Source organism: Aquarana catesbeiana, linkage group LG06 (assembly GCF_042186555.1).
Source record: "Aquarana catesbeiana isolate 2022-GZ linkage group LG06, ASM4218655v1, whole genome shotgun sequence".
NCBI lineage: Eukaryota > Metazoa > Chordata > Amphibia > Anura > Ranidae > Aquarana > Aquarana catesbeiana.
The window spans coordinates 16325131-16386078 of NC_133329.1; the positions used below are offsets into that span (position 1 = coordinate 16325131).

Sequence of the window (60948 nt, forward strand, 5' to 3'; positions counted from 1 at the left end):
TTATTTCTATGTATTTTATCATTTATGATATGGAAATAATGCTTTTTTTTGGGGGGGGGGGCACAGCTTTTTTATCTGTCGTTTTATGAGAGAATGTCCATTTTCACTTTGCACAAAAAAGTTTGCAAAATATAGAACATTTTGCCGTTTTGGTGAATTGCATTGGCATTTTCTTTGCATGTTTCCGGGCATCACACATTCACATGCCAAAGTTGCTCCAGTTGTGTGGAGTAGTGGCAGCCCGTTCATGGAGGGAGCCCTAATCCATGTGTCTGGCCTCCTAATCTACATGCATGGCGCCGGACGCATGAATTCCAATGGGGGATTTTTTTTTTTGGAGCACCTGATTAGAGCCTGAGGCTCTAATAGGTTTTAAAAAAAGGGTGGGCTAGGAGCACAGAGCACTGCGCCCGAAGCCCACCCAGTTGTGTGACAACAGCAAATTAATATGCGCTATTGTCACACTAATTCTGCCTCCCGGACAATTAGGAAGCAGGTCCTGAGACTCGTTTTCTGATTGGCTGAATGGAAAAGCTACCCTATTGACTGAGGGAGAAGGAGAGAGGATACACATGGCGAGTACACTGCTGTGGTGCCAAGAAGGAGACGCAGGGGAAGCCGGCCGCCCATCGCCCGAAAGGAAGCGCTGCCCGGGGTAAGTGTTGCGGGTGACCACCCGGGGGGGCTGTGCACTGTTTGCCGCCCCCCCAAAAAAATATACAACCGGCCACCACTGGTGTGGAGTGTTGTTCATTTTTTCACTGCCTGTTTTGGCACGTTTGTGGTGTGTTTGAGGGTCCTTTCACACGGGCGCCTCTGTATTACGGATTTTCCTTGCTCAGTGGGGGATCGTTCTACTGATCCCCGCTGAGCAGGCAGATGACAGATCCATGTCTGCTCCACTGTGCAGAGCAGACGCAGACACAGTCCTGCTCTCCCTATGGGGAAATAGGATTGAAACAGGCCGCCTGTCCGTTTCCATCCGATCTGCATGATAGATGGAAAATAGGACCACCGTTGGTCTGGTTATTGCGGGAAGGATCGGTTGGCGGCGGGTGTCCACTGACATCTGCCACTCCATAGAAGAGACTGGAGGGTCCAATCAGGTCTGCCTGAAAAAACAATGAGTGGATCTAATCGGACAGCCCATGTGAAAGGAAGGACCCTAACGTGTGACAAAGTGCATGCCTGCACTTGGGGCACCATTACCAATTAGTGGCACTGAAAATGCGATGCAAAATGTGTGTTTTCTGTGCACTTTCCATTCCTGAAACGCCAGGTGTGAATGGAACCTTGTAGGTGTGTTTTGTGTTTTTTATTCAGTTTACCGCTTTCCGACCAGCCGACGTTCCCGCAAATCGCCCTAGCTGTACATCGTCCCTTTAAACAGCAGTAGCAGGCACGCTGCAGGGCGAGGGAGCTGATGCGCGTGGCTGGCAACCGCAATGTCCGCTGGCCACCCACAATCGCTCCACAGAGAGCCAGAATGGGGATCTGTCAATGTAAACAAAGCAGATCCCCGTTCTGTCAGGGGAGTAGAGAGAGATATGCTGTTCCTAGTGTTCAGGAATAGCGATCTGTCTGTACTTCCAGTCAGTCCCCTCCCCCCTATAGTTAGAAACACCTCCCAGGGAACACATTTAACCCCTTCTATGCCAGTGTTATTTATATAGTAATCAATGCATTTTTATAGCACCGATCGCTGTATAAATGTCAATGGTCTCAAAAAAAGTGTCAAAAGTGTCCACCGCAATGTCGCAGTCCCACTAAAAATCGCTGATCACTGCCATTACCAGTAAAAATATATATGTATAATAAATATGCCATAAACCTATCCCCTATTTGTAGATGCTATAACTTTTGCACAAACAAATCAATAAGCACTTATTGCGATTTTTTTAACCAAAAATATGTAGCAGAATACATATTGGCCCAAATTGATGAAGACTTTTTTTTTTTTTTTAGGATATTTATTATAGCAAAAAGTAAAAAATATTGCTTTTTTTTTGTTTATAGCACAAAAAATAAAAACCGCAAAGGTGATCAAATACCACCAAAAGAAAGCTCTGTATGTGGGAAAAAAAGGACGTCAATTTTGTTTGGGTACAACGTTGCATGACCGCGCAATTGTCAGTTAAAGCGACGCAGTGCCGAATCGCAAAGAATGGCCTGGTCATTAAGGGGGAAAATCTTCCAATCCTTAAGTGGTTAAACTATACCTAGTGATCCTACCAGTAGGGTATAATATTACTTTTTTAAAATAAATAATAATAATTTGATCCTGTTTTTCAAACATCTCCATAAAAAAATAAAATGCTTTTATACTAACATTTTGTTCTACTTTAACTATTTATTCTGCAAAGCCATTGTCACATTTCAGATATGGGCTTATAATTTCAATTTATAACTTTAGTATTTATGATATGGAAGTGATGATTTTTTGTCTGCTACTTCAGAAGAGTATGGATAGGAAACATTGTGCATTTTTACTTTTAAAAATGTTTGCAAAAATATGAACATTCTTGTTAAATTCTTCCATTTTGATGAACTGCATTGGAGTCAATGGAGCAGACTAAATGAAGGTGCAATGAAGTTTAAAAATCATTCTTGAGGGCTATGGAAGCTCCTTTCATCTATCCTGGACCTGTGCCATAGAATGCATGAAACGGCTCCTCATTTGCTTGGAACCTGACCTTAGGTATTGTAAACACTAATACAATATTTAAAAAAAATGTCTGATTGTCACCTGTAGCATGTCCGCAGTCTCTGATTGTCACCTGTAGCATGTCGGCAGTCTCGGATTGTCTCCTGTAGCATGTCCGCAGTCTCTGATTGTCACCTGTAGCATGTCCGCAGTCTGATTGTCACCTGTAGCATGTCTGCAGTCTCTGATTGTCACCTGAAGCATGTCCGCAGTTTCTGATTGTCGCCTGTAGCATGTCCGCAGTCTCTGACTGTCACCTGTAGCAAGTCCGCAGTCTCTGATTGTCTCCTGTAGCATGTCTGCAGTCTCTGATTGTCACCTGAAGCATGTCCGCAGTTTCTGATTGTCACCTGTAGCATGTCCGCAGTCTCTGATTGTCACCTGTAGCATGTCGGCAGTCTCGGATTGTCTCCTGTAGCATGTCCGCAGTCTCTGATTGTCACCTGTAGCATGTCCGCAGTCTGATTGTCACCTGTAGCATGTCTGCAGTCTCTGATTGTCACCTGAAGCATGTCCGCAGTTTCTGATTGTCGCCTGTAGCATGTCCGCAGTCTCTGACTGTCACCTGTAGCAAGTCCGCAGTCTCTGATTGTCTCCTGTAGCATGTCTGCAGTCTCTGATTGTCACCTGAAGCATGTCCGCAGTTTCTGATTGTCACCTGTAGCATGTCCGCAGTCTCTGATTGTCACCTGAAGCATGTCCGCAGTTTCTGATTGTCACCTGTAGCATGTCCGCAGTCTCTGATTGTCACCTGTAGCATGTCCGCAGTCTGATTGTCACCTGTAGCATGTCTGCAGTCTCTGATTGTCACCTGAAGCATGTCCGCAGTTTCTGATTGTCGCCTGTAGCATGTCCGCAGTCTCTGACTGTCACCTGTAGCAAGTCCGCAGTCTCTGATTGTCTCCTGTAGCATGTCTGCAGTCTCTGATTGTCACCTGAAGCATGTCCGCAGTTTCTGATTGTCACCTGTAGCATGTCCGCAGTCTCTGATTGTCACCTGAAGCATGTCCGCAGTTTCTGATTGTCACCTGTAGCATGTCCGCAGTCTCTGATTGTCACCTGTAGCATGTCCGCAGTCTGATTGTCACCTGTAGCATGTCTGCAGTCTCTGATTGTCACCTGAAGCATGTCCGCAGTTTCTGATTGTCACCTGTAGCATGTCCGCAGTCTCTGACTGTCACCTGTAGCAAGTCCGCAGTCTCTGATTGTCTCCTGTAGCATGTCTGCAGTCTCTGATTGTCACCTGAAGCATGTCCGCAGTTTCTGATTGTCACCTGTAGCATGTCCGCAGTCTCTGATTGTCACCTGTAGCATGTCGGCAGTCTCGGATTGTCTCCTGTAGCATGTCCGCAGTTTCTGATTGTCACCTGTAGCATGTCCGCAGTCTCTGACTGTCACCTGTAGCATGTCCGCAGTCTCTGATTGTCACCTGTAGCATGTCCAGTCTCTGATTGTCTCCTGTAGCATGTCGGCAGTCTCTGACTGTCACCTGTAGCATGTCCGCAGTCTCTGATTGTCACCTGTAGCATGTCCAGTCTCTGATTGTCTCCTGTAGCATGTCGGCAGTCTCTGACTGTCACCTGTAGCATGTCCGCAGTCTCTAATTGTCACCTGTAGCATGTCCGCAGTCTCTGTGAGAAGCTCACAGTGTGTAATGAAATCAGAGTAAGCCGTTTCTGTAGAGGAGAGGAGCCGGTACACCTGTGCAAGACTGAAGGTTATAAATACTCTATATACAGTACTGTGTTCATCATGCAGTAAAAGAAAAGCATTAAGAAAAATCCAGCTTCACAAACCTGATAGCCATTGGCTTCCGTAGAACTAGTATTACTTCCAACAGGCTTTGCCTCTAGCAGCCACCCAATGGAAAACGACAAACAGACAGAAATCTTTCACATAAAATGTAATTTTTATTCCTCACACTATATCCTTTTATATTTTTTTATTTTATATTAAATGTCAATCATTTTATTATTGACAATTTATATAAATATATATGTTTTCAGTACAAGAATCAGAACATTAAACAATCAGGAGGACCATTACAATGTAAACATGACCGGCACTTAAAAAAAATTGTTGGATTATAAAAAAAAAAATAGCATTTTGTCAAAAATATATTAGGAATGTATAATGCGCTAATATTAACGTCCCAATATAACACGGTGTAACCTCCTAATGATTAATCAGTGAATCATGTGCAAAATAATCAAATGGAGCCTGTTATAAATAACATAACATCCTTCACCATAACAAAATCCTAAATATCAATGTGATAATAAATTGTTGAACACAATAAAAAAGAAAGATGAGATATATTAATGTGATGAACCACAGTGCACAGATATCTCAATAGGACAGCATACCACTGTGAAGAAATATAACGTCACAGCGGTATGCTGTCCTATTGAGATATCTGTGTTCAATAATTTATTATCACATTGATATTTAGTTATAGGATTTTGTTATAGTAAAGGATATTATGTTATTTATAATAGGCTCCATTTGATTATTTTGCACATGATTCACTGATTAATCATTAGTAGGTTACACCGTGTTATATAGGGAGGTTAATATTAGCGCATTATACATTCCGAATATATACATAACCTTTTGTGTGATATCAGTTCACATACTTCACACACATTCACATAATGTTTGAAAAACGAACATTATGGGGCATTTGCGAGAGCGCAGTGCATTGCTGTATGATGATTGGCCAAAAGCATGCACCATGACCTACATGCTTTGGCCAATCCCAGCGCCCTCAGCTAAGAGAGCCATAATTGGCCAAAGGCAGGGTGCCTTTGGCCAATCATGGCTCAGGGGAACTAAGTCCATGCCCCACACTATATAAGGCTGCCTGCACGTCGGCCGCGTGTAGTGTGTTGTTGGCGTGGACGGAGAGAGAGTGTCATTTAGAGCAGGCAGGCAGGTTATTCAGTTAGCTGCAGTGCATTTAACACATATATTTATACATATATATACAGATAGTCTTGTGTATATATATAGATATATCTATATATAGATATATAGATATATCTATATATCTATATATCTATATATAGATATATCTATATATCTATATAGATATCTATATCTATATAGATATATATCTATATATATATATATATATATATATATATATATATATATATATATATATATATATATATATATATATATCAACTGCATACAGTTTCGCTATATCTCACTGCAGGCCATTCCTGGTGCACTCTTTCTAATATACTTCAGGCAGGCAGGTGATTCAGTTAGCTGCAGTGTATTTAATATATATATATATAAATATCTATATATACAAATAGTATCGTGTGTATATATATATATATATATCTATATATATAGATATATCTATATATATAGATATATATATATATATCTATATATATAGATATATATATATATAGATATAAATATCTATATATACAAATAGTATCGTATATATAGATATATATATCTATATATATATAGATATATATATATAAAATACACTGCAGCTAACTGAATCACCTGCCTGCCTGAAGTATATTAGAAAGAGTGCACCAGGAATGGCCTGCAGTGAGATATACTGTAACTGTATATATATACAACTCTCAAATACATATATATATATATATATATATATATATATATATATATATATATATATATATATATATATATATATATATATAGTGGGGACGGAAAGTATTCAGACCCCCTTAGATTTCTCACTCTGTGTTATATTGCAGCCATTTGCTAAAATCATTTAAGTTCATTTTTTTCCTCATTAATGTACACACAGCACCCCATATTGACAGAAAAACACGTTGTTGACAATTGTTGACATTTTTGCAGATTTATTAAAGAAGAAAAATTGAAATATCACATGGTCCTAAGTATTCAGACCCTTTGCTCAGTATTTAGTAGAAGCCCCTTTTGATCTAATACAGCCATGAGTCTTTTTGGGAAAGATGCAACAAGTTTTTCACACCTGGATTTGGGGATCCTCTGCCATTCCTCCTTGCAGATCCTCTCCAGTTCTGTCAGGTTGGATGGTAAACGTTGGTGGACGGCCATTTTTAGGTCTCTCCAGAGATGCTCAATTGGGTTTAAGTCAGGGCTCTGGCTGGGCCATTCAAGAACAGTCACGGAGTTGTTGTGAAGCCACTCCTTCGTTATTTTAGCATCTGCAAGCATGTGCTTTATTTAAATTTAATTCTCTTGTATGTGATTGGGTATTTTTTGCTTTAGTAAATTAATCCCATTACCTTTGTGGGGATCAGTGGCAGCTGGTGGTAAATTTTTTTGAGAGAGATGCAAACAATCCACCCACCGCCAAACCCTGTTGGTCGGACGATTCACAGGCACCCCAACCCATGCCCCCCCCCCCCCCCCCCCCGGGTCTGTCGGTTGGTCACCAGCCACGCACTTACCCCATGTAGGTTGTGGGCAGTGCTTCCTCCGAGCAGATATATTCCGCCACAACTGGCAGATATATCCTAGCAGATTTCCAAAGAGGGGAATCATTAACCTGGGATACATTTTACTCTTCTGATATCTGTTGATATTCCCCAATGGAGCCAGTGATGATGTCAACACCTCTTTCTTTCTGCACCCTTTCCCTGCAACTGTCAGGTGCCATGATCCATGACACCCTGTACTCACAATATGTACTTAGTCTTTTGGGTTGAATATCGAAATGCTTAGTTCAACCCAGAAGACTGAGGGCATCTTATCAAAATGGAATGTAGCTATAACTCCATTGCAACAAATTTATGTTTTTTGGCCAGATAACATCTTTTGCTCCGCACAAATATTTTTGTAGGGTTATGGTGCTTTTGTACCACTAACATCCCAAACTCACACCCGTTTAATAGTTGAAACAATGTAACATATTTTTGCAGGTAACTTCCTGTGCTCTGCATGAAAATGTGTGTTAGTTCACATTGTGCCGCATCCAATAATACTTGAAACCTAATTGTTAGGCAGCTGTTTGCCAAAGGTAAAGGTTATTTTATATTTTTTGGTTGGCTAACTGCTGTATTAGCCGTTAATGTTTGCATTTCATTCTGGTGCATTGCCATTAAAGATGAACAACTATTTATAAAACACATGATGTACGAATGTTCCACACATGCTTGCAGGCTGAATGACCATCATTTCTGTAATAGATTAATCCCCATGATTATTAGTTCCATCTAGTGGCTAGAATGCAGTATAGTTTTCTAAAATACTTCAATGAGAAAATATACCTCATTCTGGCCTCTAGATGAAGCTGATGATTACAGGAATTACCCTATTACAGAAATTTCAGCCAAAATTTATCTAGCCTGCACAAATGTGGGTGACAATCATTTTATAAAAAGCCCCCTTTGTGTGTCTGCATCATTCTCAGTTTTGAATTTTTGTTGACTTTAAAGCAACTTATATAATGCTATTTGCTATAAACAGGGGAATTGGCGCTGTCCGGCTATATGTGCATTAAATGATGATTCATACAAGTGCAAGAAAAAAGGAGACATACGTGTATAATAAATAAATAAAAAAAATAAAGCTATTAATATGCATGTGACCAATGTGTTGCGGGGGCTATTAAAGTGCAAACAACACTCCCGGCAAGTGTAATATAATAAAGTGCAACGTGCTCCTAAAATATATGTATATGTGCCAATTTCTCAATATATACCAACTACCTATATATGTATAGGAATGTGCCCAAAAGTAAAAAACAAGAACTCCGAAATAAACAGTTATGGCAATAAAACAGTTTTGGCAATAAGGAACAAACAGTTATGGCAGTAAAAAATCCCCAGCATGTGTGCATAAAAAGTCCAACAAAACAATTTGTGAAAGGTGAAGAAAAAATGTGTATGAAAAAAAAAAAAATCTGTAAAAAGCAGTAAGTGTCCAAAATCAAGGTCCTAAAGTGTATCCTTCTTGTGAAGAGAACGTGGTTTCAGCATTGACTGGTGTTGCCCCCGTCCTTCACTGCATACCCACTCGTGCTTACACTCACCAGACTGCCTAACCCTTAATGCACATATAGCCGGACAGCGCCAATTCCCCTGTTTATAGCAATTTTTGTATATTGGATTTCACCTAGGTGATTTTCATTTTTTAGGGGGGCCGCAGTCCTTCCTTGTCCCTATCCTCCTAAGTGCGGAATTACCGTCACCCATTCACTCTATATCATGCTATTTGTCTCAGTCCTTTGACCCTATTTAAGTATAATAGCATGATCAAGTTATTTTGAATACTCACTCTTTAAAGTACTGTGACCTAACAGTGATTTTTTTTTACATAGAAACCACTCATACTTATTTACTAATGCTAAATGTTGAAGAACAAAAAAATACTTTACACTTTCACAGCTAAATTGTATACCTTTCTTTCTCTCTTTGATGCAGAGAGAATACCATTTTTAATACTATTTTTTAAGCAGAGCAGAAGTCTGCCTGCTCCCTCCATTTTTAATTGCCTCCTATGGAAAATATTTATATTCTGTGCAGGTGATCAGTATAATTTAGAAACTATGTAACCAAGGAAAACAAGAAAACAGTACAATTGAGTATTTTGGGCTGAAATATGACTTCTCACTGATTCTAAAATGTAATTCTATTTAATAGAAATGCCTGAAATCTTTACAATGTTTGACCATTCTTTAAAAATAACGTGGAATTTTATTGTTAAGACTGTATTAGAAATACTCTTTCTGATGAAAAAATATGAGATATGAGCAGCACATCAGTACCGTTATAATGTAGTGTCTTTGAAAATACCAGTCTCATTGCTTCTTTCTGGCAGAAATATGACATCTTAATGCTTCTAAAATGTCCTTGTATTAACCATTTGCTGACCGGCTTACGCTGACAGGCTCGGACTGGCCATAGGGCAAACCAGGCACTGGCCCGGTGGGCTGGGGCCGCAGGGCCGCAAGTCCTTGCTGGGCCAGAGGCAGCTGGGCTGTTCTTTGAGCCCGCGCCACTCACCAAGCCTCTCCGTGACCGCCCGACTGCTAGTTCAGTTCAGCCATCGGCGCCGGTGTTCTGCCGAGAAAGTTCCGCTCGGCGGACTAGTTCCCCCCTCTACTGCGAATGCACAGTAGAAGCCGGCGGAAATAGCCGAAGCGGAACAGCTGAAAATCAGCTGTACACGGCGCCTGTAAGAGGGCCCCTCGCGGGCTCGCTTCGCTCGCCACGCTTCGGGCACGGCCTCGCTGCGCTCGGCACTTTTAGATTCCCCCTCTAGGTCCACTTGGATAGTGGGGAAGGAACCTGGACCCAGAGCGCAGGCGCCGTGTACAGCTGATTGAAGCGTTTGAGCTTCGGCTATCTCCGGTGGCCGAGAGTAGTACGTACTGCGCAGGCGCTGCGCCTGCGCAGTACAGGGGGGGAACCTATGCGCCGAAGGAACTTATTCGGCAAGACACCGGGGAGACAGAAACATGCAGGGGGAGGAGCTCTCTGCAACTGCATGTATAGTGAAGCCGTCTGTGATGAGGGCGTGACCACGAAGGGGGAGGAGCTAGATGAGACACCTCCGCGGCCGCACGTATAGTTCAGCTGTCTGTGCCAGGAGCGTGACCACGAAGGGGGAGGAGCTAGAGGAGACCTGCTGCAGACACCTTGGAGCCATATCATAGAGAACTCGAGTGCAGCCTCCCTGTAACCTGGATAGGAGGAGCAGTGGGGGCAGCTGCATATAGAAGAATCGTTCTCTCCATCTTCCTCCTGCAGACTTTGAATGCCTGCAAGATGGAGAGGAGAAGCAGGCATTCAAAGACTGCAGGAGGAAGATGGAGAGAATGATTCTTCTATATGCAGCCACCCCCACTGCTCCTCCTATCCTGCTTATTTCTGCTGCCCCTCCTGTGCTCTCTGCCCCACCCATCATCTTTGCCCCCTCGTGCTCTCCACCTCCCCTTGGCTCTCGGCTCTCAGCCTCCCCGTGCTCTCCACCATACACTTTGCCCCCATGCTCTCCACCATACTCTTTGCCCCTATGCTCTCCACCTCCCCCCATGCTCTCTGCTGCCCCCTGTACTCTCCACCTACCCCCATGCTCTCTGCTGCCCCCCGCTCGCTTCACCTCCCCCCATGCTCTCCGCTGCGCCCCTGTGCTCTCCACCTCCCATCATGCTCTCCGCTGCCCCATGTCCTCTCCACATCCCCCCCATGCTCTCCGCTGCCCCTTGTGCTCTCCACATCCCCCCATGCTCTTTGCTGCCTCTCTGTGCTCTCCACATTTCCCCATGCTCTCTGCTGCCCCCTTGTGCTCTCCACATCCCCCATGCTCTCTGCTGCCCCCTTGTGCTCTCAACATCCCCCTATGTTCTCCACTGCCCCCCTGTGCTCTCCACATCCCCCCATGCTCTATGCTGCCCCCTGTGCTCTTCCCCCTCCCCCATGCTCTCTGCTGCCCCCTGTGCTCTCCACCTCCCCCCATGCTCTCTGCTGCCCCCCCGTGCTCTCCCTCTCCCCCTGGCTCTCAGCCTCCTCATGCTCGTCACCTTCCCCCATGCTCTCCGCTGCCCCCGTGTGCTCTGCTGCCCCCCCTGTGCTCTCCACCTCCCCCCTGGCTCTCAGCCTTCCCCGTGCTCTCCACCTTCCACCATGATCTTAGCTGTCCCCCTGTGCTCTCCACATCCCCCACCCCATGCTTTCCACCTCCCCCTGCTCTTCCCCAGTGCTCTCCAGCCCCCCCAGTGTTGTCCACCTCCACCCAGTGCTCTCCAGCCCCCAGCCCCCCCACTGTTGGCAGCCTCCCCATGCTCTCCAGCCCCCCCAGTGTTGTCCACCTCCCCCAGTGTTGTCTGCCTCCCCCTGTGCTCTCTGCCCAACCCCTGTGCTTTCCTGCCCTCTCTGTGCTCTTTGCCACCTCTCCCATGCTCTCCAGTGCCCCCCTGTACTCTCCACCTTCCCCAATGCTCTCTGCTGCCCCCCTGTGCTCTCCACCTTCCCCATGCTCTCTGCTGCCCCCCTTTGCTCTCCACCTTCCCCCATGCTCTCCACCACCCCATGTGCTCTCCACATCCCCAATGCTCTCTGCTGCCCCCCTGTGCTCTTCCCCCTCCCTCATGCTCTCCACTGCCCCCTGTGCTCTCCAACTCCCCCATGCTTTCCGCTGCCCCCCTGTGCTCTCCCTCTCCCCCCTGTGCTCTCCCTCTCCCCATGGCTCTCAGCCTCCCCGTGCTCTCCACCTTCCCTCATGCTCTCCGCTGCCCCCCTGTGTGCTCTGCTGCCTCCCTGTGCTCTCAACCTCCCCCCTGGCTCTCAGCCTTCCCCGTGCTCTGCACCTTCCCCCATGCTCTCTGCTGCCCCCTTGTGCTCTCCACATCCCCCACCCCATGCTCTCCACCTCCACCTGCTTTTCCTCAGTGCTCTCCAGCCCCCCAGTGCTCTCCAGCCCCCCAGTGTTGTCCACCTCCCCTCCAGTGCTCTCCAGCCTCAAGCTGTTGGCTGCCCCCCCAGTGCTCTTCATCCCCCCAGTGCTCTCCAGCCCCCCAGTGTTGTCCGCCTCCCCTGTGCTCTCTGCCTAACCCCTGTGCTCTCCTCCCTCTCTGTGCTCTTCGCTGCCTCCCCCCTTGCACTCTCCACCCTCCATGTGCTCTCCTGCCCTCCCTGTGCCCTCCACCCCACCCTGTGTTTTTGCTTCCCCCTGTGCTCTCTAACCCCCACCTCCTGTGCTCTCCAGCCCCCCTGTACTCTCCTCTTCCTCACTGTGTTCACTGCCTCTCCCCTGTGCTCTCGCCCCACCCCATGTTTTCAAGGTTCCTCCCTATGCTCTTCACCCCCCCTTCATGCTCTTTCCCAGTCCCCCTCGCCCCACTGCACCTCTGCCGGGTACCCCCCTCCCCTCTCCCCTCTCTCTCGGGGGATCTGTCAGGGTGGAGAGTGGGGAAGGGGCTGGTTAACATGTCATTGGCTGCTCAGTCCAAAATGCTCGGGCCTATTTTTTGTCCCAGTCTGGGCCTGCATGCTGATATACGTCGGCAAAGGGGCACGTTCCCAAAAAACAATGTATGGGTACATTGTTCCCTTTAAGAGCCGCCAGAGGCACGCACTGCATGGTGGGGGAGCCGAGGCACGATCGCGGGCATAAGAGCCAGAACCTGTTCTGTCATGGGAGAGGAGACATATCATTTGTAGGAACAGTGATATGTTTCCTCCCCCAGTCAGTCCCATCCCCATACAGTAAGAAACACTAACTAGGGAACACATTTAACCCCTTGATCACCCCCTAGGGTTAACCCCTTCCCTACCAGTGACATTTACACAATAATCAGTGCATTTTTATAGCACTGATCGCTGTGTAAATGTTAATGGTCCCAAAAATGTGTCAAAAGTGTCTGATCTGTCTGCCGCAATGTCGCAGTACCACTAAAAATCGCAGATCACCGCCATTACTAGTAAAAAAAAAAAAATTACAAAAAAATGCCATAATTTTTTCCCATAGTTTGTAGACGCTATAGCTTTTGAGCAAACCAATCAATATACGCTTATTCCAATTTTTTTAACAAAAATATGTAGAAGAATATATTGGCCTAAACTGATGAAGAAATGAAGAGATGAAGTTTTAAAATAACATTTTGGGGATATTTATTATAGAAAAAAGTAAAAAATATTGTTTTTTTTTTCAAAATTGATGCTTTTTTTGTTTGGGTACAGCATTGCACGACCGATCAATTGTCAGTTAAAGCGACGTAGTGCCGTATCGCAAAACATGGCCTGATCATTAAGCAAGAAAGTCTTTCGGTCTGTAAGTGGTTAAAAAAGATCTGATTCTGCACATCAAATCTGTTTAATTTCCATACAATAAAAAAAAATAATAATTTCATAGTTTTGCCTGATAAATGTCTCCTTGCTTCCTGAATTGCCTCCTATTAAAAATTATGGGATTCTATACCTCAAATGTGTACAATGGAATTACGTTGTCTCCAGAAAAATAAAGTTTCGTTTAACATTTATGTATGAAATACTTCTACTCCCTGCCATTAATACCCAATCATCATAAAGGGCTTTTTTTTAGCAATATTTTTTTTTAATTAATGGCTTGAATATGCCAACTCCCTTCCTCTCAAATCGTTTCCAATGGAAAAGGATTCTTTTAAGCACTTAAAATATTTAAATTATTTCTGGTGTCTTTTAAAAAAAAAAATCACATTTTTATTTACTTTTTCATGCTTAAATAGGTCTATTCCCTTTCCCCAGGATTACCTTCCATTTTAGCTAATCTGATGATTCCCATATAATGTCTTTCTTCAAAATACATTTGTTATTCATACTGCTGGCTGAAAGAACCAAACTCTTTGTGCCTCCTATTAAAAAGGATGAGATTATATTCTACAGATTTGTGCAATTTTTAAAACCTATTTCTCAAGCAATGCAGTTTCCAGTAATACTTCTGACTGAAATAGGCCTAATCTCTGCCTCAAATTTTTACTCCAATTATTATTGATGAGATTTTCTGCCGAAAATCTGTATAATATTTATACTATGTCTAATTCCATCTAATTTTATATTTATTGCTGAAATCTGCCTGTTCTCTCCCTCAGACATAGCTGTCTAAAAATAAGTAAATTAGTACTTTTTTTTTTCAGATGCAATCTGCCTGCTCTCTACCTCAAAACTATTGGCCAGTCCAAAAAGGTATAAAATTTGTGCAGTAATTCTATACATTGGCTCTCTCTTCTGTCTGGGAAGAAATTACTAGGGATTAGCCGAACACCCCCCTGTTCAGTTCGCACCAGAACATGCGAACAGGCAAAAAATTCATTCGAATACGCGAACACCATTAAAGTCTATGAGACACGAACATGAATAATCAAAAGTGCTAATTTTAAAGGCTTATATGCAAGTTATTGTCATAAAAAGTTTTGGGGACCTGGGTCCTGCCCCAGGGGACATGGATCAATGCAAAAAAAAGTTTTAAAAATGGCCGTTTTTTCGGGAGCAGTGATTTTAATAATGCTTAAAGTGAAACAATAAAAGTGTAATATCCCTTTAAATTTCGTACCTGGTTGGTGTCTATAGTATGCCTGCAAAGGGGACATGTTTCCCGTGTTTAGAACAGTCTGACAGCAAAATGACATTTCAAAGGAAAAAAAGTCATTTAAAACTACACGCGGCTATTAATGCATTGCCGGTCCGACAATACACATAGCAGTTCATTGATAAAAAAGGCATAGAAATTCCCCACAGGGGAACCCCAAACCAAAATTTAAAAAAAAATGACGTGGGTGGTCCCCCTAAATTCCATACCAGGCCCTTCATGTCTGGTATGGATATTAAGGGGAACCCCGGCCAAAATAAAAAAAAAAATGGCGTGGGGTTCCCCCTCAAAATCTATACCAGGCTCTTCAGGTCTAGTATGGACCCAGGTCCCCAAACACTTTTTATGACAATACCATGAATATAAGCCTTTAAAATTAGCACTTTTGATTTCTCCCATAGACTTTTAAAGGGTGTTCCGCGGCATTTGAATTTGCCGCGAACACCCCAAATTGTTCGCTGTTCGGCGAACTTGCGAACAGCCGATGTTTGAGTCGAACATGAAAAAATCGCTGCACTCAAAGTGCAGTACCCCTAGGTGCTAAAGTATAAAGTGCACAGTGCTATGTGAAACACAGCAAATGAGTGATCAAACAAAACAACATATCCATTAAAATATCAAAATAAAATACAAGGGGATATAACAAACAGTGAATAAATGAAGTCCAAAAACGTGTATATCCAATGATATAAAAGTGCCCAAATAAATTAGTCCAAAAATTTGGTGAATTTCACATATCCTATCTTCCAAACTGTGCCACCAAAAAACATGCTATGGTGTCTTCCAGCCGCCCCCACAGGTGTATATGCTCACCTTCCTGTGTGTGACACAGCGATTAGACTATGTCAAACAAAGCCTTGGAGCCACTCCTGTGCTCATTAGGAACCAGCTGTGCAGACTTCCAATGTTCTCAAGTGGAGATGGTTTATGCAAGAGAAAAAAACTCCATAGCGCAATATGTAGGTATAAAGGATTTTAAAATAATCAGCTCCCCTCACATATATGTGCATGCGTAAAACTACCCCTAAGTGCTAAAGTATAAAGTGCACAGTGCTATGTGAAACACAGCAAGTGAGTGATCAAACAAAACAACATATCAATTAAAATATCAAAATAAAATACAAGAGGATATAACAAACAGTGAATAAATGAAGTCCAAAAACGTGTATATCCAATGATATAAAAGTGCCCAAATAAATTAGTCCAAAAATTTGGTGAATTTCACATATCCTATCTTCCAAACTGTGCCACCAAAAAACATGCTGTGGTGTCTTCCAGCCGCCCCCACAGGTGTATATGCTCACCTTCCTGTGTGTGACACAGCGATTAGACTATGTCAAACAAAGCCTTGGAGCCACTCCTGTGCTCATTAGGAACCAGCTGTGCAGACTTCCAATGTTCTCAAGTGGAGATGGTTTATGCAAGAGAAAAAAACTCCATAGCGCAATATGTAGGTATAAAGGATTTTAATCAAATAATCAGCTCCCCTCACTGGGGTACTCACATATTGTGGGTGCGTGAGTGCACCATCCTTAACAAGCATAAAACGGTCAATCTCTCGGTGTGGTGTGCGGTGCGGCGTGTGTAACGAAAATCTCCTGCTCTCTCTCTGCTGACAGCTCCGTCCAGGCCCCTCCCCATAGCATGTTTTTTGGTGGCACAGTTTGGAAGATAGGATATGTGAAATTCACCAAATTTTTGGACTAATTTATTTGGGCACTTTTATATCATTGGATATACACGTTTTTGGACTTCATTTATTCACTGTTTGTTATATCCCCTTGTATTTTATTTTGATATTTTAATGGATATGTTGTTTTGTTTGATCACTCATTTGCTGTGTTTCACATAGCACTGTGCACTTTATACTTTAGCACCTAGGGGTACTGCACTTTGAGTGCAGCGATTTTTTCTAGCGCAGACACATTGTTTTTTTATTTTAACACTTTGCACGAATATGGAACGTGACTGAGTGTTTGCAGCTGGTCTCCACTGTTCACTTATTATTTTGTAGGCATTTATCCGTAAGTGGCTCGCAGGGTTTCATATATATTTTGAGTCGAACATGAGTTCGACTCGAACTCAAAGCTCATCCCTAGAAATTACCCAATTTTCCGGAGATGCAGTTCCGCTTACGGTATGGTCTTCCTAATGCAGTGCTGCAAAAGTATTACCAACAATATCTAAAACTAATAAAAAAATTTTGGCTATCCATATACAACAGCAGCCACCAAAATGTGCTCAACATCGGGTCACAATCCTGCCACTGTCACAGTTATGTGATGATAGCAATCTCAACCTCACCCTGTGCAGAGATTTTTCAGACCATGGGTCATTATTCTAAGTACCAATTAGTAATCTATGCATATTTTTAGTGGAAACATGCACATAGGCATGCACACGGGGTTTGCTGGATGTGCCTGGGCACCCCCTAATCACCCTGTGCGCAATAAGGTCAGGCTGGTGACCAGGGACAGCACTCCAGGGTCAGGACTCAGTGACTACTGCATCATTCACAAAATTCTGATATAACAATTCTGACTTAGAAGAATCATCTGTAATACATACTGTAACCCCAGACATATGGCAGAGGCTAAAATATAGTAGTGCTCTTTAAAGTGAAAAGAATTCTTTAAGTTCTTGCTTACTGCATTAGGAATAAGAGCTAAAATGGTTATAAAGGCTTAATATGTTTTACCTTCATGCATTCCAAAGGCAAGAGACAGAGGGTGCACACACATAGCACTTTTTTTAGTGATTGCTTTATTAATATAAAAAGTATAGATATATACTCACAAGTGGCAACATCAAACGGGCACATAGTCCACAGTATGTTCAGAATAGTCTCGTGCACTGGGCAAGTACCAAAGCACAAGAAGATGACATAACAGCTGACATGTTTGAGGGATATCTCCTCTTCCTCAGAAATGAGTCAGCCGTTTGGACATCTCACTCTTTGGGACTTGCCCATTGGACGAGACTGTTCTGAGCATACTGTAGACTTTGATTCAATGTGGCATAAATCCAATCCAGTGTAATGCCCCGTACACACGGTGGGACTTTGTTCGGACATTCCGACAACAAAATCCTAGGATTTTTTCCGACGGATGTTGGCTCAAACTTGTCTTACATACACACGGTCACACAAAGTTGTCGGAAAATCCGATTGTTCTGAACGCGGTGACGTAAAACACGTACGTCTGAACTATAAACGGGGCAGTGGCCAATAGCTTTCATCTCTTTATTTATTCTGAGCATGCGTGGCACTTTGTGCGTCGGATTTGTGTACACACGATCGGAAATTCCGACAACGGATTTTGTTGTCAGAAAATTTTATATCCTGCTTTCAAACTTTGTGTGTCGGAAAATCCGATGGAAAATGTGTGATGGAGCCCACACACGGTCGGAATTTCCGACAACAAGGTCCTATCACACATTTTCCGTTGGAAAATCCGACCATGTGTACGGGGCATTACAGAACCATTGGCCCTCAGAATAAATCTGCTGGGATGTATCATTTCAATAGAAAAGCAGAGCTCCCAAAATGCAGATGCAACAGCTTTTTGTGGAAAATGTTTTGTGGTAGTCAGCAGACCCTCCTCCATATACCATTTTCCTAAAAGCATCATTTTCTAATGATCACATTTTACAATATAATAACCAATATTTGATCATCCAACATTAATTACCTTTTTAACCAGACCAGACATGATATACATGTGATAGGTGGTACCTTCTTAAGAAGTAGTCATGTGCGTGGTTTGCATGTGGCCAATATTTTCTGCTATATTCTGATATTTTGTTGCTATTTATGTAACAATATCATATCAGGAATTATGAATTATTGTGGAGGGCTCTGTATATAGAAAGGCCATCTCCAGGTTCCTGGACTGCCAGACTCAAAAGCATATTATGTTTATAATGGCCATATAGAGAACGCTTTTTTCCCAGCTTTCCCTAATTGTTGGTATGAAGCATTGATCTGTTGCAACCAGCTAAAGAAAGTTCTGCTTATCAGTGCTCCAGTCTGCCAGATCCCCCAAATGGATGTAATGACCCCCAATTAGCCATGTGTTATTCCATTTATGAAGGCTGATAGGTCAACTTGAGATTGCTTCTAAAAATCCTAATGGCAACGCTAAAAAGTCATATACTGTATTGATTTGTGATCTGGTACATAGGGTGATGTACCAACATCCACAGCATGTGCAACAAACAAAAGATACCTGTGGGACTTTTCTAGAGGTACATCACCATTCATGCAGCAATTTCTAATATAACTAAAATTTGTTTACACTTTGTTAGTACAAAAGACAATCAAAAATTAAACATTCATTATGAAAAATTAAGAACAGATGCTGATTTAGTACAATCACAGTAAATTTTCACAATATGACCTTGTACATTTAAAGACTCTATAACCTTATACGAGTGGTAATTGAACCTAGTATTATTTTCACTGGATTGACTGTAGCGTTATGCTGGCCATACACTATACGAAAAATCGGCCGAACACATTTTCGAAAAACGAACATTCGACCATGACCGCAAACAACCGTGCCATCATGTAATGACCGATAAATCATTCAGTGGACATAAATAAATAATTTTTTGTTTGTTTTTTTACATAAACCTAGTGCAGACAGTTCGGACAGGAAACACATTAACCTTGCAATTTATTGTACCTTCAGCAGAAATTTTCCAAACTTGCCGTTCGTTTTTTTTTTCACAAAAAACGTCACAAACGATTATCGATTTGTGCCCATTAACTTGCCGAAAAATGAACAAAGTGTCTATATGAATGATTTTTCGGCCGATCTTTCGTATAGTGTATGGCCAGCGTAATTCTCACACAGGTCCACTGGGTGGGGCCATATCTTTCCTTTCTCAAAGTGTTTCGTGAATAAAAAGCAGAAATATACAGTAGGTAAAACGTTTTTTTTTTTCATTTTTTTCAAAGGGATGGTTATAACCCCTGTCAGTTTTTTTCTTTTTTTGACATCTGTCCTATTACGGAGATTTCCTGTCAGGTCACCTGAGGCCAGGTGACAGATGCACTTCGTTGGGGTCACCAACGCCCCTAATGGTGGGGATGGACTTTGCTGCAACTGGCTCCAGGTCGCGGCCCCCCAGGGTCTCCCAGCTCACGCTCATTGTAGGCTACTGGAGGATAGAAAGGAAGCAGCAGACCGGGACAACAAGGGATTGTCAGGAGATGAGCCAAAAGGTCGGGGCAACGAGCAGACAGGGGTAGTCAAAGAACAGACCAAAGATCAAGGTATGAAGCAGACAAGGATAGTCAAGAACAAGCCAAGGACAGTAAACAGAATCAGACGTAGAGCACAGGGCAAGAAGCACACAGGAAGCCAAACACACAATATTGATCAGCGAGGCTGGCTTCCAGTGCACAGGTTAAAATAATGTTCCCAGTTAGTGACTGGGGTGGAGCCATGCTTGAGGGAAGATTACTTAAGCAGACAGGTGTGAGAGTGCAGGCCCTAAGGCTGATACACAACCAGAGGTAAGCAGACAGACAGGGCAAGAAAGTATTGCAGATTCATGACATTTCCCTTCATATCCTGTCCCATAGCCAAACATGAAGTAAGAGGAAATCCCTGCAAATTAAGGGAATTCCTTGGGGATCCCCAGAACTAGTGTCCCCATTGGAAGATTTCCCCTATATTACTTTTCTGGGGACAACCCAAAATGTGGGATTTTCTTTTACTTCCACTTTCAATGATAACAGTAAACAGGACAAATAGAGTGGGTGAATTAGGGTGAATCTCCCTAACGGGGGCACAAGCAGCATTCAAAGCTGGCAACCAGAGGCGGCTCTAGACTTTGTGAGGCCTTAGGCAAAACTTATACATGAGGCCCATTGTGGGAACAATAATTCAAGCGATCCGATAAAAGTTATCATTGGTGTATGAGACAATGGAGTTGGGGGTGAGTCTGGGCTAGGACAGGAGTCCCACCACTACTGAGGAGTCTTGATGGGCAGGAGAGGGAGCTGGACTATGACAGGAGTCCCACCACTACTGGGGAGGCTTGATAGGCAGGAGAGGGAGCAGCACTATGACAGGAGTCCCACCACTACTGGGGAGGCTTGATAGGCAAGAGAGGGAGCAGGACTATGACAGGAATCCCACCACTACTGGGGAGGCTTGATAGGCAGGAGAGGGAGCAGGACTATGACAGGAGTTCCACCACTACTGGGGAGGCTTAATAGGCAGGAGAGGGAGCAGGACTATGACAGGAGTCCCACCACTACTGGGGAGGATTGATAAGCAGGAGAGGAAGCAGGACTATGACAGGAGTCCCACCACTACTGGGGAGGCTTGATAGGCATCAGAGGGAGCAGAACTATGACAGGAGTCCCACCACTACTGGGGAGGATTGATAGGCAGGAGAGGGAGCAGGACTATGACAGGAGTCCCACTGCTACAGGGGAGGCTTGATAAGCAGGAGAGGAAGCAGGACTATGACAGGAGTCCCACCACTACTGGGGAGGCTTGATAGGCAGGAGAGGGAGCAGGACTATGACAGGAGTCCCACCACTACTGGGGAGGCTTGATAGGCAGGAGAGGAAGCAGGACTATGACAGGAGTCCCACCACTACTGGGGAGGCTTGATAGGCAGGAGAGGGAGCAGCAATATGACAGGAGTCCCACCACTACTAGGGAGGCTTGATAGGCAAGAGTGGGAGCAGGACTATGACAGGAGTCCCACCACCACTGGGGAAGATTGATAGTCAAGAGAGGGAGCAGGACTATGACAGGAGTCCCACCACTACTGGGGAGGCTTGATAGGCAGGAGAGGGAGCAGGAGTATGACAGGTGTCCCACCACCACTGGGGAAGATTGATAGGCAAGAGAGGGAGCAGGACTATGACAGGAGCCCCATCACTACTGGGGAGGCTTGATAGGCAGGAGAGGGAGCAGGACTATGACAGGAGTCCCACCACTACTGGGGAGGCTTGATAGGCAGGAGAGGGAGCAGGACTATGACAGGACTCCCACCACTACTGGGAAGGCTTGATAAGCAGAAGAGGAAGCAGGACTATGACAGGAGTCCCACCACTACTGGGGAGGCTTGATAGGCAGGAGAGGGAGCAGGACTATGACAGGTGTCCCACCACCACTGGGGAAGATTGATAGGCAAGAGAGGGAGCAGGACTATGACAGGAGCCCCACCACTACTGGGGAGGCTTGATAGGCAGGAGAGGGAGCAGGACTATGACAGGAGTCCCACCACTACTGGGGAGGCTTGATAGGCAGGAGAGGGAGCAGGACTATGACAGGAGTCCCACTACTACTGGGGAGGCTTGATAGGCAGGAGAGGGATCAGGACTATGACAGGAGTCCCACCACTACTGGGGAGGCTTGATAGGCAGGAGAGGGAGCAGGACTTTGACAGTCCTGATCCCACCACTGCTGGGGTGGAGAAGGATCACAGCTGGGATGTGAGTTTATTTGATAGACGAGCAGTACAAAGTTTTCAGTTGTAGTATAGAGTAGGAGTTGGGATGGGTGCTGTGCTGGTAATGAGTACAGCACTGTTCCAATAGAGATAAGCAGGAGGGTATAGAGGCAGCGCTATATCCTAGGGAGGGTGGAGGCTCAGGTAACCTGCTAAATGTGCCCATAAAGTGGGTGTCAGATCCAGCTACATGCTTTCTACTGTCTGCTAGCACATGCTCCATATTAGTAGCTAGGAAATCCTGTAACATCCACTCTCAATCGCCAACACACGCTCCTGATGTGCGCGTGTGAGAGGGGAGGGTTACCATCCTCCATGTGCCTTTCTTTTTTTTATTCTGCTAACCTGGCCCTTCTTCCTCCCATCTAGCTCACCACCCACAGCATACGCCATCAGGACCCACCCCCTCCTCTGCTTGGGGGGACGGGATGTGAGAAGGACGTGGGAGCCAATCGCAGGGTCGAGGCAGCGGCTGTACGGCTCACATCACTCCGGATGCGCACTTTGCGGCAGTTTCAAGAAGCAACCTCCCCCACCCCTAACCAGCCAAGAGGAGACTTGACTAGCTTTAGATCAATTGATTTTTTTGTCCCCCCCTAAAAAAAATCAATACACACTGCCCCCCCCCCCCCAGCTCCTCCAGAGATCGATGGATACTCCAGCTGGTTGCCCTCACTGGCCAGAAAGAGGAGAGGGAGGTGAAAGACGGGGCCAGTGCAAGGATTTTCTACACAGCGAAGGTGCATTTTGGTGCTGCCACCCCCTCCCTTCTCCTCCACAGTGTAATGCACAGTGTAGTGGTAAGGAGAGTGCAAATTCCCCCCCGACTTTACCCTTTCAGCCAAAATCGTCACTCCCATCCGTCCAAAAAGAATAATCAGTACTAATTTGTACAACCTCCCCTCTCCCCAGCACAGATACTCTCTCCCCCTTCCAGAACAAATCCCCCCTCCAAACACAAATCTCCTTCCCTCTTCTTCAGCACAAATCCTCCTCCACCCTCCCCAAATCCTCAGTCCCAGCACAATCGCCACTTCTTCCCCATCCTAGCACTTATGCCCACACCCCTCAATTCCCCCTTCTAGCACAAAACCTCCTTCCCCCCCAATACCCCTCTCAGAATAAATCCCCCCAGCACAAATTCTCTCTACCCCAATCTAGTATATATCTTCCTCCCGGTTTAAATCTTTTCCCCATTTCAAGCACAAATCCTCTCCCCCAAATCCCCTACCAGCACAAATCATTTCCCCACTTTTAGTACAAATCCATACCCACCCCTCCATCACAGCAAAACTCCTTATTTCCCCCATTACAGCACAACCCCTTCTTCCCCCTCTTCAACCCCCCCAATCCCTCTTCCCAGAAAAAATCCTCTCCCCACTTCTAGTAAAAATCCATACCCCCCATCACAGCACAACTCCTTCTTCCCCATTACAGAACAGAGCCCCCCCCCCCATTAAAGCACAAACCCTTCTTCCCCCTCTTCAAATCCCCCCAATCCCTCTTCCCAGTAAAAATCCTCTCCTGACTTCTAGCACAGATCCTCTCCTCCAAGTCCTTCCTTCCAGCACAGCCCCCCCCCAATCCTGGGTCAAATCCTCTCCCCCCCATCTTTCCCAGCACAAATCCTCTTTCCCCCAATTCCCCCCACGCTAGCACAAGATCGCATCACATTTCCCCATTAAAAATTCCACTTCCCAGTACAAAATCTCCCCTAAACACAAATCCTCTCTCCGTCTAATCCAAATCAATTATCAATACTTCCCAAATGTTCAGTTTTTTGTGGGACCTTCCTGAGTTTAGAACAAAATCCCGCAAATCCGGACTAAGGGCCAGTTCACACCAGCATGCAGTACAAGAAACCAGCGTTCGGTGTGCGTTTCCCGCACCGCATTCCAAACGTACTACAGTTGTGATCTGCAGTCGGTGTCAATGTTCGCTTAATGACACAAATGCAGGTCACAAATGTAATGCGTTTACCTGCACCGGATCGTATGGTATAGTAGTACCAGTGGATCCTATTCCTGTGTGCCTTATAACTCTTGGTGTGGTCTGTCACAATTTCAGCTCATTCAGAAGAATGGGCTGAAATGGCGCTGCACCTGGAATGCATGTGAATCACACAGGAATGCACAATGTGTTCTTGTGCAATTCATGGTGTGAACTGGCCCTAAGTCCTGGAACCCAGTGCAGAAAAAAGTTCCATCACCTGGCTCCACTAACTTGCTTGCAGGAGGGGCCCTGTATCTCTAGCAGGGTGCCCAGATGCCATGATTGTCCCCTGTGTACCAGCTAGGGTGTCCTTGATTTGGGGGTGGGGAGCAGTGAATGATACAATACTGTATGTGCTTGGGGGGCGCTTTGAGAGGAGAGAGGACTTCGGGGGTGTGGTCAGATTTTATATCCAACTCCCCCTTGTAGCACAATTCCTTTATCCTCCCAAAGCACCACCAAGCACATACCATATCCAATTACCCCCTCCCCCCATATTACTGCAAGTATTCATTTTTGTTAGCTTGCCAACCCCCTGCAAGTGTCCTCTTCATCATACTATAGTATAACAATTACATACCTCAGATCAGCGTGACAGATCATGCACATCGGTGTTCCTCCTGCTCGGCTCCTCCCCATCTGTATACAGGAAGGAGGAGGAGCCGAGGACAAAACCGACCATCGCACGACGATATACGGCACAATGGCATGGCTGTGCAAATGGGTGTACAGGTGCGTCCCCTTTAAGACGCGGCACTGTGGGCGTGCGTGAGTGCCGCGTGCTCCGTGACCCTGCCCACGGGACCCACGGACTCGATGTCCCGCGTGTCACGGAGCGGCAGAACAGGGAGATGCCTATGTAAACAAAGCATTTCCCTGTTCTGCCTACTGACATGACAAAGAACACTGCTCCCTGTCATCGGGAGCAGTTATCGCTGTCATGTGAGTTGAAGCCCATCCCCCCACCACAGTTAGAATCACTCCCTAGGACACACTTAACCCCTTGATCGCCCTCTAGTGTTTAACCCCTTCCCTGTCAGTGTCATTTACACAGTAATCAGTGCATTTTTATAGCACTGATCGCTGTATAAATGACAATGGTCCCAAAATAGTGTCAAAAGTGTCCGATGTGTCCGCCATAATGTCGCAGTCATGATAAAAATTGCAGATTGACCACCATTACTAACAAAAAAAAAATGAATAATAAAAATGCCATAAAACTATCCCCTATTTTGTAGATGCTATAATTTTTGCGCAAACCAATCAATAACGCTTACTGCGATTTTTTTTTTACCAAAAATATGTAGAAGAATACATATCGGTCTGAACTGAGGGAAAAATTATTTTTTTTATATATTTTTGGGGGTTATTTATTGTAGCAAAAAGTAAAAAATATTGCTTTGTTTTCAAAATTGTCGCTCTTTTTTTGTATATAGCACAAAAAATAAAAACCGCAGAGGTGATCAAATACGACGAAAAGAAAACTCTTTTTGTGGGGGAAAAAAAACGTCAATTTTGTTTGGGGGCAATTGTCAGTTAAAGTGACGCAGTGCCGAATAGCAAAAAAGTGCTCCGATCAGGAAGGGGGTAAAATCTTCCAGGGCTGAAGCGGTTAAACCTAAAATTTGTAGTTAAAATTGTAGTTTCCCCTATTATTTACATGAAAGCAGTTCTAAAGGCAGAAGGTTTTTTACCTTCATGCTTTCTGTGCGTTAAGGTAAAAATCCTTCTGGGTACAGCCCCCCCTCCCAGCCCCCCCTAATACTTATGTGAATCCCATGTTGATTCAGAGAAGTTCACAAGAGCAACAGTTCTTCCAGGTTTCTCTCTCCTCATTGACTCACACAGCAGCGGGAGCCATTTGCTCCTGCTGCTGTCAATTAAAGCCTGTGAGCCAATAAGGAGACAGTGGGGGTGGGGCCAAGCCACACCCTGTGTGTGTGTGAATGGCCAGTGTCCATTCACTGGAGCGTGGCTCAGGAGTGACCCCATAGCAAGAAACTTGGGGAAAGGAGTCAGGACCACTAGCGGGGACCAAAAAAAAAGGGGATTGGGGCTGCCCTGTGCAAAATAATTACACAGAGCAGGTATGACATGTTTGTTTTTTTTTTTAAAGTTGCAACCTTTACAATAACTTTAACTCATTCAATTAGTAGTAGTATATTAGTAGCACTGAATTAAAGATGGGGTTGTACATTGGCATTCTTGACTTGGATATCAGAGGATCTTGTCCTAGGCTTCATTTACACATGTGCACTGCCCTTTTGCAGATGTATGATGGTAGATTTAACTCTTAATGACACCCCTACCGGTCTTTTCTAACACATATGTGTTTGTGCATGCCAAAAACCTAATGTAGCACAGTACCACACTTTTTGGTACTGTGTGGTTTTTAAAATTTGTCGGGCACCATTTTTGTGCATTTCTCTCACATCAGAACGTGCAGAAAAATCTGTTTGTTCCGTTGCAACCCCAAGAGGTGCAACGGAGCAAACAGCCTGCATTCAGGCGCAAATACAGTGGAACCTTGGATTACGAGCATAATCCGTTCCAGGAGAATGCTTGTAATCCAAAGCACTTGTATATCAAAGCAAGTTTTCACATAGAAGTCAATGGGAAAAAAAGATAATTAGTTCCGCACTGACTTCTATTACATGCAATACCGCATGTGGCCAGAGGTGGGGGGGGCGCCGGAGAGCCTCGGAAATACTCGGGGACAGCTCGGCTGAACTTGGAAAGCCTCGGAAAGGCTCAGAAACACTCTGGAAGGCAGTATTAACAAGTGTTTTTGAGTATTTCCGAGTGATTCCAAGTATTTCCAAACGGCTCCGAAACATTCTGAGTGTCCCCGGAGACCCTGAACCTCTGGCCAAATGCGGTACTGCACACCCCATTAGCTTGAATTCTGCTCATTTTGTGAGACAACAATCGCAAACCGAGACACAATTAAAAAAAAAAAAAAAGTTGCTCGTCTTACTCATAAACCAAGGTTCCACTGTATGTTTCTTTTGGTTTAAAAAAAAAATTTGTTGTTAAGGCTCCATCAAACCAAAAGAAACATATTTGCGCCTGAATGCAGGCTGTTCTGATAGACAAAGCTGGGACATTTCTTAAGCCTTCTAGACACCAGTTCCACCACATTCAATTGGCCGATCACTAAGATGGGCTTCCTCACTGGCCAATAGGAATGTGCAAGAGGCAGAAATATGAGGGCAAACCTTGGCAATATGAGGAAGTTGTCAAAGCTTTGCCTGTCAAAATGGCCCAAAACCTGATCCTAAAGGGGCTTTTTTTTTAGTGGCTGGTTTAGATATAAGTACATCTACAGTATGAGCCTGAAATTTATACCTGAAGAAGTTTTTTGCTTTTTAAACAGTTCTTTTCAAACATTCCTTCAGCTCCCAATGCGATGTAATGGAATGCAATGCAATGTAATGGAATGTTACAATAGTGTACACTTCCATTTCTTTTCCTCTTCCTGTATTTTTTCCTCTTTTTCTCTCTCTATTTTTTCTATCTCCTCTTTTTCTCTCTCATGCTGAAGTTCGATCTGATGGATGTAGTTGTACATAAATTTCTTCCTCTCTATCCGTTCTCTTCTCGGGTCTCTTGGCTGTTGCAGGCGGAATCTGACGTTCCTCAAAGCAGCGTCTATCACCATCAGGATGTCGGTGGTTCTTCCCAGAGTTTTTATATTGCTCTCCGTTGTATAATTCTCAATGGCGATCACCGTCTCCGCACCCATGAGTCTAAATTGTTTCTCCATTTCCAGGTAATCTCCTTTCGTTTTGGAGGTGAGGACAATGATGGGAAAGACACCTGAAGAAGAGAATGTAGTGAGCATCTCAAAGTTTTTAGTTTTTAGTATTTTTCTCCCTACCTCCGTGGTCTGTAGTACTCCCACCCACTAGTATCAGATGCTGAAAATGTCACATTGGGTTAAGCGAGGCCTATAATACTATGCCATTTTTTACCTCGATCACCAAAGTATTTTTAGATCTTTTTCATTTATTTATTAACTTTTTAAGTTTATCATAATAAAGTAGAACTATAGTCAAAACTTTTTCCTGGTGCCTCCATGGCGGCATACCTGTGATAAGCTCTGCCCTGGAGTCCTCCCCACAGGTTGGTTATTACATTAAAAAAGTGACAATCATACCCACCAATAGCATGGGTATGGGCATGGGTACGTGCCTTGCCTCTGCCTTGTGCAGCTTCCGTCTGGGTTCAGGCCTCTCCCAGATGCAGTCCCCTGTCTTGGGTTGCTAACAGCACTGATAACAGGGGAGCCCTTCTGAGGGTCTTTGGGGCAGCAGCAGCTTCCTAACCAGGAGTAGGGATGAGCCGAACACCCCCCTGTTCGGTTCGCAGCAGAACTTGCAAACAGGCAAAAAATTTGTTCGAACACGGGAACACCGTTAAAGTCTATGGGACATGAACATGAATAATCAAGAGTGCTAATTTTAAAGGCTTATATGCAAGTTATTGTCATAAAAAGTGTTTGGGGACCTGGGTCCTGCCCCAGGGGACATGGATCAATGCAAAAAAAGTTTTAAAAACGGCCGTTTTTTCGGGAGCAGTGATTTTAATAATGCTTAAAGTGAAACAATAAAAGTGTAATATTCCTTTAAATTTCATACCTGGGCAGTGTCTATAGTATGCTTGTAAAGGTGGGCATGTTTCCCGTGTTTAGAACAGTCTAAAAGCAAAATGACATTTCAAAGGAAATAAAGTCATTTAAAACTACTCGCTGCTATTAATGAATTGCCGGTCCAACAATACACATAAAAGTTCACTGATAAAAACGGAATGAGAATTTCCCACAGGGGAACCCCGGCCAAAATTTTAAAAAAAATGATGTTCGGTGTCCCTCTAAATTCCATACCAGGCCCTTCAGGTCTGGTATGGATTTTAAGGGGAACCCCACGCCAAAATAAAAAAAAACGGCGTGGGGTCCCCCCAAAAATCCATACCAGGCCCTTATCCGAGCACACAACCTGGCAGGCTGCTGGAAAAGAGGGGGGGACGAGAGAGCAGCCCCCTCCCTCCTGAACCATACCAGGCCACATGCCCTCAACATTGGGAGGGTGCTTTGGGGTAGCCCCCAAAACACCTTGTCCCCATGTTGATGGGGACAAGGGCCTCATCCCCACAACCCTTGCCCGGTGGTTGTGGGGGTCTGCGGGCTTATCGGAATCTGGAAGCCCCCTTTAACAAGGGGACCCCCAGATCCCGGCCCTCCCCCCTGTGTGAAATGGTAAGGGGGTTAAAAATGACAAGAGACAGTTTTTGACAATTCCTTTATTTAAATGCTTCTTCTTTATCCTATCTTCTTTCTTCTGTCTTCCTTCGGTTTCTTCCTCCATCTTCTTCTTCTTCTGGTTCTTTTGGTTCTTCCTCCGGTGTTCTCGTCCGGCATCTTCCTCCGCGGCATCTTCTTATCTTCTTCTCCTCAGGCCGCTCCGCATCCATGATGGCATGGAGGGAGGCTCCCGCTGCGTGACGCTTCTCCTCTTCTGACGGTTCTTAAATAACAGGGGGCGGAGCCACCCAGTGATCCCGCCCCCTCTGACGCACGGGGACTTGACCGGGAATTCCCAGTGGCATTCCCCGTGACATCAGAAGGTGGCAGGGTTACGTAACGGGTGACCCTGCCCCCTCTGATGTTTATTTTGGCGCGGGGTTCCCCTTAAAATCCATACCAGATCTGAAGGGTCTGGTATAGATTTTGAGGGGGACCCCACGCCATTTTTTCTTTTTAATTTTGGTTCGGGGTTCCCCTGTGGGGAATTCCCATGCCGTTTTTATCAATGAACTTTTATGTGTATTGTCGGACCGGCAATTCATTAATAGCTGCGAGTAGTTTTAAATGACTTTTTTTCCTTTGAAATGTCATTTTGCTGTCAGACTGTTCTAAACACTGGAAACATGCGCCCCTTTACAGGCATACTATAGACACCCCCCAGGTATGAAATTTAAAGAGATATTACACTTTTATTGTTTCACTTTAAGCGTTATTAAAATCACTGCTCCCAAAAAAACGGCAGTTTTTAAAACTTTTTTTGCATTGATCCATGTCCCCTGGGGCAGGACCCAGGTCCCCAAAGACTTTTTATGACAATACCATGAATATAAGGCTTTAAAATTAGCACTTTTGATTTCTTTCATAAACTTTTAAAGGGTGTTCCGCAGCATTCAAATTTGCCGCGAACACCCCAAATTGTTTGCTGTTCGGCGAACTGGCAAACAGCCAATGTTCGAGTCGAACTCATGATGAGTCGAAGCTCATCCCTAACCAGGAGCAACAGTTCTGCTTGTAGGCTTAGCTGGTTTTCTGCAGGTGGCAGGTAGGGGCTCTCCTTCTGAGCCTTTTTTCGTTATGTTTTTTGTTTACTGTTTTTTCTATTATCCAGCGTTTGTTTTCTCCTCTGTCCATGCTTCCCCTAAGGCGGCGAGCGCTGGAGCGTGAAAGCGCCAAGAGGGGGGTGGTGTTCTGACCTCGGTCAGCGTCTGATTGGCTGAGCGGTTCACATAACCGCTCGGCTCAGGCGCTGATGGATGAAGCCATTGGTGCCCTCTTGTTTATGGGCAAAATCTCCTGGGCTCCCTCTCTCTTGTTAGGGGGTGGAGTCAGGGAGAGGGAATAGGTGAATTCGCCTCCCCCTTCCCTATTTAAGCATTCAGGGTGTAGTTAGCAGCAGGCTCTGAAGGAAGCAGGTCCTGCCTTTGGAGCTCTCTTGTAGGCAGCAGAATAATCTAAATTGTAAGTAGTTTCTGGTGGGGCATAAAAGAAGAGTCCTTCTATTGCTAATTATTAAACTTTTTGCTGGTTTTAAAGCATGTATATGGCTTGCCTGCTGGAGTCCTTGTATATCTATCTAGATAGATAGATAGATAGATAGATAGATAGATAGATAGATAGATAGATAGATAGATAGATAGATAGATAGATAGATAGATAGATAGATAGATAGAAGTGATTTAGAGGATTCTGATTTGGAACCCTCAGGCTTTAACTTCTCTTTAGTACAACCGTTTGTCTCTGCAGTTAAGCAGGCTATCGGCTGGGAAGAGGTGGAGGAACCACCTAAAAAGGCTAAGTCGTTTTTCCCATTTTTAAAGAAAAAGCTTACCTTTTTTCCCTTTATGGAGGAGTTAAAAGATCTGATAGAGGGGGAATGGAAGAAGACGGACAAACGCTTCTCCTTAAACCGGCTTCAAAAGTTATACCATTTGACAGAGTCTGATTCTGACCTCTTGGACACTCCTCCGGTGGTCGATGCTGCAGTGGTACGCCTAGCAAAAAATATCACCCTAACTATGGAGGACTCAGCCACCTTTAAAGACCCTTTGGATAGGTGTATAGACGCAGACTTAAAAAAGGCCTACCAGTTGGCTGGAGGAGCCTGCAGACCGGCGGTAGCATTGGCTTCAGTCTCTAATGCTATCAGGGTCTGGACTGAGAATATTGAGACAGCCATTCGTGAGGATGTACCAAAAGATGACATCATTAAAGCGTTGGAGGAACTCAAATTATTGGCGGACTTTGTAAGGGAAGCAGCCATTGATTCGGTGAGGTACTCAGCCAGAGCAATGTTGCACACAATTATGGCCAAGAGAGCACTGTGGCTAAAACAAAACTGGTGCAAAATCTCCTTTGACGGGAAGGCTCTCTTTGGGGATAAATTGGAGAAGGCAATCTCTAGAGTGACTGGGGGAAAATCCCCCAGGACAGAAGAGTGAGACACTCTCGAGTTGTGTCTTCTAAGTTTCAATCCTCCAGGAACAAGAACTTTTCTCACTTTCGGCAAAATAGAGATAACAAAAACAATTGGAGAAGTACTCAGGCCACTTTTCTAAAATCAAACAGAGGAGTCTCCCCAATCCCCAGGAGGGGATGAAAACTATTTGACAGGAGGCCATTCCAACTCCCTCCAGTAGGTGCCAGGTTGAAAAGGTTTGCAGAAGTCTGGTCGAGCCGGTGCAAAGATCCTTGGGTGGTATCTACAGTCCGTTTTGGTCATTTCTGGACATTCCTAGATCATCCACCACAAGACTCGTTCATCATAACAAAACAACCAACTTCTCCTCAAAAAGCGGAGGCTCTGTAGAAATACCTTCACCTGCTCCTAGTTCAACAAGCAATATTTCCTGTCCCTCCATCCGAGAGATTCACAGGATTCTATTCTCCTCTCTTTCTTATTCCCAAAAACAGTGGAGAGCGTAGACCAGTAGTGGATCTGAAAAGATTAAACCGTTTTTTACAGTTGGACTCTTTCAAGATGGAATCCTTACACACGATCATCCAGATGGTCCAACCGGGAGACTGGATGATCTCGCTAGACTTACAAGACGCTTATTTCCATGTGTTGTAGAATCTCATATTAGCCAATGTATTTCATATTATTCATATTGATTTGCATATATTTTATTGATAATTATTATTATTATTATTATTATTATTATATAGTAGTGGTTTTATCAACATTATTATTCAATAAGTAAAGCACCAATTATTAATCTTTAATAATTTATACTGTGTTTTCCATAGATTTAGAAAGTCTTCATTTTTAAGTGTTGAACTTTAAATGACCTCTGCTTTATGACAAGTACTTGTACACAGGTGTTCTCAAAAATGTATTAAGATAGTCTACTGGGCGAAAGTTCATTAGAAAAGATTCAAGTTATATAGAATTGTCTCAAGTCTTTGAAATGCATATAAATCTGACAGATAAAGGTAAGAAAACAGGTGGTTTAGAAATAATTAAAGTTATGTACAGTACATTAAATTAAGTTTGACAGGGTCAAACAAAGGTCTGCGTGTGCCCTCATTAAAACTGATAAAATACATGCATATAGTGAAACATATAAAACATCTGGTAGGGTTATTGAAAGTTCATTTTCCCAAAAGTCATAAATCTATAATTCTTGAACTTAGTTAAATCTTATCAAGATGAGGAGAGTTTGATAACACAGCTGGGTGCAAGACTGTCTCTACATAGGTGTTTTTAATTGGACAAAAACAGTTATAAATCACTTTAATGAACATATAGGAATTTTGGGAATAATTAAGTTTATCTGGTTGTAGAACAGGTGTCAGATTTATGGTTAGTTACATTGACGTAGATCTTAGTGACCAATCATATGTAAGAGAGATGGTTAAGATAAGACTTGTAAAAGGGTATATAAATGCAAGCTCTACAATTGTTAGACAGACAAGTCAGATAGGAGCTCATAAGGCTGAAAACTGTGTATGCTGCCCTATTGCAAGGGTCATAGAGGTCAGAACCAATGGGGAAGTATCTGTCCGTAACTTGTCTCCTCGTACGAGTCAGAGAAGACTTCTTAACTTGTTCCAGAATGTGGTCTCAGGTGAATTTCCCTCACGAACTTGGTCGAGTTGGAACCCAGAACTCTGTGAGGGGACCAGACCACCGGTCGATCAACTGGTCCCTATCAGGTGACGGGTTCCCAAGAAATGGCAGAAAAGACCCATTCTGGTTTAAAGTGAGAACAATTCACAAATGTTTCAGTTTGGTTAAAGTATAAGAATACCTATATCTAATATGTTTGCATTGTAAGAAACTGTATAAATTAGACCTGTATCTTGTAATACTTTGAACATAAACCTGTATGTTATCAGCTGTTAATAAACCTGCATTGCTGAAGTTCTGCCTGGTTCGATACCTTACTATTCTACTTCAATGTCCCCATTCTCCCTGCCTTCCAGAAATTCTTAAGGGTGGCAGTGGGTTCCGCACACCTCCAGTTCCAGTGCCTCCCTTTTGGGCTGTGCACATCCCCAAGGATATTCTCGAAGGTGTTAATTGCAGTCTTGGCACCCCTCAGGGGAAAAAGGACTGCAAGTTTTTCACTTTCTGGACAACATACTACTGCTAGCACCCAGTCCACGCCAACTGTTCGAGCACAGGGAAATTTGTCAATACAGAGAAGAGTCTCCTGAACCCAACCCAGGTAATGATTTACCTCTGCGCTCTTTTCAATACATTAAATGGAACAGTGTGCCTTCCCCCCAGAAAGTGACGGCGATTGTCCAGAAGATGTGCCATGTAAGAACACTCTCTCAACTGTCAGCCTCAGATTGTTTAAGTCTAATCGGGACCATGTCATCCAGTATCCCGATGCTACCCTGGGCTCATTGGCATTTGAGGACTTTTCAAATGGGCTTCCTAACGCTACGGAGGAGGAAATTACTGTATTAACCCATTGCAATCTCTGCTTCCATTAAAAGGAGGATCCTCTGGTGGTCGAAAGAGGATCTAATCTCAAAATCTCGTCTTCTTCATTGTCCCTCCTGGACCATTCTTACCACCGATGCAAGCTCGATGTTTTGGGGAGCACACTGCGATCATCTTGCGGTTCAAGGGAGGTGGGACGTTCCCACAAAAGGGGTAGTCTCCAATGTCTTGGAATTACGGGCGGTCTATCTAGCCCTAGTGAGTCTGGGAGAACATCTGCACCAGAAGCAAGTCCTAGTACGTCTGGACAACAGAGCGGCAGTGTCGTATATATATACAACGTCAGGGGGGGACCCACAGCATCACTTTACTGAGAGAAGTGGAGCCCATTATGTTGTGGGCGGAGAGAAATTTGCTAGATCTGAAAGCGGTTTACCTGCCAGGCCATCTGAATCAACAGGCAGATCATCTGTCTCGCTGTTTTCAAGACAACAACGAATGGTCTCTTCACCCTTCAGTGTTCAATTGGATCAGGAGTCTCCAGAATCGACCTTTTTGCCTCTTCAATGAATGGCAAATTGCCAAAATTTCTCTCCCGCTTGCCTCATCCATGATCAGGAGCAGTAGATGCCCTCTCGAGCCCATGGCATTGCAAGACGGTGTATGCGTTCCCCCCAAGACCCTTGATTTCCAAGTTCCTACTCAGATTGACGATGGAACCACTCAAAGTGGTGGCTATTCTTCCTTACTGGCCGAGCAGGCCATGGTTTCCCTGGGAAATGAGCCTCAGCATGGGTCCCCCAATCAAGATTCCGGTGTTTCCTCAGCTTCTCTCCCAAGGGAGATTTGTGCATCCAGCTCCTCACATGCTGAACCTACATGTTTGGATGTTGAAAGGGAGAAATTCCAGTCTTTAGGGTGTTCCGCAAATGTGATTTCGACACTTTTAAAAGCCAGAAAACCCTCCACAAATTATGTGTATTCAAAAATATGGAATAAGTTCAAGTTGTTTGTAACAGACAAATGTGCGGATCCTACAATGCCTTCCACCACACTACTTTTTGCAAGCTGGCTTGGTTTCAGTCTCAGTTCACTTAAAGTCCAGGTGACAGCGATTTCGGCAGCTACCTAGAAAAGATGGGCAGAAGACGCACTCATCATTCAGTTTTTCAAACCAGTCAAGAAAATTCGACCTCCAGTAAAACGTTCCTTTCCTGCTTGGGATCTGCCCTTTGTCCTGGACTGTCTGATGGCTCAGACTTTCATTCCAATAGAATTTGCTTCCTTATAGAACCTGATGCTCAAAACAGTCTTTCTAATTGCAGTGACATCAGGGAAAAGAGCCTTGGAATTACAAGCTTTGGGGGCAGAAGAGGAGCACATAGCCTTCTTTCTGGATAGGGTGGAACTGCGGACAGTTCGGGGATTTGTCCCAAAAGTCTCTTGTCAGGCCACTCTCTCGGAAGTTTGGGCACTGCCTACCTTTACGGATCCACTCTCGGGTTCGCTGCAAGAATTGGATATTTCCAAGGTGTTAAGATGCTACCTGCAAGCCACAAGTCCCTTTAGAGCATCAAACAAGCTATTTATACTTCCTTGGGACAGAAATAGAGGGAAAGAAGGCACATCAAGAACTATCGTTTCCTGGATTTCCAAGCTGATCCAAAAAGTGTATAGGGCTAGAGGGATGGATCCTCCAGCGGTAAAAGCCCACTCAACAAGAGCAGTAAGACTCTTCATTAGGGATGAGCTTCGTGTTCGAGTCGAACCCATGTTCGACTCGAACATCGGCTGTTCGCCCATTCGCCGAATTCCGAACTTTATGGGCCGTTCGCGCTAAATTCGTGTGGCGCGTCACGGCCCATAATTCACTGCGGCATCGCAGTGCATTGCTGGCTGATGATTGGCCAAGCATGCACTATGACCCGCATGCTTGGCCAATCACAGCGCCGTCAGTAGAGAGAGCTGTAATTGGCCAAAGCCAGGGTGGCTTTGGCCAATTATGGCTCAGGGGATTTAGTACACACCCCACACTATATAAGGCCGCCTGCACGGCGGCCCTGTGTAGTGTGTGTTCCGGTGTGCTGAGAGATAGAGAGAGAGAGAGACAGTGTCATTTGATTTGATTTAGATAGATTAGGCAGAACAGTCAGTCAGTTAGCTGCACTTACAGTGTATTGTGTATATATATGCATCCCAGGTGTTGCATATATATATATACACTGTATTCAGTTTAGCTAGATCCGTTCCTGTTATCTTCTATCTAGACTATTTACATTTAATGCAGTGCGTCCTGCTCACAGTGTTCAGCTAGATCCGTTCCTGCTATTTACATTTAGTGCAGTGCGTCCTGCTCACAGTGTTCAGCTAGATTCGTTCCTGCTATTTACATTTAGTGCAGTGCGTCCTGCTCACAGTGTTCAGCTAGATCCGTTCCTGCTATTTACATTTAGTGCAGTGCGTCCTGCTCACAGTGTTCAGCTAGATCCGTTCCTGCTATTTACATTTAGTGCAGTGCGTCCTGCTCACAGTGTTCAGCTAGATCCGTTCCTGCTATTTACATTTAGTGCAGTGCGTCCTGCTCACAGTGTTCAGCTAAATCCGTTCCTGCTATTTACATTTAGTGCAGTGCGTCCTGCTCACAGTGTTCAGCTAGAGCCGTTCCTGCTATTTACATTTAGTGCAGTGCGTCCTGCTCACAGTGTTCAGCTAGATCCGTTCCTGCTATCTTCTAGACTATTTACATTTAGTGCAGTGCGTCCTGCTCACAGTGTTCAGCTAGATCCGTTCCTGTTATCTTCTAGACTATTTACATTTAGTGCAGTGCGTCCTGCTCACAGTGTTCAGCTAGATCCGTTCCTGTTATCTTCTAGACTATTTACATTTAGTGCAGTGCGTCCTGCTCACAGTGTTCAGCTAGATCCGTTCCTGTTATCTTCCTACTGACAGGCAGGCTTGTCTGGTTACAGTATATAAAGCTACCTGAAGAAAATTACAGGTGTTCTATTTGATCCTATTAGTACCACGGTCAGGCAGCTAGACTATTTACATTTAGTACAGTGCGTCCTGCTCACAGTGTTCAGCTAGATCCGTTCCTGTTATCTTCCTACTGACAGGCAGGCTTGTCTGGTTACAGTATATAAAGCTACCTGAAGAAAATTACAGGTGTTCTATCCCAGCTTAGTGCAGCTACAGGCCATTAGTATGTCTGGAAGGCTAAGAAGGAGAGGCAGACAGTCACAAGCCAATAAGAGAGGGCAAGCAGGCTCTGTGTCTAGTGCTGGTCGTGGAGACGGTGCATCCTCATCAGCACGTGGCCATGGGACACGCTTGGCCTTTTTTTCGGCAGCTGGCCGTGTTGAGCCGCAACATGCGGAAGACTTGGTCGAGTGGATGACCAAGCCGTCCTCATCCTCCTCATCCTCTCTCACCCATGCCCAGGGTGCTTTGTCTGGCAAAGCAGCGGCCTCTTCCCTCAGCTCAATGTCATCAGTGACTCCTTCCCTAGCTCCACCATGTCCTCATGAGGATTCCCTCGAACTGTTTGACCACAGTGTTGGGTACATGCTCCAGGAGGATGCCCAGCGTTTGGAAGGCTCTGATGACGATACTGAGCTCGATGAAGGCAGTAACATGAGCACGGACAGAGGGGGTGCCCAAGAAGGACAGCAATCTGGCAGTCATGCTCCCCCTGCTGCAGCATACTGCCAGGTTTGCTCCAGTGATGAGGAGGGAGGGGATGATGAGGTCACTGACTCAACGTGGGTGCCTGATAGGAGAGAGGAGGAGGAGGAGGAGGAGGAGGAGGCGGCGGCACATCACCAATGAGGCAGGATGCCCTCCAGGGGCCAGCCTAAGGGCAGCACATTGACTGCATCACACCCCAAAGCTCCACATGTGCAGGGCGCTGCAGTCTCTGCGCGTTATTCAAAAAGTTCTTTGGTGTGGGCCTTTTTTGAGACGAGTGCATCAGATCGCACCGCTGCTATTTGCAACATATGTCTCAAGCGTATCTCGCGTGGCCAAAACATCTCCCGCTTGGGTACCACATGCTTGACCAGACATATGTTGACCTGCCATGCAGTTCGTTGGCAAGCGTATCTAAAAGACCCACACCAAAGAACAAAGAGGATCTCTCCTTGCTCCTCATCAGCTGAGATTTCCAACCCCACTAGACCTTCAGTCCTCTCTGAGACCTGCAGTGAGAGGAATGAAGGTGTAGAATTAGGTGTGTCACAGCCAAGTACTTGTGGGCAATCTGCTTTTGGTACACCGACGTCAGATTGTACCAGGCAAATTTCCCTGCCCCAGCTGCTGCACCGCCGAAAGAAGTTTGCTCCCAGCCATCCACATGCCCAGCGGTTGAATGCTAGCTTGGCAAAATTGCTAGCACTTCAACTGCTGCCTTTTCAGTTGGTAGACTCTGCCCCCTTCCGTGAGTTTGTGGAATGTGCGGTTCCTCAGTGGCAGGTACCCAAATGCCACTTTTTCTCACGGAAGGCGATTCCGGCTCTCTACCGGCATGTGGAAGGCAATGTCCATGCCTCGCTGGACAGGGCGGTCAGCGGTAAGGTGCATATTACCGCTGACTCATGGTCCAGCAGGCATGGACAGGGACGTTACCTAAGTTTCACGGCGCATTGGGTGACTCTGCTGGCAGCTGGGAAGGATGCAGGACAAGGTGCAGTAGTGTTGGAGGTTGTTCCGCCACCACGCCTCCAAAATGCTGATTGTGGCACACCTCTCTCCTCCACCCCCTCCTCTTCTTCTTCCTCCATGGCCTCTTCCTCGGAACTAGCGGTGCTCCGTAGGCATTCAAGGGGCTACACAAGTACGCAGGCCAAAAGATGCAATGCGGTGCTTGAGCTGGTGTGCTTGGGGGACAGGAGCCACACTGGGGCAGAGGTTCTGTCAGCTCTGCAGGGGCAGGTTCAGAGGTGGTTGACGCCACGCCAACTTAGGGCAGGAATGGTGGTTTGCGACAATGGCACCAACCTCCTCTCTGCCCTCCGACAGGGACAAATGACCCATGTGCCCTGTTTGGCTCACGTCCTTAACTTGGTGGTGCAGCGGTTCTTGGGCAGGCACCCGGGCTTACAGGATGTCCTGAGGCAGGCCAGGAAAGTCTGTGTGCATTTCCGCCGGTCATATAATGCCAGTGCTCGGCTGACGGACCTCCAAAAGGAGTTTAACCTGCCCAAGAACCGCCTAATCTGTGACATGCCCACCAGGTGGAACTCAACGTTGGCCATGCTGCAGCGGCTGCACACGCAGCAGAGGGCCATCAATGAGTACCTGTGCGACTATGGCACCAGGACAGGGTCAGGGGAGCTTGGTTTTTTTTCCCCACGCCAGTGGGCCATGATCAGGGATGCATGCACTGTCCTGTCACCATTCGAGGAGGCCACGAGGATGGTGAGCAGTGACAGTGCATGCATCAGTGACACTGTCCCCCTTGTCCACCTGTTGGAGCACACGCTGCGTGGAATAATGGACAGGGCACTTGAGGCAGAACAGAGGCAGGAAGAGGAGGACTTCCTTAGCTCTCAAGGCCCCCTTTATCCAGACAGTGTTCCTGCGTGCCCGCCGATCACACAGGAAGAGGACGAGGAGGAAGAGGAGGAGGAGGAGGAGGAAGATTGTGTCAGTATGGAGGTGGAGCCTGGCACTCAGCATCAGCAGCAGTCTTTAAGGGATCAGTCCCAAGAAACACATGGACTTGTACGTGGCTGGGAGGAGGTGGCTGCGGACCATGTCGTTCTTAGTGACCCAGAGGACTCCGGACCGAATGCCTCAGCAAACCTACGCTGCATGGCCTCCCTGATCCTGCAAAGCCTGCGTAAGGATCCTCGTATTCGTGGTATCAAGGAGAAGGACCAATACTGGCTGGCAACCCTCCTTGATCCACGTTACAAGGGTAAGGTTGCGGACCTTATGTTGCCATCGCAGAGGGAGCAGAGGATGAAACATCTTCGGGAGGCCTTGCAGAAAGGTCTGTGCAACGCGTTCCCAGAGACTGGGAGGTTACAAACTCCTGTTTCTGGACAACGTGTTGCTGAGGCTTCGGTCAGTCAAAGAAGGAGCGGTGGAGAAGGTGGCCGTCTGACCGATGCGTTCAGACAATTTTTTGGTCCGCAGCCCCAAGGTATGATCGGTTCCAGCAACCATCGCCAGCGTCTGTTTTACATGGTGCAGGAATACCTAGGGGCAAGATCAGACTTGGACACCTTTCCCACCGAAAATCCTCTGGGTTACTGGGTCTTGAGGATGGATCACTGGCCAGAGCTTGCACAGTATGCAATTGAGCTACTGGCCTGTCCTGCATCCAGCGTTCTTTCGGAACGCACATTCAGTGCTGCTGGAGGCATGGTAACCGATCACAGGGTGCGTCTGTCCACCGACTCGGTCGATCGGCTGACCTTCATAAAAATGAATAAGTCTTGGATCACCACCAGCTACCAAGCACCTGATGCTGATGTAACCGAATAATTTTTTTTGAAATCTCAGATCCCTTCAAAGACTGCCTATGCTGATGCTGAGTGACTATCCCTGAGTAATTATCCTCTTCCTCCTCAATCATCACGCTGATAGCTAGTAAGAACATTTTTGGTTCTGGGCGCCACCACCAGTGCCTAAGGCACAATTTTTCAGCCCCTGTTTAACAGGGGCGTGTAATTACAATTTTTGATGTAATACTTTGCAGCAGGGCTCGTTCCTGCATTCCAACTAGAGTGTCTGTGAGGGGTTGCAGTGTTGTGGCACCAGCACCAGTGCCTAAGGCCCAATTTTTCTGCCCCTGTCTAACAGGGGCGTGTAATTACAATTTTTGATGCAATACTTTGCAGCAGGGCTCGTTCCTGCTTTCCAACTAGAGTGTCTGTGAGGGGTTGCAGTGTTGTGGCACCAGCACCAGTGCCTAAGGCCCAATTTTTCTGCCCCTGTCTAACAGGGGCGTGTAATTACAATTTTTGATGCAATACTTTGCAGCAGGGCTCGTTCCTGCGTTCCAACTAGAGTGTCTGTGAGGGGTTGCAGTGTTGTGGCACCAGCACCAGTGCCTAAGGCCCAATTTTTCTGCCCCTGTCTAACAGGGGCGTGTAATTACAATTTTTGAAGCAATACTTTGCAGCAGGGCTCGTTCCTGCGTTCCAACTAGAGTGTCTGTGAGGGGTTGCAGTGTTGTTGCACCAGCACCAGTGGCTAAGGCCTAATTTTTCAGCTCCTGTTCAACAGGGGCATGTAATTACAATTCTTGATCTAATATTTCACAGCAGGGCCCTGTGAGGGCTTACAGTGTTGTGGCCACAGCAACACCTAAGGCCCAAATTTCTGCTGAGTATATAGGGCAGGACCCTACTTTCAAACATCTAACTTACAAACGACTCCTACTTGCAAACGGAAGGAGACAACAGGAAGTGAGATGAAATCTACCCCTAGGAAGGGAAATTCTCTCCTGTAAGAGTTAATATGGGAAAACAATTTCTCCTTTCCACTGATGCTTTCCAATCCTTGTTCCACAAAAAAACCCAAATTTTCAAAAAACATTTTTCATTGGGACAAAAAAGTGAGGTGAAATCTTCTGAAGAGGAGGAAAGACAGCAAAACAAATGTCACAGGGGTGATAACCCTTCCCTATGTTTTCCAAAAAGCTTAGAAAAGATTTTTTGGCTGGAGCTAAACACGTTAAAAATGTACCCGTTAAAAATTACAAAGAGATTCTACTTAACAACAAACCTACAGTCCCTGTCTTGTTTGCACCGCCTGTATACTGCTGTTCAGAGTATATAGGGCCTGGTGGCCCCACACCTTTCCTTATTTTAATTTGGGTGCGGGGTTCCCCTTAATATCCATACAAGACCCAAAGGGCCTGGTAATGGACTGGGGGGTACCCATGCCGTTTGTCTCACTGATTTTCATCCATATTGCCATGACCCGACATGACATTAAACCCGCAAGCAGTTTTAAATGAGATTTTTTCCTTTAAAAATGACATTTGGTGCAGGGACTGTTCTAAACATGGGAAACACGCGTCACTTTACAGGCATACTATAGACACCCCCCAGGTACGATATTTAAAGGAATATTTCACTTTTTTTTTTTTACTTTAAGCATCATTAAAATCACTGCTCCCGAAAAAACGGCCGTTTTTAAAAGTTTTTTTTGCATTGATACATGTCCCCTGGGGTAGGACCCGGGTCCCCAAACCCTTTTTAGGACAATACCATGCAAATTAGCCTTTAAAATGAGCACTTTTGATTTCGAACGTTCGAGTCCCATAGACGTCAATGGGGTTCTAACGTTCGTGCGAACTTTCGGTCCGTTCGCGGGTTCTGGTGCGAACCGAACCGGGGGGTGTTCGGCTCATCCCTACTCTTCATCATGAGCGGCAAGGGCTAATGTCTCTCTGGAAACCATTTGTAAGGCGGCCACATGGGCATCCCCAAACACGTTCATGCGGCATTACAGAATTGATGCAGGAGCCTTCCCTTTAGTGGAGTTTGGGAGAAGGGCGATTGAGTCAGCTGTCGCATTACCTTAATAAAATTTTCTTTATGAGCATTACCCACCCTGTTGTTAGCTATTTATTGTATCACAGGTATGCTGCCATGGAGGCAGCAGGAAAACAGAAAATTGTTTCATACTTACCATAATTTTTCTTTCCTGGTGCCTATCCATGGCAGCATACATGCCCTCCCTTGGTATTCGATATAATAGGAGAATGCTATTGGGGGGTATAATTGTCACTTTTATAATGTATTAACTATCCTGAGGGGAGGACTCCGGGGCGGAGCTTATCACAGGTATGCTGCCATGGATAGGCACCAGGAAAGCAAAATTACGGTAAGTATGAAACAATTTTCTGCTTTTTTTTTCATTTTGGGTAGAGTAAGGGGGGAGGGTTTTAACCCCTGTACAATTTATTTTTGCCACCTTTATCCCATTGGAAAGATTTCCATTCACTTCCTGTCCCATAGCCAAAACAAGAAATGAGAAGAAATCCCTGAAAATAATGGGAAATCATTCAGATCACCTAAATTGGAAGATTTTCACTTTATTACTTTTTTGGACAACCCAAAATTTGGGATTCCCTTTAACTTTCACAAACAGGATAAAAAAAAGAAAACAAAAAAAGATTTGCCTTTAGTTATACTTTCAGTTCAATGTTTTTTTTATTGAATTTGAAAAGTGAACAACAAATGTAACATCACATATTAGAATAGGCTCATTTTCAAGCATAGTAGTTACATTGAATAGGGTTTTACAGTATAAACAGTGCAAGTACAGATGTACGTCATACATATGGATTATGAGATCATAGGTGTGCGCAGACTATTGCATTAGGGTGTGCACCCCAAACAGAAGCTCAAACACATGTGAATATATATATATATATATATATATATATATATATATATATATATATATATATATATATATATAAAATTATACAGTGGGGACAGAAAGTATTCAGACCCTCTTAAATTTTTCACTCTTTGTTATATTGCAGCCATTTGTAAAATAAATTAAGTTCATTTTTTTTCCTCATTAATGTACACACAGCACCCCATATTGACAGAAAAACACAGAATTGTTGACATTTTTGCAGATTTATTAAAAAAGAAAAACTGAAATATCACATGGTCCTAAGTATTCAGACCCTTTGCTGTGACACTCATATATTTAACTCAGGTGCTGTCCATTTCTTCTGATCATCCTTGAGATGGTTCTACACCTTCATTTGAGTCCAGCTGTGTTTGATTATACTGATTGGACTTGATTAGGAAAGCCACACACCTGTCTATATAAGACCTTACAGCTCACAGTGCATGTCAGAGCAAATGAGAATCATGAGGTCAAAGGAACTGCCTGAAGAGCTCAGAGACAGAATTGTGCAAGGCACAGATCTGGCCAAGGTTGCAAAAAAATTTCTGCTGCACTTAAGGTTCCCAAGAGCACAGTGGCCTCCATAATCCTTAAATGGAAGACGTTTGGGAAGACCAGAGCCCTTCCTAGAGCTGTTCGTCCGGCCAAACTTAGCTATCAGGGGCAAAGAGCCTTGGTGAGAGAGGTAAAGAAGACCCCAAAGATCCCTGTGGCTGAGCTCCAGAGATGCAGTCGGGAGATGGGAGAAAGTCAACCATCACTGCAGCCCTCCACCAGTCGGGGCTTTATGGCAGAGTGGGCCGACGGAACCCTCTCCTCAGTGCAAGACACATGAAAGCCTGCATGGAGTTTGCTAAAAACATAAAAACACCTGAAGGACTCCAAGATGGTGAGAAATAAGATTCTCTGGTCTGATGAGACCAAGATAGAACTTTTTGGCCTTAATTCTAAGCGGTATGTGTGGAGAAAACCAGGCACTGCTCATCCCCTGTCCAATACAGTCCCAACAGTGAAGCATTGTGGTGGCAGCATCATGCTGTGGGGGTGTTTTTTACATCGAAAACCTTCTCCAGAGTGCTCAGGACCTCAGACTGGGCCGAAGGTTTACCTTCCAACAAAACAATGACCCTAAGCACACAGCTAAAATAATGGCGTGGCTTCACAACAACTCCATGACTGTTCTTGAATGGCCCAGCCAGAGCCCTGACTTAAACCCAATTGAGCATCTCTGGAGAGACCTAAAAATGGCCGTCCACCAACGTTTACCATCCAACCTGACAGAACTGGAGAGGATCTGCAAGGAGAAATGGCAGAGGATCCCCAAATCCAGGTGTGAAAAACTTGTTGCATCTTTCCCAAAAAGACTCATGGCTGTATTAGATCAAAAGGGGCTTCTACTAAATACTGAGCAAAGGGTCTGAATACTTAGGACCATGTGATATTTCAGTTTTTCTTTTTTAATAAATCTGCAAAAATGTCAACAATTCTGTGTTTTTCTGACAATATGGGGTGCTGTGTGTACATTAATGAGGAAAAAAATGAACTTAAATGATTTTGGCAAATGGCTGCAATATAACAAAGAGTGAAAAATTTAAGGGGGTCTGAATACTTTCCGTTCCTACTGTATATATATATATATATATATATATATATATATATATATATATATATTAAAAAACAAATAAAAATATTTCCCTATGACCATCAGCTACATCTAGTGACCATAATGCAGTATTTTCCTGTCTCACTTTGCTATTACAAATGAAAAAAATTTGACCTGAAAAGAAAATATTCTTATAACATTTGTTTTTGCCCCCCATTCACATAGGATGAATGTACATGCAGTGTCACCGGACATATAGCTCTGCTTTTTTAGAAATACGCCCCTTATTGTCAAATCATATTTGGTAAAAATCTGCCCCAGTTCCTTCACTTAGCAGCATAAGGGTCATACGGCTGTCACTTCCTCTCTAGGACTCATGTGTTGCAGTGCAGGATTTTCTTCCCTGCTACAGCTGTCTGCAGTAATCCCACCCCTGGTGTCTGACTGACAGGTATTGTGGCCAATCACATGCTGACCAAAGAGATGGCAGCAAGGTTAGTAGAATGAATGGCAGTTAATGGACAAGAGTAATGGAATCATATCACCAACATGAGATCTTTATACAGGAAAATGTTACCTGTCATTTTTATGCAGTTTTCCAGAAATGTTTTCACATCTTCCTTTTCTTCAGCTGATATTTGTTGTCTGACACTGGAGAAGAGTAGAAGAAGAACACAATGTTTATCCATGTAAATGGATAACAAAGACCCCTATAACACTTTTGTGCATTTGAATGTGTCTTTAGTTTGAGTGAAAAATAAATATATATTGGTAAGTTGTTTTTTTTTTTTTAAAGATTTGCCCTATCACCCTGTCACCCTATGTGTCAGGACCTGGATCACCTGCTGGTGGCACTGTGGTCCCCAGAGCTACAGGGCGTAGTTCTGGTGTTCACCAGCAGGTGTCTCCCAGCAGCCAGCAGATCCCAGTAATTAGGCTCAACTTGATGCTGGCTGCTGGGACGGTACACTATATAACCAAAAGTATTGGTACGCCTACCTTTACACACACATGAACTTTAATGGCATCCCAGTCTTAGTCTGTAGGGTTCAATATTTGAGTTGGCCCACCCTTTGCAGCTATAACAGCTTCAACTCTTCTGGGAAGGCCGTCCACAAGGTTTAGGAGTGTGTCTATGGGAATGTTTGACCATTCTTCCAGAAGTACATTTGTGAGGTCAGGCACTGATGTTGGATGAGAAGGCCTGGCTCACAGTCTCCGCTATAATTCATCCCAAAGGTGTTCTAAAGGTCCATGAAGACATGGATAGGCGAGTTTGGGGTGGAGGAACTTTACTGGCCTGCACAGAGTCCTGATCTCAACCCAATAGAACACCTTTGGTATGAATTAGAGTGGAGACTGTGACCACACAAATGCACTTCTGAAAGAATGGTCATAGAGAACACTGACACCAGCACCAAGATAGAAAGCACTGACACCAGCACTGAGATAGAGAGCACTGACACCAGCCCTGAGATAGAGAGCACTGACACCAGCACCGAGATAGAGAGCACTGACACCAGCACCGAGATAGAGAGCACTGACACCAGCACTGAGATAGAGAGCACTGACACTAGCACAGAGATAGAGAGCACCGAGATAGAGAGCACTGAGATAGAGAGCACTGACACCAGCACCGAGGTAGAGAGCACTGACACCAGCACTGAGATAGAAAGGGCTGACACCAGCACTTTAAAGCTCTTAATATATGCAATGTATACAGTTCATTTTTTTATCGCTTTAACTATTTTTCTATTTGTGAGTGTGAGTGGAGCCTCCTGTCTAAGTTTGCCTAAGGCCTCACAAAGCCTAGAGCCGCCTGCACAGAGTCCTGACCTCAACCTGATAGAACACTTTTGGGATGAATTAGAGTGGAGACTTCCTGTCCAACATCGGTGCCTGACCTCATAATGGAAGAATGGTCAAACATTCCCATAGTGGAGCATGCTTTGCTGGTGTTTTTCACCTTTCTCTTTATCAACTGTAGATGAAGGATTGTGTATATGGGATTGTATTTGTTTTTTGTTTTTTTGGTTGAACTAGATGGATTGTAACTATATATACGTGATTCTGCACAGGAGGGCCGCCCTGTAGCAATATATCTGCTATAGGGTGGTCCTTAAGTGGTTAATAAACTTCATTCTAACCATACTCAGTCTGATTCCAGTTTCCTAAGTATAGCTACACTGAACTGGTCATCCCTGCTGATGCTGGATACCTGCACTCGGTATCTCTTACACTATGTCAGGAAGTATTCTTGTTAGGGGGATCACCAGAAAAAATTAGAGAACAGAAATATACATGCTTAACAGTAATTAAAGAAAATAATGTTAACCCCAAACCATAAGATTTTCTTGTAAATACCAAAAAAAAAAACATGGTCACCTTCAGTTCTGAACATATCACCAGCAAACTTATCATTAGATAAGCTCACCATCTAATTCCTGGAAACCAATCTGCTCCAAGGATGCCTCATCTAACACAAGAATCACTTACCTGTACACAAAGATGGGGACAATAAAGTCTGAGAAATTTGGTTCAGTATTTTCGATGGCCTCCATCATAGCGCTGTAATTGTCTCTCCAATCAACTTTCTCTCCGATGGGGATGAAGTTTCCTGGAATTGACAAGGCACAGAGAATGCATCACACCAGAGAGCTAGAGTCCAAAACTATTTTTTCTATTTTTCCATTTAAATAGTTCAAACAAAATTTGCATGTACGGGCAATGCGTTTCAGGGGCGGGGCTAAGAGGGGGCTAATTTAGGAGGGCAGATACTTCCCTTAAAAAAAAAAATCTGCCAGGGGTGTGTCTGGCCAGTGAGGAAGACGGCTGCCTGCTAGCTGAGCTTCTGCTTCATGCCACCGACAAGCTACGATACCCAGCGACGGAGGTACTCCCAGCGACTACCTATGGCTTCCCTGGAAGATGCAGCACTAGGTGCTATCCGCAAACGGGACTCACAGAGATTAGCCCCGCAGAAACTGACAGATTATTACCCCACCGCGAACGGACGGGTGTACCAAGATGGCGCCGGAGCACACACATGGCCTGCCGAGGAAGGAGAGCACTCCTCAGACTCCAGCAGATCATCCACTTCGGTATGTACGGCCATACACTGTGCAAACACAGGAGACACTGACATCTCTCCCCCTGACAGCCCATCTACCCGCAGCCCATCTAAATTTTAAAAAGCTGAAGTATCCCAGCAAGCAGAGGATTCTGATATGAAAGAGAATGCTGCAGAGCATTCCACCCAGACCCCTCTTGAGCACTTCCCTTCATCTTGTCAGCTTATGTCAATGACTAATATGAAAGACATGCTGATTCCCCTGAGAGACTTCCTGCACATTGACATGGTGAATATACTGAAACCTATCAAGGCTTCTGTGCATGATCTGCAGCAAAGAATGTCACACACAGAACACAAAATGGAGGATGTCTTCTCTGCTCACAATCATCTTGTGGATACATACAAAGAACAACAAAATGACATACAGAGAATGGTGGCTAAACTGGCGGATATGGAAGATCGCTCACGCAGGAACAATATTAAATTCCGTGACATTCCAGAGTCCATTTCTGCCGCTGATTTGACAGGCTTCATATGCCAATTGCCACGCTTACTAGTGCCCAATGCGACTGATCTAGAACTGATAATCGACACAGAGTGCTGTCAGGGTTGGGCTCAGCCCTTCCTTCTCAAAGCTGGCTGCTCAGCTGTCGGCTAATTGTCAGCTCCTTTCTCTCCACAGCTACTCAGCTGTTGATGATATCCTGCTCATCAGTCCTGCCTACTTAAGCTGTCCAGCCCAGATGATCTCTGCCTATGCCTTGGTCACATCCCTAGAGACTCTCTCCTGTGTTCCTGTTAAAGACTTGCTTGGCTGACATTCCTTCTGGCTCCAGATCCTGCTTGCTGTTCTATTACGCTCCTCTCTGGCTCCCTGACGTTTTGGCTTGTCTGACTATCCGTTCCGGTTCCTGAACTCTGGCTATGTTTTGACTATGTTTACTCTGTTTACCTTTTTATTATTATTATTAAACAAGTGTGATTTAACTGTACTTCTGTCTCAGTCTGATTCATGGTTTCTGACAAGCGCATAGATTGCCTAAACCAACTTTCCTTCCGGATACGATACTTATTGGCAAAAATACATTACTAACATATCAAAGCATCATATGCATGCCATACAGAAAAACCCACAATTAAGCGGGCAATTTGCGGGCATTGCTTTGTATACTGATCTATCGCAAGCTACTATATAGCATAGGAAAAAGCTCCTTACCATCACAAAAGCCCTAATAAACCACAACATCACCTACAGATGGAGGACCCCATCCAAGCTAACAGTGACGCACCTGGAAAAGACAGTTAACATATTCTCGCTAGAATCTGGCCTACAATTTCTTTAAGAAAGGCGGATTCTCCCAGCAGACAAACCGGCAGAAGAACGCCAGGGTCCAATTAAACTAAGGGAGGAATGGTCATGAAACTATTAGGAAATTTATCATGCAAGTACCTCGCAGATTTCTATTGAAAGCGGTCCTTGGAGTCATATAATTCTCTAGAAACCCAGGAACAAAGTCCTTATCGCCATGTTGACGTGGGTTGTTCGCCCTCAGATGTCAAGCAGTTTCAACTGCCTCTGGATTCCGTGGCAGGCTCTGGACTTCATTTTACATTTTCATTGCTTTTTTCTCTTATGCCGCGTACACACGGTCGGACTTTCCGCCAGGAACAGTCAGACGGAATATTTTCATTGGACATTCCGATCGTGTGTGGGCCTCATCTGACTTTTTTTTCGAAAATTATGACGGACCTAGAAATAGAATATGTTTTAAATCTTTCCGACGGAATCAGTTCCTATCGGGAAAACCTCTCGTCTGTATGCTGTTCCGATGGACCAAAAACAACGCATGCTCTGAAGCAAGTACGAGACGGCAGCTATTGGCTACTCGCTATTGAGCTTCCTTTTTCTAGTCCCGTTGTACGTGTTGTACGTCACCACGTTCTAGACGGTTGGACTTTAGTGTGATCATGTGTAGACAAGACAGTTCCAACGGAACTCCGTCTGAACCTTCAGAGTTATTTTCCGATGGAAAAACGGTCGTGTGTACGCGGCATAAGTTGTCCTCACTTGCTGTATCCAGATGATTGGCTATATGTGCTACTACTCACCTCGCATTACCCATTTTTGCTTGAATATCACAGTTTCAATACTCTATCCATCCTACCATTTGCTGGTTACACCTATCTTCCCCAATAGATGGCGCCATTTCCTCTCTACTGAACTAACTTCTTGTAAGTACAACCCCGTTAATGCACCAAATACTTCTGTGAAAGAGACAGCTCCTCCTCCTCATAAGTCTGTACAAAGAACGTCTGCTGACTGCATTTTGATTTTCGATGACTGTTAAGTTTGTTTCCCTCAATGTTAAGGGTTTGAATAGCCCTTTTAAGCACAAACTCATGTGGTCAGAAGCCCAGAAACTGAAATGGGATGTTCTATGTATACAGGAAACACCTTTCTTGGCCACCAAAGGGCCCAAATGTTCCCATAGACAGTATCAGCATATTTTTTTTTGCTAATGCAGAATCGAAACACAATGGTGTTCTCATAACAATTAATAATACAGTTGCATTTTCTTTACAGGACATTATCACAGATCCTAAGGGGCGGTATATTGTTTTGGTTTGTACCATGAATACTGTTGTATACACGATTGTATAAGTATATGCTCCCAACCAGGGTCAAATAACCTTTTTAAGGAATCTTCTTAAAAAGGTTAAATCTTTATGTAAGGGGAACCTCCTCTTTTTTGGAGACTTTAACTCGGTGATAGATTCCAAAGTAGACTGCTCCCCTCCTAAATTACATCATAAATCAACATTACACTCCACTATACATAACTGATCTCTATACGATGTCTGGAGATGTCACCACCCGGATGAAAAAGATTTCACATTCTTCTCTAATCCACATAGATTGTATTCTAGAATTGATCTAATACTTACAGACTTACCCTCCCTATACAAAGCTAAACTAACAGCTATAGACACCATTACCTGGTCAGACCACACTCCCATAACAATCGAAATGGAAGAACAATTCAATGTGTCCCCCACAATTCTTTGGCGTAATAATACACGTATTTTCAACCACACTGATCACCGAGAGAAAGTCAGAAAACAACTAGAGGAACTTTTCAATTTCAATTATATAGATAAGATTCTGGCCTCTACTATTTGGTGTGCTCACAAGGACTATATCAGAGGCCTACTGTTGCAAATCACTGCAAGAGAAAAGAAGCAAAGGGTGCAGGTGGCTAAATCTCTGTTAGCTAAAATACACCATCTAGAAACACAGAATAAAAGAGACATGACCCAAGCTTTAATAGAAGAATTAAAGAGCTGTAGAACAGAACTTAAACAAGTACTTTTATACATAAAACAGATACCAGGGTTGATAAACAACACTGGTCCTAGCGCTCACAGGATTACAAAAAAAGTGGAAATGAATCCACTAAAACAATAAATAAGATATAAATTGCAAGCTGCTTCAGTCCACCTGTTGATTGCAGTTGGTAAGTAAGTTGTTTACTGAATCCCCCCTGCCGAACTTACCCCTCCATGTTCAGACACTCATGGAGTTTGCACAAGACAACAACAATTTCCCAGCGCCAGTATGTAGACACCCGAGGAGCTAAACTGTAATATATGGTAGCTAGGAGGGGGAATAAGATACCAGTGCAGCTGGAACGACCATAACTGATAGATATGGATAAACAACAAAACCAAAACACAATTAGTCCATCACAAGCTGTAACAGGGAAAGGGGGGGGTGGTGGTGAAACACAAGTGTGGTAAAATACTCCGGTGACCTGCAGAATCGCCGCTGGACGTGGGGTGCGTGCCCTGAGGGGATGACTCACCGGCTCCGGATGCCGCTCTACGTGTCCGGCGTAGAGAGACACAGCCGCTTGCCTGCAAGGAGGGAGAGCCGAGACTCCGTCTGACAGTGAGCAATGACCGTTCAGAGGAGAAAGGGCTTGGCTTCACTGGTGAGAGCCGCTAACGTGTCAGCTGTTCAGACACTTTGCCGCTCACGTACGGATGCGTGTCCCCTTGGGGCTGAATCACCTGTTTCCTGGATGGTGTCACTCAAAGGATACCGCTGTGTAATAAAAAAAGGATAGGTAATTTAAGATCAGCAAAAAGGATGATAAATGTCACCAATGCTGGGCAGTGTGGGGGTCCCAGAGATGGATGGATAGTCACAAAGACACATAACAAGACCGGACCACTATAAAAGAGTTGCCTTGATGACGCGTTTCACGCCTCAGTGCTTTATCAAAGTCAAGGATAGAGGCAACTAAAAGGGTTTAAGTAAAAAATAAAAAATGAAGGGGAAGTCAAAAATTAGGGTGGGAGCAATTAACATATTGCGATAATGGGAAAGGTTATACCTTCGATATTAACCCCTTGTTGCTCGGAGGATTTACAATAAAAACCATTACCAGATCAAAGATCATTCTATAAAATACATTAACGGCTAAAAATAAAAACAAAATAAACTTTAATAAAAATATATAATAAACTTTAATAAAAATAAATAAAAATAAATATTATTAAAAAAAAAAGAGAAACCAACAGACTCTACACAAAATTACATGTCTCTAGTTCCTCATTTAACCCCTTAGGAGCAAGATAGTCAAACATATATTTCCAAAAAACTTCTCGTTTACACAACAATGAGAATCTCTCATTACTGGTTAACATCCCCTTAGGGATGGTTTCTATCACAAAAACTTCTAGATGTTTAATATCCTTGTTGTGGAAACAAAGAAAATGCTGGGGAACACTGTGTTCATCGCTCCCCTTGGAAATAAGTCTACGGTGGTCGCCCACTCTAGCGCGTAATGCACGAATGGTCCAACCTACCTAGAGGAGGCCACATGGATACCGTAAAACATAAATTACAAAATCAATAGACCAAGTGATGAATTGCCTGATTTCATAATTTTTTCCAAAGTTAGTTGTAATAGTCTTAGTGCCATGGGCAATAAACTGACATGTAAGATAACCTCTTTTTTACACTGAAAAATGCCCTTCCTGTTGTCAAAATATGACTTAATGTCAAGAAGGGATTTGGTGGATTTATTTGATATTTTACTAGGTGCTAATAGATTTTTTACAGTACGAACTTTACGAAAGGTAACCTGTGGAACCTCTGGTAGTACCGGGGCTAAGCGTTGATCCAATAATAAAATGTGGTAATTTTTTTATGATTTTGGATATAGACTTGAAGCTATCATCAAGTAGAAACAAATCTGACCGTATGATTTTTTTCTTGATCCCTCTCTTGGGGCTTTGGCCTTAGGGGGAGGATTCATATTGGACAAAAAGGCATCACTGATGAGTTTATATGGATAACCCTTCTCTTCAAATGTTTTAATCATTGTGGCCCCTTGTTCAACATAATCCTCCACTTTGGAACAGTTTTGTCTAAGTCTGTTAAATTGGCCACTCGGGATGTTGCTTTTCCATGAAGGGTGATGGCAACTTCTAAAATGAAGATAAGAATTGCCACTAGTTGGCTTTACGTGATTCTTTGTAATAATCTTTTTTTAATCGTGAGCCAGTACTAGATCCAAGAATACAAGTTCAATGAGATCCAATACGTGCGTAAAGACCAAACCCTGGGAGTTGGAATTGCAATGGGCCAAAAAGGAGAGAAACAGCTCCGGGCCTCCGCTCCATATGAGCACAATGTCATCGATGTACCAGCCAAAATAGACAATGTGCTCAGCAAGTGGATTGTTGGCCCAGATACTGTCCTCCTCCCAAAGGCCCATAGTGAGGTTGGCGTAAACCAGGGCAAAATTCGCCCTCATAGCAGTTCCCCTATGTTGTAAATAAAATTGCTCACAAAAAGTAAAATAATTGTGTTTGAGACAAAAATCTGTGGCCTGAACCAAAAATTGTGACTGCAACGAGTTGAAATCTCCACTTTTAACCAGGTTACCTTTCGTAAAGCTCGTACTGTAAAAAATCTATTAGCACCTAGTAAAATATCAAATAAATCCACCAAATCCCCTCTTGACATTAGGTCATATTTTGATGACAGGAAGGGCATTTTTCAGTGTAAAAAAAGAGGTTGTCTTACATGAATTTATTGCCCATGACACTAAGACTATTACAACTAACTTAGGAAAAAATTATGAAATCAGGCAATTCATCACTTGCTCTACTGATTTATGTTTTACGGTGTCCCTGTGGCCTCCTCTACGTAGGTTGGACCATTCACGCATTACGCACTAGAGTGGGCGACCACCGTCGACTTATTTCCAAGGGGAGCGATGAACACAGTGTTCCCCGGCATTTTCTTCGTTTCCAGGGGTTAAATGAGGAACTAGAGTCGTGTAGTTTTGTGTAGAGTCTGTTGGTTTCTCTTTTTTTTTTTTCTAATAATATTTATTTTTATTGATTTTTATTAAAGTTTATTATATATTTTTTATTAAAGTTTATTTTGTTTTTATTTTTAGCCGTTAATGTATTTTATAGAATGATCTTTGATCTGGTAATGGTTTTTATTGTGAGTCCTCCGAGCAACAAGGGGTTAATATAATGGAGGTATAACCTTTCCCATTATGGCAATAGGTTAATTGCTCCCGCCCTAATTTTTGACTTCCCCTCCCCTTCATTTTTTATTTTTTATTTAAACCCTTTTAGTTGCCTCTATTGATTTTTATTAAAGTTTATTATATTTTTTTTATTAAAGTTTATTTTGTTTTTATTTTTAGCCGTTAATGTATTTTATAGAATGATCTTTGATCTGGTAATGGTTTTTATTGTGAGTCCTCCGAGCAACAAGGGGTTAATATCGGAGGTATAACCTTTCCCATTATCGCAATTGCTCCCGCCCTAATTTTTTACTTCCCCTCCCCTTCATTTTTTATTTTTTATTTAAACCCTTTTAGTTGCCTCTATCCTTGACTTTGATAAAGCGCTGAGGAGCGAAACGCGTCGTCAAGACAACTCTTTTATAGTGGTCCGGTCTTGTTATGTGTCTTTGTGACTATCCATCCATCTCTGGGACCCCCACACTGCCCAGCATTGGTGACATTTACCATCATTTTTGCTGATCTTAAATTCCCTATTTTTTTTGCATTATACACTGCACAGCTGTATCCTTTGAGTGACACCATCCAGGAAACAGGCAATTCAGCTCTGAGGGGACACACATCCGTACGTGAGCGGCAAAGTGTCTGAACAGCTGACATGTTAGCCCCCTCTCACCAGTGAAGCCAAGCCCTTTCTCCTCTGAATGGCATCCCAGCGGATCTGACGTCATCGCCCACTGTCAGACGGAGTCTCGGCTCTCCCTCCTTGCGGGCAAGCGGCTGTGTCTCTCTACGCTGGACACGTGGAGCGGCATCCGGAGACGGTGAGTCATCCCTTCAGGGCACGCACCCCATGTCCAGCGGCGATTCTGCAGGTCACCGGAGTATTTTACCACACTTGGGTTTCACCACCCCCCCCTTTCCCTCCATCCTGTTACAGCTTGTGATGGTACAGTCGGATGGCTCTCCTGTTTTGACCCTTGTTACTCCCTGGACAGCTTGTCACTGTGGATCTATATGACTGTTTTTATGAACTGCCTTTTCTATGAACTGCTTTTATTAAATTATTCACATTATTCAGTTTACATGTCTGGCTGTTGCAGTCTAATTTTCTGATATCCAGAGCACTGGACTAATTGTGTTTTGGTTCTCTCATGGAGTTTGGAAGACCTTGAATGCTGAAGGTGTTTACCATGACATTGCAATATCTTAACCGAGGAGGACTGAGGGATTCTGGTGGTGGAGGAGCCATTCTGAAGGAGAAAGGAGATGACAGGCTTGTCTTTTTCTTACCTCTGGTAAGCTCACATTCATAGGGGATATTCACGCGTGATGTGGTGATGGTTTAGTTACCCATGGATATGTGCACTCCAGAAGAAATACAATCCTTTATTTTGATTATGGTCTGCCGTATGCAATGAACTGTTTACACGAGAATTTTGAGTTTATGCAGGAGATACAAGTGGTGTTCACACACTACCGCTGGCATATCGCATACTATTGCTGGTATTTCATGAACAATCGATTTGGGACTACTGGTTCTCATTCTACTGCATTGGACTTTCTGTTTTATGATTATTAATTTTATGTTTATATTTACTCTCATCCACTCGAGAGTTCGGTGCTATTATATTTACTATCCTTAGACTATTTGAGTACTTTTTTTAGCGCTGTAAATACTATCTTTCCATAAGATAGTATATTTGGTTTTATAAGTGCTTTTATACGATTATGAGAAAGGTCTTAAACGCCTAAAACCCTTATATTACTCCTCTGGTAATAAGGCGGGGAAGGTATTAGTCAATAACTCAAAGCTAAACAAGCCAAAACAAGAATAGCCCATTAATTGGCCCTAATACAGGTGCAAAGTTATCTCACCATAAGGACATAGCGAACACTTTTAGGGAATACTACAGTGCTCTTTACAACCTTAAATCAGACCCAAATTCTGTCCAACCATCTACAAAAAGTATCACAGAATTCCGAGATATGGTTAAACTTCCAGTTCTTAATCCTGAAGTGCTAGAACACCTTAATGATCAGATTTCTGCCGAAGAAATTAAAAAAGTTCTTTAATCCCTGGCACTGATCAAATCCCCAGGGCCAGATTATTTGTCAGCAGAGTACTACCATAACTTCTCTGAAACCCTGGTTCCACATTTAGTTAAAGTATTCAATATAGCGGCATCCTATGGCTCATTACCAGCGGAAATGCTTCGAGCTCTAGTAGTCACATTACCCAAACCAGGGAAGGATCCCATCATACCAGAGAACTTTAGACCAATATCTCTCCTTAACACGGACCTTAAGGTCTATGCAAAGGTTATTGCTAACAGAATGGATGAAGTAACGCCATTCTTAATAGCCTCCGTACATAGTGTGTGATCTAAAATTTCTTGGTCTGGGGCGAGCGCGGGTGCCCGCTCCCCCTGTGATCCCTTACAGCGGGAGCCCAGCATATATATATATATATATATTTTACTAGTAAAGTCATGACGGTGATCATATATGTATATATATATATATATATATATATATATATATATATATATATATATATATATATATATATATATATATATATATATGTGTATATATATACATACACACACCCACATACTTATTGGTATTTTTTTTTACCAAAAATATGTAGCAAAATACATATTGGCCTAAGTTTATGAAGAAATTAGATTTTTTCTTGGATATGTTTTATAACAGAAAAAAAAAATAAAAAATAATTTTATATATATAAATAAAAACCGCAGAGGTGATCAAACACCACCAAAAGAAAGCTCTATTTGTGGGAAAAAGGCTACAGCGCCACACGACCGCGCAATTGTCACTTAAAGTAACGCAGTGCCGTATCGCAAAAAAATGGTCAGGAAGGGGGTGGGGGGAACCTTCCGGAGCTGAAGTGGTTATACGTTTCTTCAATTATAATGTGTGGCTTTACCTCACAGTCACTTTTAGAGTCCCACTTTATAGAGAACCAGACTTAATTGGGTTTATGCAGGGATATTATACATGGAATCATATTATTAAAGGCTTATATGCTCTGAATAATACAAATAATAATAATATAAAACTGGTACATTTGCCCACTTATTTACTTTGAGAATGACTCTGTAGATGAGAGCCACAACTGAGATCTGACAGCTGCTGCCCTGTCAACTGGCTGACCCCTATGGTGATGACTTGTTGCCTCCAAGCTCTGGTGTGTACATAACAGCTTAAAAAAAAAAAAACAGCGCCCCACCATGGCTTACATTCTTTTTAACTTGATGCTTGAAAATGTTATGCACATTCAGACTAATCAGTAATGGCTCAGCTGAGCAGAACATAGTGGCCCCAAGGCACTGTGTTCTCCAATATGACCGGATCCCACTTTTCTAGGCTCAGACATCAAGTGGAACCAAACCCTCTTCTTCTTTACAATCAATGAAGCTGCATTAACCTCTGTTTGTTCTGCAGTATAACAGAGAACAAAACCCAAGCTCTGCTGCTCTATCTCTAAAACACTTGCTGGAAACCAGTGCTCTTGGCTGGGATATTGATTCCTAGACCAGAAGTCTGTGATAAGTACAGACCAGCTACTCGATGAGTTCAGAAATACAAATCTTTATTTACTACATGCTAAAAATCACAGTGCATAGAGCTAACGTGTTTCGGCCATAATGGACTTAATCATAGCTTCATGCTATGATTAAGGCCATTACAGCCGAAACGCATTAGCTGTATCCACTGTGATTTTTTAACATGTAGCAAATAAAGTTCACCGAGTAGCCGGCCTGTGCTCATCACAGAGTTCTGTTTGATCAGTAGCCGTGATGTTGCCCAGGTGAACAGTGATGACACCAGGCATGTGATGACTTCACAGTTCAGATATAACCGTTATCATTCGCTGCATGCCTTGAATGTAACTGTTTTGGGAAACAATTAAATCAATGGGGTTTAGCTCCACCTTCAGGTGGCCATGTCTGTAGTAAGGAGAGTTGCCTCTACTACAACCAAGACTACAATAGTCATATAAGGGTCTTCTATGGAGTGACCAACAAAGTGTTACAGAGCTAAGGGGCATCATCTGGATTTTACATTATTTGTTTTTTTTTGGCTAGCCTGCCAGTCCCGTAGCCTTTGGAGCTCTCAGAATGTTACTCACCCAACTGGGCATACACTTCAGCTCTTTCAAAATCATTCATTTTGCTGCATCCTCTGTTGTCTACCATGAAGATCACATCGGTAAGCGGATAGGCATTTCTGACCATGGTCAGTCCTTCGTCAGTTTCTCGGACCGCAGCATTTTCTTTGAAGTTCTCACCCTTTTCCAGGACGTACTTACAGGAGTTGATGAAGGAAGATTTTCCATGGCCTGTATAGCCAAACAACTGTAGTAGGACTCTTGTGTAACCTTGACTGTCCAGATCTCCATCATCCAGGCTAAAGCTCACAATTTTGTCCCCTAGCTGTCTATTGTCCATTGCTGATAATTTTTTTTTTTTTTGCTTTCTTTCCCTATCTTTCTACGTTTTTTTGTTCTATTTTCTGTGTCAGTTGCAGTCGCTCAGTCTCAGATACTTTCATTTTCCATTTAGACCATTAGGGGAAATGACTCGAGCTGTCTGGGATGGATATTTTCAGCACACAACAAACAATTTTTAAAAAAAAGTATAATTAAATACCAAATGTACTTTTTTTCTGTAGAATTCATTAAAATCACCTCCATCTTACATAGTTACATAGTTAGTCAGGTTGAAAAAAAGACACAAGTCCTTCTGTAACTGATTGTAATTTGTCTACTTTTTACAATATTTGGCATGAGAGTAAACATTTCCTGGGCCCTTCCCCCCACCAGATAGTTTACATATAACCCCTGACAGACCAGACCAACATGATCTTACGAAAGAGAGGCACTTTTTTATTTTTTATTTATTTATTTATTTTTGTTATACTTCGGACACACACAAAAATAATTAGAGAAACATTTTGCAATTGTCACAATCTGCCAGATTTTCTTTTCTTTTTTTGTATTTGTTTCCATTTTAAAGGAGATGTAAACCTTAACAGAGTGACATTTAGTTTACTCTTTGCACTGTGTATCATTAACAATTGTCATTTTTTCAAACAAAATACTTTTTTTTCCACTTTTTTTTTCAACCTTTACTGTATCATAGTGCTGCTGATCTCCTGTAGTTCCTTTGCAGTTACAATGTACTTCCCCATTAGACGTACCTTCAATCTTTTTGAGATGGGAATGAGGGACACCTATCAGCAAAAAGTATGCAGGCATTGGACACACCCACTGCCACGCCCCCTTAAAGTGGTTGTAAACCCTTCAAGACCACTTTCACCTACAGGTAAGTCTAGATTAAGGCTTACCTGTAGGTGCTTGAAATATCTCCTAAACCTACACGGTTTAGGAGATACTTACTATTTCCCAGTACGATTAGTTCTTCTGCGCATGCGTCGATGTATTTGGTGCATGCACGCTCTTGAAAGGGCACGCTGTGCCGTTTCAAGCAGGGGTCATGCCGTGACTGGTGGCTCCCGCATGCATGCGTGGGAGTGACGTCACGTGACTCCAGCCAGTCACAGAGCTGCGGCCCCGGAAGGAAGAGGGGTGAAGAATGGACGCTCGCTGCCATTGAGGAAATCGGGGACATCGCAGGCTTTTGTGTCAGGTAAGTGACACATAACGGGCTACTATGCGATGCGATGCGATGCATAGAAGCCCATTATGCTTTACCTTTGCAGGGAAACAAAGAAGAAGTAAAACCCATCAGGGTTTACTTCCTCTTTAAAGGAGAATTGCACGAAAAAAATAAGATTGGTAAACCCACAAGGGCTTTTTTTTACCACTACTATTCCTTTATATTGGCTTTTGGAATTTACAAATGCAGCAATTTAGA

The 60948-nt window shown here is 44.0% G+C and overlaps 1 protein-coding gene across 1 annotated transcript; it reads right to left on the reverse strand.

The window, feature by feature from the left end:
- Nucleotides 1-27089: 27089 nt before the first annotated feature.
- LOC141148185 (uncharacterized) lies at nucleotides 27090-60696 on the reverse strand. The gene is made up of 4 exons (XM_073635383.1): nucleotides 59202-60696; nucleotides 47912-48032; nucleotides 45993-46066; nucleotides 27090-28048 (listed from the first exon to the last, which is right to left on the reverse strand). Exons 1-4 carry the CDS (start codon nucleotides 59518-59520, stop codon nucleotides 27672-27674), a joined length of 891 nt encoding a protein of 296 aa, XP_073491484.1. The 5' UTR covers nucleotides 59521-60696; the 3' UTR covers nucleotides 27090-27671.
- Between the last annotated feature and the right edge of the window lie 252 nt (nucleotides 60697-60948).

Bases quoted from the DNA above. Each gene is read 5' to 3' on its own strand.
- LOC141148185 (XM_073635383.1), bottom strand. From the start codon at position 59,520: ATGGACAATAGACAGCTAGGGGACAAAATTGTGAGCTTTAGCCTGGAT. The intron at 48,033-59,201 runs GTGAGTAACATT...TGTCAATTCCAG, and splicing joins TGAAGTGTATGCCCAGTTGG to GAAACTTCATCCCCATCGGA. The intron at 28,049-45,992 runs GTAACATTTTCC...TCTCTTCTTCAG, and splicing joins AAACTGCATAAAAATGACAG to GTGTCTTTCCCATCATTGTC.